This window comes from Atractosteus spatula, chromosome 12, assembly GCF_055471065.1.
Source record: "Atractosteus spatula isolate fAtrSpa1 chromosome 12, fAtrSpa1.hap1, whole genome shotgun sequence".
Classification (NCBI taxonomy): Eukaryota; Metazoa; Chordata; class Actinopteri; order Semionotiformes; family Lepisosteidae; genus Atractosteus; species Atractosteus spatula.
This window is the reverse complement of record NC_142717.1, coordinates 12,508,369-12,579,663: the sequence shown is the minus strand read 5'-3', so window position 1 is coordinate 12,579,663 and position 71,295 is coordinate 12,508,369. Positions and strand designations below refer to the sequence as shown.

Here is a 71,295-nt window from a genome sequence, read left to right as displayed (position 1 = left end):
TTTTTTTTATTAATTATAGAAAGAACTTACCTCAGTATCTTTTCAGAATATGATTTATTTTACATTATTTACATGTTGGGTGGCACATTGACATCATGGTTATAACTTTGCCTTACAGCTTTTGGTTGCCACTTTGAGTGCACTTTTATTTAAAGTACAGCGTTTGGGTCCCGTGTTCAACTCCAGACTGCAGCCTTTTCCGTGTTGAGTTGAGCTGTTCTCCTCAGTTAGACGTGGCGTTTCTCCAGACTTCTCCCATCTTCCAAAGACACGCTGGGTGGGTTAATTGGTGTCCCTACATTGTTTGCATGCACCCTGGCATTCCATCCAGACTATCGTCCCACCTTGCACCCCGTTTCCTGGGACTGACTCCACAACCGCTAACAGAAATAAGCAGCTCTCTGGAAATGCATGGATGGATATTTACATGCCGTCAAGAGCTCTTTATTAAATACCACAATGGTGCGTCACTAACTACCTGTTTGTGCTGATAATCACAGCCTTCCCCTCACATATTTCGGATTCTTGCTGAGTCCACAGACCCAGATGAGAGGCAGCATTATGGACAGGGCTCTGCTGTTGTCTGAGATATTCACAACAAAACCCATCCCTTCATCACAAAGAACCACAGGATTGGCACCTAGTCGTTTCTGCAGGGATAGCCCATTTTAACCCATCATTGTGTATTTGTTTTGCCACCTGGCTAATGGCCATTGGTGCAATAAGGGATAGAACTTAAGAGAACTGAGCTCAAACACAACCTGACTGCTGGAATCCTGTCCTGTATCTAGAGCTGCAGTGTCTCCTTCTGCGAAAATGGCTGATTATTCTGTCACCCTTGACAAATGAAAAGCTGAAAATCCATGCATTACTCACTGGCTGTGACAGTGGAGAATAAAGAACAAAGAGCTTCAACGCCTCAGTGTGCTCCGATGACACTGCTGGAACAAACAGGCATAGCGTCAGTCAAGAGAGATGCTTTCAGCTTCATTTCTTCTGAGGGAGAGCTGAAAGATCCCAGAAGCACAAGCCTCGAGATCCAGGCTTTCATTTTCTTTTTTAGAGCTGTTTCAGCTCTTAGTCCGATCCAGAACCATTGCTCAACCGTGCGGACTTGTGCTTTCTTTTTCTCTTCTTCTTTTTCTTCTCCTTCTTCTTCTTCCTGTCCCCTTTCTTCTTCTTCTTCTTGCCCCCGTCGGAGTGTGAGGAGGTGGAACTGCTGCTCTCCGAGTCGGAGGTCGTGTCTTCCAGCAGCTGCTGGAGCTGCTGTATCCTGGAAACAGAGGTCACAGGGGTCAACAGTGAGGGGGGCGGGGGGTGGGGGGCACGGCAGCAGTGGTGGTCCAGGCTATGCAATGAGAAACAGCGGCGTTTTCAAAACCAAATAGTGACATGGAACTACACACACTTTACAGAAAAATGGACGACACTTAATTCGTTGTCTACCTCAGTGTTGAAGAATATCAAGAACGCTTCAACTAGTTAAACTACATAACAGTTAGGGTTTTCTCTGTAATAAGGCTGTTAGTATTGCAAGAAAAAAGTTAGTAAAACAAAAAAAGTATGCTTTTTTATTTTTCCAACTAAAAGGAACAGTGGCAAAAAGAACACAATAACAACACTTTCAGTTTTCAACGGCATCTCCACTGGGAATATAACATATGGGAGCTCTTAGGAGCCAACCAAAGTTAAGTGTTTTCAAGTGGCCAAGATGAACGCTGGTTTTCTGCCAATTCTAAAAAGTAGGGCAAAATTGCTCCAAATCCCAACTGTCTCACTTCAACTGACTTGAAGATGAGTACATTCTTAAAAGCATAATCTATACTTCAAAAGAAATGAGAGTGCTCTTCTAAATGCCTGAACTCTGACTGTAAATCCGTCTGAAGATAAATTATGACGCAGCGAGCCATGAATAATGCATAAAAAATAAAATAGCAATGAACACTATGCGCTCGGTAATGAAATCTGTTTCATTTATTTGAAAGTCTTACTTTCATCATCAGTTTTGTGAGATCATGGTATTCATTAATGTACCGAGAAAACCATTGTTAACACTTTTAATATTGTTCCAAAAGAATAACAAAACTTCACTTATCAATAAATAAAATGTTCCATGAAATACAAAATACTTGCTTTCTCAACACCCTCTGCTGGGACCATGTTGTTTCTTGTCATCCCATTAAACCTCATTAGGTTTTCCTTTCCCACATACTGTATGCTTTGCACAGTGCCCCATAGTAATCACGAGATAATCTCTATTTTTTCACTTTCTTCTTCCTTCTTGGTTATATACTTGAGGTATCATGTAACAGTCATTCACTGAGCACGGAAAGTGCTGAGGCTCGAGGAACCATAACCGTTTCTGCTGTCTCTCTGAGGAAACAGACTGAAACCGATTCTGTTACAGTGCTGTTGGTGGCTTCAGATTCTGCATGAAGTCAGGCAATTAAGCCATTATATGGACTCCAAACAAAGCCAAATAAGCCACTCACATCCCAAAGCCCATTATATTTTTTAATTATTAAACATACACAGTTATGAAGGGGAACAAATTGCGGACAACCTATATCCTTGCAAGGTTAAAATTCATAGCATGTACAGACTAGCAAAATGGCACTGTAAGTGTTTTATTACCAGCTTTCTAACATTTACCTTGCAAACCAATGTAAACATGTTTGCGGGGAACTCTCCTCTCTTCATCCTAAATAAAAAGGACAAAGTGGTGCATATGTGCTATAAACACAAAATACTGCCAGAATAAAACCTGATACCTCATTTCCTTTTCGTGACGTCTGTTTTCTCTAATTAGGTCATACATTGGGTCTTCATGTGCCTGAAAGATTTAAAAAAAAAGTATTTATTTTTAGTCAGATTAATTAGAAAATCTAGTGATCTTTGCTCCCTGGGGCAGACCTATTTTAGGATTAAACTCTGTCTCAAGGAAATTCCATTAAAGGTCACCTATGCAAGCACTCCTCAAATCGTTCAATTGCCTAACCTTCTTTGCATTAACAGTTCCAAATAAGAAAATACCCCCCAAAATACATTTGTTAAGGCTAAACAGATACATTAGATTAAATATATAAATATGGAAATATGAAATTAAGAAAAAAAAAGAGTAGAGAAGAGCAATTCTTGAGTCGCATGAAGGAATAAACAGCAAAAGTAGCAGTAGCAATCTTAGAAGTACAACAAAATAGCTGCAGGTAAGAATCAAATCTCTAAAAACTGGGAAAAGCACAGAAGTGAATCTGAAGTGCAATGGCAGTTCAGAAAGTTCATGCATAGAATGTAAATGATGAAGGAGTATTCAGATATTTAGGATGCACTGGATTGGAATAAAAGAAAATAGATAAACAAAGACAAGAGATTCTTGTTGGTCCAGAAGATGCATGCTGGTCATCAAAGTTAATGCTTCAGTTCTTGAAAAAAAAAAACACGGCCAGCAATCACCAATATCACAAGCAGCAAGCAAAGACTCATTTCACAGAACAAAGTAGAGCCGAGAGAGGGTTTAATAAAGCAAGACGGTTAAACTGGATAATACAGATTTGAAAGGCACAACCAGAAAAAAAAAAGTTAAATGAGACTTACGACTCTGAACTGCTCCAGCTTTTGATTGCCTTTGATAAAAAATGGACATTCCTTATCTCCTGTCCTGTGACCGTAACGTTTGCATCTCCAACCTGTGGAAGCAAGAACACAGAATTCATCACCACAACCGTTAAGTAAAAGAGAACAGAAAACATTCAAAAGCACATCAAAGGATCAATTTCATCTATTATTTACTGAAAGGCCTATGGAGCTGGTTGGTATAAATTTCTAGTTTTGCATCGTCTTCTTCACCAAAATGTTTTTCATGCATCTTTGACTAAAGGATCTGGGTCTACATTTGGTAAGTACATTTATTGTGCAAACACGTGGAACACCTACAAATGTCAAACATTCAAAAAACACAGCATGTTAACTAATCATTGACACTGTATTTCCAGAATTCCAGGACACAGCACCAGAAAGAAAAACCATAACCTGCACAGACCCAATTACAAAAAACTGTCCTGACAGTCTTTATACAACAGTTTTTTGGAATGTACGAATGATATTCCTATAGTGATGAGCGACTGTACCTCATGAACAAACACCTCCACAATGCCAAAAGGACATACAGTATCTATTTAAGTCAGACTAGAAATGAAGTCAGCACAATGTCATCATATAAATTTCACTTTCAAATCATGTTGCATAACTTTTAACTTTTAATTAAATGGTCGTGGGAGGTGTTTTATAGCCCTGTTCACTACAACAGTGCCAGCTAGGATGTCCACAATTGCAGAGATGTGCTGAACTGTGTTGAAAGATAAAGAAAAAAAAAGCATTTCTGTGATGACAGAAGCCACAGTAACGCTCACCTAAAGCCGTCCAATAAAAAAGTCCAAGTTTTCAAATGCAGAATCAAACCCATTTCTTTTTGATAGTGTAGTCTTTTCTGGCACAACTATGTCCTATTGATAAAGGATGAAGGATCATCACTCCATTCTAATACCCTGGGAATTCACAATCAGTATAATAGCTTTAGTGTTCTGCTTATCATTCATTTTATCAGGGCGTATGCTATGATGTTTTACAAGACAGGAAAGCACATTTTTAGCTTGTTTAGCTAAGTGCGTCCCCCTGCCACAAACTATTGCCACTTTGCCCAACATCTCCTGGAAGAATGTTACAAATGCACATTAAAGGCAAAAACCATATAAGCAGCTACTTCAGAAAGCCAAAAGATCAAACTAAAACATTTAAAAATTCTGCATTAAATAAAAGAGCTTTCTAGTTCCCCAAAAAACAAGAAGCAAGCGCTTGAGATGAACTTCATGCATACCACCATACTGTGCGGAAAAAAGTAATTAGAAAAATAATGAATGCCATTGTTTGTTTGAAATAAGAGAATGTACTGCTTAAAGCTTATTAGAATAAAATTAATACAGGAGTAAACAGATGTGTTATGTGATTGGGAGGCATCTTGTTTAAACCTTCCCGTCTATTCTTGGATGCTAGGGGCATGTTTCCAAATATACAATTTCTTGCATTAGGAATCTGACTTTTCACATACCCCAGCTTGCTCTCCACGAGACACAGAGACAGGGAGAGAGAAGCTTGGGGTCAAAGCGCAGGGTAGCCATTTATATGGCACCCCTGGAGCAGCTGGGGTTAAGGGCCTTGCTCAGGGGCCCAATGGAGTAGAATTCCTCTGCTGGCCATGGGATACAAACCGGCAACCTTCCAGCTAGAGGCGCAGATCCTTAGCCACAGAGCCACTGCACCATGACCGAGAGAAACCTACTGTGCCTATAACAGGTTTGTAAAGTGACTGAATAGCCAGGTAAAAGCTACTCTAAACCAAAACATCTCTGTACATAATCAAAACACCCAGACAACCAGAATGAGACATCTCTCTGGGTGTGTTAAAGCAGGTATTTAAGGTTAGCCTACACCAAGACCAAAAAAACAAAACTGTCTAGGGATAAATGGGTACTCACTGCTTAAGTACCAGTGATACACACTTGTAAAAATACACCTCTGTTTGGATGAGTGTATAGTCAAGAAATAAAATACAATTGCCATTTGTAAATTGTCCACCAGATGATCTTCACAGGAGGGAAAATGCAAAGCTACAGATGTCCTGACAAAAACGTAAAACTCACCTTTTAATTAAGGCCTATTCTTGTCTGTCTTACAGCTTATATTATATTGTTTGGTGTTATTGTACTTTATGTACAGCATCCTTGAGTTTGGAAAGGTATCACATATCTTATTGTTACATATTTTATAGTAGCAGTAGCAGTAGCAGTAGCAGTAGCAGTAGCAGTAGCAGTAGCAGTAGCAGTAGCAGTAGCAGTAGCAGTAGCAGTAGCAGTAGCAGTAGCAGTAGCAGTAGCAGTAGCAGTAGCAGTAGCAGCCATATCACTCTGCAACTCACAACTGGCACCCCACTGAAGCTAAGCAGGTGTGAGCCTGGTCAGTACCTGGGTGAGAGACCTCCTGAGAAAAACTAAGGTTGCTGCTGGAAGAGGTGTTAGTGGGGCCAGCGGGGGTCACTCACCCTGTGGTCCATGTGGGTCCTAATGCCCCAGTATAGTGATGGGGACACTATGCTGTAAACAGGCGCCATCCTTTGGATGAGATGTAAAACTGAGGTCCTGACTCTCTGTGGTCATTAAAAATCCCAGGGTGTTTCTTGAAAAGAGTACGGGTGTAACCCCAGTGTCCTGGCCAAATTTCCCATTGGCCCTCACCAATCATGGCCTCCTAATAATCCTCATCTATGAATTGGCTTCTTTACTCTGTTTTCCTCCCCATTAATAGCTGATGTGTGGTGAGCGTTCTGGCTGCCGTCGCATCATCTAGGTGGGGCTGCACATTGGTGGTGGTGGAGGGGGGTCCCCATTACCTGTGAAGTGCTTTGAGTGGAGTGCCCAGAAAAGCGCTATATAAGTGTAAGGAATTATTACTACTATTATTATTATTATTAAAACGTTCTTCTCTTCTTCTTTCCCAAAACTTGGACATTAGTTGAATATTTGTTATTGAAGTGGCTGTATTGCCTTCTTCTTTGTATCTCTGGAGAAGATAATGCTATATTCACTAACATGTCTGATTATAGCAGTTCCGCATAAACCTAGATTTCTATGGACTGGTGCTCGTCTTGCACTGGGGCTGCAATTTCTAAAGTAGGACTACTAGTGCCAAACATAGGGAATTAATTAATTAATTAATTAATTAAGCCACTTCTGGCTGGTACAAAATGGCTGCATTGTGTCACTTGATGCAGCGTTGGGTCCAGTACTTCAATGGTGGATTAGTTTAGGGATGAAACACACTTCAACATACAATGAATTATTAACAGAAATGGTTCACAAGTGGCTGGCCTTTGCTGCTTCTACATTACACAAATGGTTTTACGCATATGGACCGTGGGTGAGAGCAGAATTAATCCTGCTTTCTCCTTCACCCCTGCATCCAGATATACCCACAGAACCTCTATACTTAGAGACCTGAGTTTGCTCACTAGGTCTTCCAGTGGCTCGTTTTGCTTCTACTCACACTGCATGACTTTCACCTCTCTTCCAAGAGGCATCCAGAGTCCCCTGGTAGGTGCGTGAGCCAGGAAGTCCCGAGCATCTTCATTCCCAGGAGCATCAGGAATACAGTCCTCGGGCTTGTCTTCCGCCTCCTATAAAACCACTCTTCAATACGTTTCGGAATGAATAGAATAAAAAAAACTGACGAGCCAAGAAAAGCCATACTGACTGTGCGCCTTCACCTTAAATTCAATAGAGACGTGCATATGGAAGTGCCTTTGTTTTCTATTAAAAAAAAAACTTTAATCAGTGCTCCATCGTCATGCAACTCATACAGAATATGTTTAAATCCATTAACATAGGCCGGAGCAGGAGGAAAGGGTGACATTACAATGGGGTATCCTCACGAATGGTGCCACCATCAATAAGGATACATTGCAAACAGTATGCAGAGCTACTTTTTATAACTGGACTACCAACCTTGATCAGCCCAGGAGGGGGTTTCTCATAACTGTAAAAAAGTACAACAAAAACAGTTGATAATTGCAGAGAGAAGTTATTACCGTCATCTACTCTGATGACACACATCTAAACACTATATATAAAAGCTCTTAAACATATTAGTAAAAGTATTACAGTTTTCAATATTTATGTCATACAAATAAAAGCTTAGCTTCAGTGCACAGACAATGTATCACGTACTGTAATATATGTTTATGATCGAATACAAAATTGACATTGCACATTGTGTGTTTCTAAAATCTTGCATCATTAACACGACTGTATGCAGATCTTGGCTGTCTTGGTTGTATTTTTTGCAAGCGATTGAAAAGCGCAACGTTTGAGCTTACAAAGTCTCAACATGTTTCAGTTTTTTGACTTCTTGGTTGTGTTCTTTCGTTTTCTTTTTCGTGTATTTCTCCAGATGTTTTGTTTCCTCTTTCCGTCTCTGATGCATTTCACTGTCTTCATCTCTGGATCGCTTTCTTTTGGACATTATAATAAACTTCACCGAAGCCAATCTTACATTTACTAGAAATTGCTCATAATAAGCTCCACGAAACCACGCTGCACTCTACGGTAACTAGAGGGGATTCGCAAGGCGACACTATACTTCCTGTTCTGTTGACTTTCCGGATGAAATCAAGCGCCCTCTGTAGGACAAGAAGAACTGCACACAGGGAACTCGAATCAGTACAAGTGAAATCTCAAATTCAGCACTTGAGCTTTCTTTATAAATGATCACGTATGTCATCGTGTAATATCCACTGATCACCGTTTATTACTCAGCAGCTTAATCAAAAGAGGGGCGCATTGTTTGAGGCATACCAAAACATGAGTAGAGTAGTTTATTGCCACATGTACACATACATTGGAATTCTTAATATAATTACTTTAAAAGAGTCGGGAAATGGTTGATGAAGAACCACAATCGGATGTGTTTTACTGCTGTCAAAACTCTTAGACTTCTATTATAATTGCTTTGCCACAGTGGCGTCTGATGATGCCTTAACCTCTGTCAAATTAGTAAATATTTCTTGCTCAGAGTAGTTTCTTGAGAGCATTTTGTTGCTGTCAAATTGACAACCTCTTAGTAACTTCTATTTATTCATCTTGACTACCTGTTAGGAACTTTTATTCAGCTGTAGTACTATTCCAGGGCTTGAAATGGCCTTTTCTGCTTTCAGCCACAAAATTGCTTCATTTTGTGCAGCCAGGCAACCACAGACCTTAATAATTATTTTAAAATAAGAGAAAAACATGTCAGGCGGTATCCAAGCAGGTTTCAGTTGGAAAATTAAATGTAAGCATGATAGAGCAGATATATTTTAAAGATGAACATTTGTAGAAACAGAAAAGGAGAGCAGAACATTTGAAGCCTTAAATGTATTGTTCATGCATATACTGTACTGTATAGTGATCAGTATTAAGCAATCTTAAAATACCCAGTTAGTTTACGAATGTGAAGGAAAGACGCTCTGGACCCTGAAAATCATTTTATGTCTGTGCTACATAGTGAAGTATTATCCACCACACACAGATATATAAAATATCTTGAGAGGATTGACAGGTCAGGTTTCATAGCGTTAGTTTCTGGAAAACAAATACTGTCCCACATTAACATGGCCCTTATGCACGCTTGTTCTCTTAAACATCAATTTCTTGAAGACGATGATGAACAATTTATTTTCCAGCAAGACTGAATTTAGCCTTAAATCTGTTAACCTAAATTAACATAAATCCTGAAGAAAAAACATTTAAAACAATAAATGGTGCCCTGGGTTCAATTCCAAACCTGGGGTGGAGTTTGTATGTTCTGCCCAGTTTTGTATGGGTTTCAATATGAGCTCCTATTTCCTCCCACAGCTCAAAGGCATACTGGTAGGTAAGAATTAATTTCTGGGGAAAACTGACCCAGTGTGAGTGTTTGGGTTTGTGAGCCTGCCCTGCAATGAACTGGTGTCAAGTCCAGAGTGTACCCTGCTTTGCCCCCTTCTGCTAGATATACTACAGCTTCCCCCCCAACCCTGAATTGGGTGAAGCATTCAGATGAATGGATGCCTATGGAACATAACCTCTTTAAAACAAGTCTGAAATGCTCAAGGAGACTGAAATGAAAAGACTACTGTATTTGCCATATAAATTCATCCTGATTGCTAATCAATACTTGATGGAAAAAGCCAGCAGTGGTACTCGACCCAAGATGCGTAAAATGATGCCAAATAACGCATACTGTGCGTGCGAGCAAGGACATTTCTTTTGTCTGCAGTAAAATGTCATGAAAGCATGTCCTCATGTGCATTATGATTTGAAAGGGCAGGCAGGTTTTCAGATCAATTACATGAGTTGTTTTTTGTTGCATTCTAACTGCCTGTGGGGACAATACTCAAAAAATGTTCCTACAAAGACAGGCATGCCCTGATGAGCAGAGGTAGGGGGAGGCATCCCCACAGTGCAAATGTTTGGGTTTTTTTTTGGTGTAAGTTGCATCTTCTTTTATATATACAAGTGCCAAAAGGTTTTCAGCCTGCTTTATAATTTAATTTGGGTAGACAGAATATGAAACAATAAATAGACATAAAAAGGTATTCTCACAAATATGATAAGACAAATGTGTATCGATTTATATTGGTCCTTAAAGCCTAGTATGTCATTAAAGGAATGTGAAAAGAAGAATATGAAACTAAATATAAGGGAAAATAGCAGCCGACAGGATAAATTAAAGTCACATAACTTGTCGATGACACACCTAAATATTTAATGTTTTTTAATTGGGTCTGAACAAAATATACCAAAAATAGAAAAAAAATCAGGAACTGACTGACAGGATTAGTCAATAGGTAAAATAAATATTCATAACCCCCAACTTGTTAATAACTTCTGCCAAAATATACCTGAGTGGTTGGTATAGTTAGAGGCACGTGAATTCTTTCTCACAGAGGCAGAGGCACAGCTTTGGTGAAAAAAGTAGTAAACCAGACACACATAGTTCAACAAATATTTATTAACAATGACAGTAACAAACACTACACACGACATAAATACAATACACAAGTTTCTGTATTTATAAATTCACATACAAGGTGATCCTAAATACCCAGAAAACCCCAGACTGCTACCCCTTTTTCGACTCTTAAAAAAGGCCTACAGAGGCCAGAGATATGCTGCCATCTAAATGAAATACAATACATTCTGCCTTGAATTACCTCTCTCTGCAAACCCAGACGCCACAAAATAAATGGGAGCCTATCTCTGTATTCTAAAAATGCAGCCCCAAACAGGAAAGGCTGTGTTTAACAGAGGTATTCATGACTCAGGAAGCCCAAGTTCCCTCCAATACAGAATAGCAAGCTTCAAATACTTAGTTCCAATCCGGTTTTGTCTGGATGATCATGAAGTAGGGGCTCTCGTCTGACACAAGCTTCATGTTTCAACTCCCCTCTTGTGGTCTGACCTTCTTTCTCTTCTTTACCCTCTTTTTTTTTCCGGATCGGATCTTTTATGGTGTGTTTCTGAACTGCTGATTGACACTTCATCATTTACCCACAACTTCCTAGTCACCTGTGGCTGTAACAATATAACTACAATCTATATAACACTGAAAATCTGTTGTTTTTTTTTAAAAACTGATTTGAGAATAAAAGCTGTACAATTTCAGAGAAGTTAAAGATTAAATAACTTACATTTTTACAACCCAGAAAATCATAATATAGTCTTGATCTGTTGTAAAGTACTGTTAAAAAAGCTGATTAAGGCTGATCTATATACTGTAAGTCCACTTCAAATTGAGTGGACTAAAATACAACATTATTTCAATTATTATATATAAAGTCTTTACTATACAAGAATAAAAATACTGAAATCGGAAAAGGCGAAAAGTCTTTGGTCATTTTATTTCACATGCAAGCAAGAATTTATGTTAAAACGCCAGTACATTCAAAGTCCACAAAGGAGCATCTTCATAGGACCAACTATTGGTTTTTTTAAAAAAAGAAAAGATGCGTCAAAAATACAGTTCTGTAAAAGCCCGTTGTGATCTCTACAATTGAAAGACAATTAAGTGTTAAAATATTATTGTGGAAAAAGCTTCCTGCACTTGCCAAAATTCTTGTCATGGTTCTGCTTCGCATGGCTCAAAGCGAAGAAAGGAAGTCCTGTAGACCGCCTTTTTTATTCTTCTCATTCTCTTCAAGGACTAGCAGTCTCTTGAGATTCGAAAATGCAAACTTCTTCGCACTGGCTGATTTGGAGGAAGAGGAGCTGGCGGGGGCTGAGGACGCTGACCTGCGGAGAGACATTTCACTCCGTGAGCTTTATGTGAAGACTTGCAACTGGCACGTTACAGTCACAAAAAGGAAATTCACAACAAATTCAAGGAAAGAAGTGGTTTTGATCATTTTATCCCACTTCTGTCTGTATAAGCAATGTACTGACAAGCACACAATCCTAAATAAGCACCTTTATATCAATACACTAAATAAGGTCCAGGTCAAATTCCTGATTTACTGTAGGACGCATCCTATGAACATACTGTGCACAACAAAATATTTCTAAGCCACTCTTTCTCTTCTGTGCAAGTGCATTACGGAAAGCAGAACTCTTCCAAATCCTTATTCCAAACACAAGCAATATTACCTTGGGGTACCAGCTGGGCTTTTGCCTTTTGAAGCAGACTTGGGGAGTGGTGTAGAGGCTTTGCTAGCCAACTGTGGAGTTAGACCAGGTGTCTTCTGTCTATTCGCACTACGCGGAGTGTTGAGGTTCTTGGAAAAGCCCATCAAGAAGTCCCTGCTCACACCACTCTGTCTTGAGGTCTTGTTGCAGTTGTAACAGGTGACCAACTAAAAATAATACCGGATTATTGTACACTGAATTATGCAACAACTTTTTCTCAACCACAGCTGACAACTCAATTAACACTAAAATATAGACACAATAGCGGCCATCAGTCTGAACTTGTGAAGATGATGTCAACGCAAAATCTAATTAAGATTTTTTTTTTTAATATATGTATGGAACAGGAATAATTGGTTTAACACAGCAATACAGTGCTTTTTAAGTCATTTGTCTATACATAAACTTCCTTATCCAAGAAAGAAGAAACTATTACATTTCAGGAATTCTTATGAAAGTTATATCATCCCATTAAAACACAAGTTATGATTTAGTTGCAACCTAATATTGTAAGTGCATACATGAACGTTAAACTAAGTTATACTGTCAACAGTTCACTATTTACTGTACAGTGGACAATCAGCACATTGTTTTATGTGTAGTGATGAGATTATATATAATATTCTGTGATTCACAACAACCTAGCAAATGTTTTTGAAAGAGGAATGAAACAAACAAATCAAACAGGATTCTAAAACCCAAAAGTTAACTTCCACGTACTGTAGGAAGAAGGTGCTACAACAAGTCCAGTCAGTTAACAACTGATATAAAAATAACTGCTTTAAAAATGGATTCATAGGAAGAAACTCACCGAAACAAAAGTTGCCATGATGAGTTATAACTGGAGGGATGATCTGAGCAGATAAAATTGAACTCTCCTGTTTTCGCTACTGCTCTATATAATGTGCAGCCGCACAGCTGTGAGCCAATCAATCACCACTGGGAGGGACTGTGGAAAATTCATTCATCCCATTTCCCCGTCTTTGCCAAATGATGTCGGAAATATTCCTGCCCTGCTCAGGGCACTGATCTAGACAGTAATCTGGCTTTACTGGAAATAAATGATTTTCTTTTTCTCTACTGCACAACAACATTATTGTAACATAGGTTTGACAAACCTATGTGTGTGGTTTTAAGTCATTGATTTGATTTTTACATACTATAGATAAATTTAGTTGGCCAGATGCTCTTAAGAAATATATAAAAATATTACCTAAATATTGTTATTAAGCATTACATGCTTGATTTAGCTACTCTTAAATGACTGTAGCACAGTTTTAAGAGCTGCCTCCACAAAAACTAGTGGGGTAAATCAATTTTCAGGATTTTCAGGATTTGCTTTCCCCACATAGTAAAGTACTCCAAACTAATACTCCATAGTAATACTATGTATATACTTAACAGTAGATGCACTGCGAATCTAAAAATAATAAACTCCAATAGTAATACTCCAAACTATTTTTAAATTAGAAAACCAAAAAATAAGGAATACATATGCTGTTGTTCTAGATTATTTAGATATATTGGAATTATAGTAAAACTAATCTGTACACTGTTTTCTAATATGAAATCAATTAAAATCACAACTCAAACTTACTTGCTCCATCAATAGTGGTATTGTAACTATATTTGTCATCCAAAATCATGTCACTGAAAGTTAAAAAATTAAAAAAAGTTTTAAAAAATAAAAAATGCTATTTTTAAATGGATGAAAAATGATTACATTTTAGAACTGAAACTGAAAGAGCGAACCGAGTTAGAACTCTACAGTAACCCATGTTGACTTAGAAAACACGATACGGGCATTCATCAAATGTTGCAGCAGTCATTAGCAACTAATTGACTCCTTAGTCTAACAGGGTCATGTGAGGCAGTTGGATGAAACAGACAGTGCTTTTGGACAGCCTCACCAGAAGAATGACTAGCACAGAATTATGAAACTCACACTGAAAAAGAATGTTGCCCTTTCTGTGAAGAACAGTAGGGAATTTGTGCTTCTTAAGGGTTGTTTGAGTCTGGAAACAGGCTTTACAATAGGATAACAATATAAAGCCTGCATCAAACTGACAAAATGCTTAAGACAGCATAAATATCAGTGTTATTGATTGTTCATTACAATTTCTGCTTAAACATTTATGATCTGAGTTGAGTGCCGGCCACACCCTGGAGGATTTGAAGACGGTCTCTATATTTCCCTGTATGAAGTTTCAGAATCAGAAAAGGCTACAGAAAGTGCTTTCTCATGACTATCAAGAGTACAAGGACGATTGACAAAATATTGATTGCAAGGTCATGAATATATTTAATCAATATAAATTTAAACATATAGTATATTTCTGATAGAAGTTGTATTTATACATGCTAATATTATATAAATCTATTTTCATGCTGAATAAATATAACTTAGGTGCCGTTCAGAAAGGGTATGAACACTTTTGGAGGTTACTATAAAAGGATGAAAAAGCAGAAATGCTCTCTCACACATAGAGCTGAAGACGTTATCTTTAGATACACTTTCGAACGTGCCACCATGTCTCCAGTTTATGCCCTGCTATGCAGAATGCCTAATCTAGCTGGCATTACACTTCCAAAATGACACCAACTAACAATGGACGCATGTAAATAAAACAAGACTCACATGACTACAACAGTTATTATATCTTCTAAACAATTCCTTAAACCAAACCTTCACAAAATGAAATAACATAAATAAGAAGTTTAGATTGTGCTAAAAATATATGCCACACAGATTTAACAGCATGAAAGCAGTGATATATAAAAGTTACCATCTTTTGCTACAGAAGTCATTTCTGTGATCAAGCAAACATTATTTGCTTAGCTGTCCAGTAATGTACTGTGACTACTTAAGAAAGCTATTCTACAATTGTACTCAGAATTGGATAAGAACTCAGGAATGGGTACAGATGACAGTGCACCTTCTATTACTTATCTGATTAATGAACCAAATGTAAAAGAATCTTGTTCATGAAGAAGCAGAACAGCAATCAGCAAATAGACCACAGACTCACAGTAAAAGATATGGGTCTACCCTGGTGCAATTGTCACAGACTGCTTTGTGGGCAATCAAGCCGACCAACGAGTTCTTTGTTTCTAATAATACACTGCAAATCAAAAATAACACAAGTGACGCTGCCAAGTGCTGGTGGGGATGAGAAAGAGTGACCTTAATGGAGCCCACCCCCAGGCACGCGATTGCCCTTGAATATACTGTACAAAAGTGAAAGAGGAAAACATATCATAGAGCCAATGGCTCTATAATGAAAACCAATTCCAGATTTATATCACTTAGGCCATAACTGAGCTGTGCAGGGGTGGAAATAATTCCTGAGACTAGCAATATCTGATTAATAACAGGAAGCATTAATGACTGTTTAAAAGAATAAATTTGCTTGATAATAAAGAAACAAAACAGCCTAATGACAAACATCATGCTCCTGCTTCTCCAAACAAAAAAATCAGAAAAATTAAAAAGCCATTAACACTAAACCTCAGTAATCAAAATTGGTTTCTATAGATCTTGTGATGTTGAGATGAATTTACAAGCAAAAGAATGTTTTATATTAATATATGGCGCAGTAGTTAGCATTGCTGCATCACAATATTGGGGCCCTGGGTTCAATTTCAGATCTGGGGTGCTATCTCTGTGGAGTGAATGCTCTCCCTGTGTTAGCATGGGTTTCTTATGGTTTCTTTGGTGTCCTCCTGCAGTCTAAAGACATAATTGTAGGTTAATTGGCCATAGTTGTGAGTGAGTGTGTGTGCATTTGTGTCCGTCTGCCCTGTGATGGGCTGGCATCCTGTCCAGGGTGTACCCTGCCTTGTCCCCACTGCTCCACCATCACCCTGAACTGGAAGAAGTGGTTAGGAAATGGATGGATATTTGTCATGATGAAGTCCTTTAAAGGCATAAACAGACACCGTGAAACTGTAAAAACAGCTGGATATATTGTTTGACTGCTAAAAGGCCAACTGGAAAAAATACTGAACTGCATTCTGTCATGACATCTAGATCCATGGTATCGGTATCTGTAGAAATAAGGAATAGTTTAAAGCCAAGCTGACATTCTGAAAACTGACCATTACTTTTTACAAACATCTATTAAAGTATAATTAACAAATTGGGTGACAAAAGACAATGCAGTTGTTACTATGGTCCCACCCTGTAACACGATTTTTCTGAAGAGAGCCTACAGCTATTTTTCATATTTATTTTTCACATTTAATTTCAAACTGTAAAACCTACTTTGTAGCTACAGTAGGAAGCACAAAGAGAACTTTACTTTTATCTACAACACATGTTGTATGTTGCAAGTGTTTTAACTACTATTTATGGCAAGAAGAAAAATTCTAATGTTCAAAACAGTCAGTTCAACCAGTTTTTGTTTGCTCTTTTTTTAAGTTTAGCATTTGTATCTTGTGCATATATATTTTTTTTTCTATTCTATGCAAAATTAAATCAATCAGACATGAGAAGTCCATCAAGGCTCTAGTCTATGTATTCTGTGATTTGAATAGCAAATATTGTGAGCAGGAAACAGAACAGTCCTGAGATACAGTTTTCAGACAAACTGAAGTCCTGGCAAATCCTTTAATTCAGGTATAACAGGAATAATATCTTTCAAGTGAACCTCTCTCAGTTTGTTGTTTCATCAGTCCTTAGTATCCAGTGTGCTGAATGTGAAGCAGCATCCAAAACAACCTTTTTTATTAACAATTCCATGGACATTGTGGTTTAAGAGTGCACAAACAATGAAGAAAATAGGGTTACAAAGTGAACACCAAATGATCTGACCTTCTTAAGTATTTAAGTGTTAGTACACTTGCTTTGCATAGTTTCATGTGGATATTGTTGGACTTTGATGGAAACCAACATTTGTAAAGACATTTTTTTTTAAAAAAGTTGCCATCCTTCAGGTTAGACATAAAACCTAAGTCCTGACATAAGTCCTGATTCTCTGCAGTCATTAAAAATCTAAGGGCATTTCTCAAAAAGAGCTGGGGTGTTACCCTGGTGTCCTGGCCACATTTACAACTGGCCATTCCCAATCATGGCCTCCTAATAATCCCCATCTCTGAACTGGCTTCATCACTCTGTTCTCCTCCCCACTGAGAGCTGGTGTGTGGTGAGTATACTGGTGCACAATGGTTGCCGTAGCATCAGCGAGGTGGTGCTGCACACTGGTGGTGGTGGAGGGGAGTCCCCCTCATCTGTAAAGCACTTTGAGTGGAGTGTCCAGAAAAGCGCTATATAAGTGTAGGGATGATTATGACCACGACACTTTATTATAACTATCGTCATCATCATCATCACGGAATGGCTTCTGAACATCCCATTTAAATACTGTACATGCAAAGTTATCAAATTGAAATACACTTCAACTGCCTCAGCTTTACACGATCACTTAAAATGTTTTACGTTGTGAACTAAGATTTGTATGATGTCTGCACATTTAGCAATTTAGGGAAGCTACAAAGACTGGAGGAAGGGTTCAATTATACAAATGTTTTTTTTTTTGCAAGAACACCGAAATTTTATGGAAGGTTAATTTGCAGGTAAAATCAAAATAAACTGTTCTCTTTATAATTCGAACAAGTAAATAGAACTGGAGAGGAAAAAAAAAATCTCTGGTCAGCCTTTCTGAGCAATTCCTCCCTTCTGCCTATAATCTGTAAAACACACTGAAAGTACCTTCTAAGAAGAGTTATTCCCAGAGCACTGCTTTCATCTGAGCTTTCCTCACATCACTGCTGAATCCTTTGACCCTGAGAAAGTACTGTCACCCTGAAACTGCTGTATATAGAAATGTGACCTCTAATTTAAAGTCAAGTTCCCTGCCTTGTCCACTATTTGTGTTTATCAGCTACTTCAGAAGACTTTTGACTCTTCAGCTCTTGAAGGGCACTCTGTGAACTCAACAGCAGGAATGTAAGCATACTCTCCTCTGCTTCTTTCCCTTCCTTGATTAAGCCTGACTCTTATCATAGCACACTCATCCACAGCTGAACACAAACCTTAAAGCTCTCAACTATCTTCAGTTATACACAGTTGCCTATCAGCCCAGCATTTCCTTTGCTAAACCTGAAAATACTTCGGGGCCTCAGAGATAGTGCAAAGGATATTTTTAGATTCACAGTGCATCTATTGTGAAGTATATATATTTTGGATATTGATTAAATGTTTTGGTGGCATTTTGAGCACTGGATGAATGACTGTTGCATAAGCAACACACTTTAGTGAGTGATCTGATTTGGCACAAATTGGGTGATTTAACACGCTGCAAGTCAAGCTTGGTGAAAAACTAAGAAAGAAAGATTGGAATCAATTTGCCTCATATTTTTTAGAGAACAATGACTTTGTTCTTTTTCTTGGGTGTTCACAGCCTGCAACATCCAATATCAAGGTGATAGTCCACAGTCCAGCAACATAAGGCCATAATTTGGAAAACTATAAATTAGTGACACCTCACTGAGATTGTTGGGCAGGTAAAGTGTGATGCCTGGGCAGGAGGACTTCTTTTGTAGTGCAACCTGAACACCAAGCACAGCAGTTCTTAAGTCCTGGGATCTCTAAGGTAAGTAGCAGCTTAACTGTAGATAAGAATTTGATAGCTGAGCCATGAACAATCTATTCGCCAAATTTGAGCCGCACCGATCATCTGTGGCAGTGGTTCTCAAACTGTGGTACGAGGTGCCGCCAGGCGGTATGCCATATGACCCTGGAACTTTGTTGTGTGTGCTGCAAAATTGGGATGGGTTTTCATATTTTCTATTTTAATTAAATTAGCTTGTGTCAAATACGCAGCCAAGGTACTACGATACTTGAGTGGACACAAGAGCTACTATGTAATTCTATACCATTGTATAGGAATGTGTGCTATGAACGAAAGTGGCCAATTGTATTTAAAAAAAAGTTATCTCCAGCAAATAGGGAGGTAGGAGAATGCGTGTGATTTTGGAGCACAGGAAAGCACGATAGATAACAGAAAAATATTTAAGAACTGTTCTAGGTTAATTTGAGAAAAATACACTGAGCGTCTCTGCGTTTCGCTCCCATGCGCATGAAATAAAAACCTCTTAACTTCTGAGACAAACTCCTGAAATGGGAAAGGGGGAAAATGCAAACTTGCGGATTGCTAAAGCTGGTAAGCCCCACACTACTTGTGAAGAACTTTGTTTACCGTTGGCAAAAGAGCTGACACATATTATGTGTGGAGAAAAAGCTGCTAAACAGCTCGACCTGCTGCCCCCTCTCCGAAAGACACAGTCACTCATAGAATTATTGATATGGCGGATGATGTCAAAAGTACGCTGATAGAGCGCGTTAAGATGAGCAGATGCTTTCACTGCAATTAGATGAGTCTATAAATGTCGTTGATTTGGCCAATTTGCACGTTTACGTTCGTTACGAGTTTAAGGGCATGTCCCATGAGGACTTTCTGTTCTGTAAGCCGCTACCAACAGGAACTACAGGAGAGCACATAGTTCAGTTTTTGAATGAATTTATCAAAGAGAACGGCATAGACTGGATAAAATGCATCAGATTTTGTACAGATGGTGCTAGAGCGATGACAAGCCGAGACAGCGGTGTAGTTGCAGGAGAGGTTGCTCCAGATATGAACTGCAGCATCCAAATATCAAATTGATAACCCACCAGATATGAACTGCAGCATCCACCGCAAGGCCTTGACCGTCAAGAAAATGCCTGACAATTTAAAATCGGTTAAGACTCTGTTGTGAATTGTATCAAGGCTCAACCAATTCACAACTGCTTTGCTCGACTAAACAGGCTCACCCCTCTCACTGAAATAGTGCTTTTTATTGTTTATTTTTAATTGTTGTTGTCGTTCCTTTTGTCATTCTGTAAAGCGCTTTGAGAAGCCACCTTTAAAGGTGCTATATCAAATAAAGTTTATTTTTATCATATTTATTATACGTGTATGTGAGTGTGTGCAGGCACGCGTGCCCATGTTGGTCATTGAGATTTTCTGGGGTTCCTATGAGAAGATGACTCGTAGGCAGTACTTGGATGCTTTGGTTTGATCAGGGGTGGTACTTGGTCCAAAAAGTTTGAGAACTACTGATCTATGGGATGAGACTGGAACTACATGACATCTAGAGCTGAAACAGACCAGTCAAAAGGCACATGCTTGCCCAGGCTCTACAAGAGGACCAAGACAGAAACCCACAACACATCATCCTCAACCTCATGCAAAACATGCATTTGCTGATATACAACTTGTATTCTGTTCCAGGGTGGCTACTTATGCAACTGCCTGGTGATCAGATCTGTTTACAACAAATTAAGCACCTAATGAATTTACCTATGGTATGTCTGTGCAATAAAATGTCAGTGCACCTGCAACAAAAAAAGACTGTCCTTCTCCCCATAACTTTGTGAATGTTTTACTGGTGTAAGCGGTTTCTTTTTCTTGCTCAAGGCAATTATAATGCAAACAAAACACGACACACTTAAACCAAATATAAACAAAACAAGGCAAAAAAAAAAAGAGAGGCACTCTTTAAGCTTCTAGAACATTCTCAGAGGCCCGAAGCTTATCAGACCACCTCTGAAGCTCAGTTCAAAATTTTCCTCTTCATTACTCATCTAATCTCTCAAGCTCTATCACATCTTCCTGAAGACAACTTCACTCAGTAACTGAAAGGGTATAGGTTTTACACTCATTTCCTTAATATTCCATTTCAGAACAGAAAACTGTAGCACAATACTTTGTCATATTCTATGCATATTTATAGTGATTTGCACAAGGTATGAGGTACTGTATGGACAAGATATAAATAAGTATGAGAGGTTTTTTTTCCCAGTATAAACATTTTTCCTTCTTCACAGATGGTTCAGGAATGTGTCCCTTGTGAATAAGGAGAATTGTGTGTGCAAAACTGTTTGAGATGATGACACTGGAACTGGTCTCATTGTCTTTTATTATCTGTTGAGGGTTTGTCATATACATGTGAACTCTTGGATCAGAAAACCTAACTGATCGACTAGACCTAGTGTCGGGCCTAAAGGCTGTCTGAGCCTAAAGGCATGGAAAACTGTTAGATATTGACCATTCTCTGTAGGGAGAAAGCTGTCATGCCTGGAGGATGGAAACAGTGGCTTTAATCTCAGTTCAGTTCAATGGCTGGGGAGCAACAGGGTTCACAGAAAATCAATGACAGCAGCTCATAAAATTCAAGTCCTCAACTAACCTCCCTCTAATGTTTTCTGGGAGGTAAGTGAGAAAGCTTTGTAAATTTACGAAAGAAGCCACACTTGCTTAACCACTTCACACGCACAGTTCTTCTAAATCATGAGAACATCCTGCGCATAACAAAATGTCCTTCAAGCTAGAGACAGAATATTGTTTTTCTTAGGTACGCTTTAGTGTTTTCAGCAGATGAGTAAAAAAAACAAACAAGAAAATGAAGAGGATTTTAAAATCTGTTTTATGTGAGGATGAAATGCATTAGAATGACTAAGGCTCAGAGTGCATCAAATTGATAACCCATCTGCAAAATTTCAATCCCATTAAAATTATAGTGGGTTTACGTTGTAACACAAAGGTGTACGAGGGAAAAATAAATATCCATCTCCCACAACCGCAAGGAATTATCTTGGGAAATTCTTGGGAATTAACACACTGATGTGGTGGAATTAGAACTGGAGATCAAAACATAATGAATACACATTTTTCACTAAAGCTTGCTTACCCCCATCCTTTCGGATTAAGACCGTGAATTTTTCACTACCCCGCGGACTGGTATAGACCATAAGGAAAATAAAATTGATAAAAAATGATTTGGATATTGGAGAAATGTTTACTTTCTGACATTTCTGGGACTAGAAATCAATTGGAAAATCGAAACAAAACAGTAAAAAAAAAAAAACGAGGTCAATGACATTGCCAACCTGGACTGAGAAACTGCAGCTCTTCTTTAAGGGGCAGAGTAACATTACACTGGTACCTTCCTAACATAATATTAGAGGAAGCAGATCTAAGGAGAGCCAGTTTTGAAGACTGAAAGTAGTGAGAAAGGAATCGGCACTGCCTCAGGTATTTAAGGGAAGGAAACACACCACTTTGGCATTCGATTGACAGTGAAGAAGTATTATTACAGGGAATTCTTTCTTTCTGTGAGTCCTTAATACAAAATCCTTTCTTGACATGGTTAACTACAGTTCTATTATTTTTTGCCAACAATAAGGATGTCACAAAATTATTTTTTTAAATACCCCCTTTATTACCACTGATACCATGTGTACTACATTGTTTTCTACAATTGTAAGAAATACACCTTAAGTGCGAGAAGGGAAATAAACTTCATTTTTACCTTTGAACTGTAAATCCTCTACACTAGATGTAAAACCTAGGTGAAATTTTATAATAGTGGCTCCCTTTAAAAACACGTTTTACTGGAAAATGAAAAATTGCATTTTCTACATGCTGCTAAATGAATTGCAACACAGCAATCAAGCGCACGATTAAGGCATTATGGAAATGGAGGCTCTGTATGTCAAGAATTACATAACTTTAAAGAAACCAACGCTACATTGAGTGATGGCCGTTTAAAAGTTTTCTTTTGCAAAACTTTACGAATTGTAAAAAAAAAATACACTAAAATTTCAATTTGATATCTGAAACACTGGCCACCTGTATTGCATACAAAAATGAAATTAACAACAATTATTTTTGTGCTTTCTGACCATGGTCTCTCATGAGCCTTACCATTGTGCTGGTAGAATTCCTAAACCTTCTCAAAATCTTCATTTGCTTCAGGCTCAGAGTCTTCCGCGCTGCCTCCATTTTTATAATCTTTTGTATCTGGAGGTTTGACTTCTGTTTTGGTTTGAATCGTACTCTGTGGTTACCAGGAAGGCGCCACTGGAAACAAAATGGGCAAATCAAACGATTCCGAAGACCGCCATCTACAACAAAGAGAGGTGAGATGGGATCACATTTAATACTTTTTTACATCACGTTCTCCTTTAAAGTGCGTGCAAATGTTTTTTTGTGGATGTGTAGAAGAAATGAACTACTAAACTACCCTTAAGTCAAACTGAGTTATAATATTCTTTATTTAAAAAAAGTGGAAAATATATTCCTTGAAAACATTTACTCAAGTTATAGATGAACCCATTGACGCCAAAATTAAGAATAAACAACGGACTGTCACCATCATTATCAAACAATATAAATAATTCTAAACGGAATTTGTTTATACTGCCCATTACCTCACTAAAGGCAGCAAAATATTTAGAGACAGATATACAAGCAATATAAGCCAACTCTGATTTAAAACAAAACAATGAAGATTGGATTGCTTCTGCCAAGTGTGCAACATGCATACCGGAAAAACAATGAATCACAAACAGCTTTAGGATATAAGCAGTTGACACAAAAACTGAATTCTGGAAAGAAATGTATGTGAACTAGATAATTGGCCATGCTACAATAAACGATATAGTGCACAAATACAGCATTTGCTAATTTCTTTCTTATACTGCAATTAATGATATCCTAAAAGTGTTTGCAAAATCCCGATATAATCTTTTCTACAATTATCATTTTTTATTAACAGGCCCCTACATTACACTCACATAACCATATGCCAGCAATACGTACTGTAGCTATTTAGCAAACCTGACAATGAAACCAGGTCAGTGGAAAATGTACTATGACAAGCAAGTAAACTGTCGATTTGAAATGCTGAGGACAGCAGTAGGCTCTAGCACACGAATTCCAAAAGTTTGCTGAACACTCTAGTTGTTGATTAGCTCTCCAATAAGCAATTTTTATTTACCAGAAGGCTGCTCATACAATCAATTTTGTGAAGCCAAAAAGAAACCGTTTAGAAAACTGCTTGAGCATGTCAAGCTTTATACACTGTATGTCTGTTTTCCTTTCTAAAAGGAAGTCCAAGAATGTGGAATTACAGGTACTGGGATATTTTTACAGGTGTTGTTTACGGACAGCCAGTACTTTATGGAACTGTGAAGCCTCTCTTTACATGTCAGCTCACTACTGACGTGCACTGGACCCCTCACGAGAGAAAGATGAACTGCACATCCATCAAAGTGTTCAGCCTTGGGCACTGCAAACATCGCCGTGAGGTACAGAAGGACCAGTACCAATTCAAAAATAACAATCTCTGAAAGACAGTATTGCTTTCGACTTGATTTCTTACTTTTTGTTTTTGTCCTTTTAAGGAAATTTGACCGGGCTACAATTTGATTCAACTTCTTTCTTTGAAACCTATTTCAGAGTACAGTCAAACATACTGTACTAGAACTGACTAAATCACCAAAACACAACATTAAATCAAGGTCAGTCGACTATTTTGTAAGGATTTTAGTTTAGATCACTGTTTCATAGCAGGTATTAGAAGTGGCATAAAAGAGAATCTTCCTCCTTTGATTTGATCAAAATGATGTCCTATGAATTTTAATGAACAGGCTTTTTTTATCTCTTCTGGTGTTAATAAATGAAAAAAGAATTTCTCTCATCCTATCCATCAAAGACACATGGACCTTATTTAAAGATTGTTACCAGATATGAGGTTTAAAGTTAGAATTTGCCACTGCTCTTGATTTGGCCCCAAGGTGTCAACTTTAATTAATCAAAAGACTCATTTAGAGAAATGTTAGGGCCTCTAAAAATCCCACTCACTGGCTTTCTTCACACAATTTAGAAATACGTGCAAGCAAAAAGCTATCAGAAACTCCAAATAAAATCATTACCCACTGATGTACCTACTTGTTTACATTTTTCAGTTAATAAAATGTGTTCTACTTATGGAAATCCTGCGCAACAAATAAATGTTAACTGAATAAATTAAACATTTCCTTAAAGCCACTTGTGTGTCTGATATTGGATATTTGAATAAAAATACCAATTCACTCCAGTAAATTTCAGTCAAGTTCAAATGTACTTCAGGATTTATGATGCAGCCTGTTATTGAAACAGAAGTGCCAACCGAGCTTTGTCAAATTGTACTATGTCTGCTGGTCATGATGAACCATTTTATATATAACTTGCTGCTCGATTAATATCCGCCCTGCTGACCCACTTTTTCAATCTGTTAGAAAACAGCTGAAATCGCAGCAGACTGAAAGTGTGCCCTGGTTCTGCATCTTTTCAAAGGCAGCAATGAGTCAAACCCTAACTGGTACAGACCTATATCCACTTTGCCTTGCCTTTCTATATTCATGCAAAAACTGAGAAACGAGACGTTGTGCTCCTTTCTTAGACAATAATTCTATTTTATTCTACATGCAGTCTAGTTCCGGTTCTGGACAAGGATGTATTACAGCAGCTTTAAAAGTTCTCAATGACACTGTCTCTCGTCTTTTGTCTCTTCAAAAACAATTGCACTTGTCCAGCTGTTTTTTTTCTAAATAAGACGTTTGTGGATCAATCATCTCGACAGACTCTTGACATATTCCTTTGTATGGTTTCAGAATTACTTGCAGTAATACAAATCCTGACAGATCCCTCACAACCTCTTCCAGTTACTCAGAGGAATATTACATAACAATCTCTAAAATGTTTTTTTGGGAAAACTGAGGTCTGGTGCCAAATTGCCAAAACATCTATCATGGCATCCATTCCATTTATCACTGTGATCTTTGCTCTTTCATTGATTTACCTTCTCTACATACCAACTGAATGCTTTAAATGGGTTTAAAATAATTTACATGTTTGTGATTGAGAAAATACCTTCCTGTCTACATTATCTATTGCAGTTCTTTTATACTATTTTTCAAGTAGGTGTAAAACCTTTACCAGACCTATTTTTATCTGAGGGTGTTTGCTGTTGTAAACTGAAATTGTTTCTGCCTGACACTTGCACTTGTTAACAGTGGCATGTCCTGTTACATTACTGACATGTTGATGACTGTTCTTTTCTTGCAGTGCAGTTTTCTGTACAACAGTGGCATAAACCCTCCTGGCTAGGATATCGCTAGTTGAAAACAATTTCTCAATTATAATTAATCTTGTTAAATAAAGGCTTATTGCTAACAGCTAGAACACCAGTTTAAAAGGGCATTTAGAAATATTTTCTTGAGCTTACCTTTCCCCTGTTGTTGGCTCCTGAAAACAAACAAAAAAAGCAGGTGTTGTAAGTTCCTCAAATGTATTAGTGTCAACATATCCATGCTATATGAAAATATTGCAGCATAACAGAGAGTTCATATATATATACACATCAAAGTTTGCATACAATTAGCCCTTGCTTGAAGAAGAATACATTTTGCTGATTGACCTGAAAACATCAATTTCCACTTTAATTTTCTCATATGTAATTCACACATACCATAAATGTATGCTTCTATAACGATTATTACAAGAGGACAAGCATAAAAACTGCCATTTAAAAAAGATTTTAATCGAAAACACATTATATATAATAATACAGGACAACATATTGTGCTATAGTAATACTTTGGAAATTACATCCAAACAATGCAGAATTAAAATGTATTACTGCAAAGTTGAGCTGTTCACTGGCCATGCTTAAGAACAATGTATACTGATGAATCACATAGACCTTTGTTACCTAGACTATTAATAGCGAAAACTAAAAATGGTCAATGACATTCAAAATCTGAGGCACACATATGAGGCACACGTGCTAAAGGAAAGACTATGATTAACTAAATCCCCCACTGCTGACTGTTCATGTTGTCAAATTACAGCTTTTTAAAATCAACGTCCGGAGTGCTGTGCAAACAGTACTACCCTGAAGCCTAACACGAATGAGTTCTGTTGCAAAATGCAGATTTTGAGAGAAGAAATATACTTGACATAATCTATTACTGTATGAGCCCTGTTTCACAGCAGAGCATGCACCTCAAATCAGTGACAACTTCAAGCCTGAGAGACACCTAGATTTTTCTTTGAACTTCTAGTGTTACCATGGCTGATAGCTAATCTTAGAAACCTCTTAGCTAGCTAAATTTAGCTAGAGCATTCTACATTAGCCAAGTCAATTTACAACCAACACCGTGGTCAAGACAAAAAGACGCCGCAGACAAACTGCAAGGTGTCTTGGCACTGTCAAATTAACGACTTACAAAGACTTTCAATGTACGTGTTTTAAATGGCTAAAAAAATGTTTATTCACATAAAAGCAACAATAATTATGTTACTTTTATTTGGCTACTTTTTAAGTATGTTACTATTATTTTGACCCCAAGACCAGAAACAACCCTCTTTCTGCAGTATATACTGTAGCTCAATACAGAGAGGACAGTTTTTGAAAGTGTGTCAGGTGGTTTAAGTGCTGAGCATGCAGCTTCCTAAAAACAACAACCTCTCTAAAATTCATTTTCTTCAACTTTGCTCCAGAATGCAAAAAAGCCAAGGAACAGTACAGGATATTGTAGTAAGAAAATGGAGCAGTGTTTTAGGACATAATACTCAATAACCCTTGAATTTAGGACAATATTCTTTATTTTTTGTTTAATTCTATAAACAACATTATAGTACTTAGAACTAAGTAGGCATTTATACAGTACTTCAGCAGTACACTCCTTGACATCCTGAAGAATTGCCATTTTTGCTGTTTCAGACTTGTTTCTGAGCCAACACTTCAGTGACTTTCTCCTCATTAAACTTCACAGCTAACAGATAACACAGCTAAGTAACAAGACAAAACCAGAACAGGACAATGCTGAGCAAATAGAAGAATACAAAAACAAATTATACTGCAGCACAGAAAACATTTACCCAATAAAACATACCCCTCTAAACCACAAATGTTCACTGAAAAGGCAATGGAACGCTGTAGCTGGTCGCTCAGCGCGACGCGTCTCCTTGTGGCCTACCCTCACTGTTGACAATCAGCTCACCACAGACGGCAGCCGGCATTCTCTCCTGTGACGGCTGGTTTCAAGACTGCTGCTCAAGTTGGTTGACTCTATACAGCTGACGCATGCATACCACATCACTGAATAACATATTACGGTAACTGGGCGTCTGTGAGACCAGTCCCCTGGTTTCTCATAACATGGGCAGTATGTGAAGGCCGCTTTGTCAAGTACTGAGTATAATACATAGTAACCCTCTAAATGAGAAACACGAGGCACAGTTCGACTCACAAGAGTGTTCAAATAATCCCTCTGGAAGAGCCGCAGTCAGAAGGAACTATAGCAACACGCAATGGGTCAACTGCAACATATGCAAAGGAGCATATTAACTTGGGATGATCCTTTAGTTAGTATGCAGCTTCATACATTAGGATAATACCATTTGCAATTAATTCGGTTGCTGAAATTAGTCCAGTGGGACTGAAAACAAAAAGAATCCAAATCTCCAGTAAGATTTATAATTCAGCACTTCTGTCTCACAAGAGGTAGAATGGGCCTTCAACACAAGTTATCAACTAAGGATAACATCATACTACAAACATAAATATCACAGACATGAAAACTATAGCCACTTGTAACAAACGTAAAGCATTATAACAACACAAGATGTTATCTTACAGAAGCACATTTCATGTTCTTGAAAAACTAGCCCTTGGATATCACTTATTTTATTATAAGCGTTCCCAAATAAGTAACACAGAGAATACAGAGGCTGTAGGCATTTTTCAGTCTGGAAACTTTGAGCAATATAAATATTTCCAGTATAGGCCCCGTATACAAGTACATCAGGAATGGCAGTTTTATGGCCTGAGGAAAAAAAAAAAACGTGTAACATGCAGTTCTGTGATCTGTGTTGAAGCGAGTGCTTTATGTGGGTTACTACCTCATTTTGATTTTATTATTGTTGTTCCCTTGAAATTATTTCAAACCGATAGGGGATATTTGAACCAGGGATCTTCTGTGCTTCAATCTTTGAAAATGTCCCTGTCGTTACCATGGATTTAACTTCACCATTACCCATAAAAGGAGTAGGAATGTAAAGTTCATTTAGCACAATAATTAAAGCACAATAAATTAGCAATAAATATACTGTACAATATATATCACAATATATTAGCAAAATAATAATATAGAAGATCACATGACATTTTAGACGATTAAATGGGCATGTTCTTTTCCTTGTCATTGATGCCAGTCTTGAAACAATGTAATAATAAGAAGCGTGTTTTTCCACTGTCTGACAAATCCCTGTTTATGTAGACAAGTGCTTTACAAACGGTAAGCACCTTGTTTCTAAAATTAGCTTCATTTGCAATGCAATGAATGATGCACTCTTTGGGGCATATACCTAAGGAACTCCTGCAGAGTTCCTACAGTATATCATCAAATTATTTTCAAATGTCCGTTACATTTTAAGATTCTATCACTATCCCTTCACCTCACAGCACACAAAAAGGCCAGACGTTAGACCTCCACCATATCTTTTTATCATATCAAAATATTTGTGCCCTTGGCCTTCTTTGTCCATTTGCAAGGTGGGTGAAATGTTGAATATAATTGAGCATTTACCCTGACATCTTTTTCATTCAAATACTCCTTACTGCTGTGAAATAGTCCTTCTCTATGCCATTTAACAAGATCAGCTTCAGTCCAGAAATGAAACCGAACAGATTTTACACATATTGCAATGCTATGAAAGAGCAGGAGAGAAGCCAGGCTTAAATTAAAATCAGTTGGATTAAAGCCTAGAAGTGGATGAAAACCATGAAAACTAGGTTTGGGGAAACTCGGTCCAATGTACAAATTAGTCAGGAACAGTTACAACTAGAGTCTTTTCCATCGCGATACCATTTAGTTCAGCTAAATACCCGTTTCAGAGGGAGGGGGAAAATCCAAAATATCTCCACGTATTGCTTTTTAAATCTTCTAAACTTCAAACCTGGATTTCACACCGAGAGAAGCCCTCCATATAAATAGATTTAAGGCTCTCTGTAACCAAACCAGGTTTTTAAATCAACAGGCACTTGTCCACTTCATTTTAAAAATCCACTGCACCTTAAAAAACTGCCCAGGACCTAGGAACAATATCAGGAATATCTGGTCCACGTGTTAAAACCACATAAACTACTGTTCTTTGTTTAAATGAAAACAAAGCAGCACGTATTTTGAAGCCTAGTACACCCCCCAGAATAAAGAAAATGCTCTTTAAACATGTGAAGGAAGCGGCACATTCCGATATGTTGTCGCCCCACCGACAATCATAAAACAGGAGTCATTTAGACGTTCAGTAACTGTAGAGACGTACTGTAAGAAAGCGAAGTGTGTGGCCGACAGTGCTGCACCGACGCCAGCTTAACGTGTTCTCCGAAATCGAGCACAACCTGACCCCTTTCTCTTACACAAAATACACTCATTTAAGATTTAAACAAAGCGATATGGTCACGACATCTAATACCACCGACAGGGGGGTGGGTTTGGGAACCTGATTTCCAATAATAAGTCTAACACACCCTTCATTTCCCGAGCAGGTTTTTGTTCAGATTTTCCTTTCACGCTTTGGCGTGAGACATAAAGTACGCATACTCAGAGTATGTGAAATATTTGCCATACAGAGAAATACTTTCAAAAATAGTATTGGAACAGTTTAATTGACAGGTCTGCGGCAGCAGATATTCAGCATCTTCTTAGGGCAGCGAATATTTGGACTACCTTATTTAAATGAAAGCTCTTTGATCGTACTCAACTGCAATTAAAAATGACTTTCTTTTATCAAAATCGGGTTCTGCACCATCTTTAACTACACAAACAAGTTCAATCGCAAGCATACATTAGGCACCAAACGTCCGTTTTGAAATCATAGCTACGGCCGCAAGTATACTTTTCGCTTGGAATAATACTGGGATTTGCTGCAAAGCACTGCCATCCAGCGTGAAGACACTGCATAGGCTCACTATCCACAACGTGATCAACAAATACAGCCATGAATTACTGTTCGACAAGAAAACAAAGGAACTCTGCTGCTGTTGACTTCACACTTACATGAGAAAGCGGGATTGTTCCGGGCAGATGTCTTTGAAACAAATGGAAGCCTTCTTTAAAAAGTTCATTGTCTGTACTCGATCTTCTTCGGACATGCCTGGCACGCTGGTTGTGGCACTGCACACTACAGATCAGAAGAAAAACCTTTATTTTTAACTAGCCCTGACAAATTTCGTACCAGAAATAAAAAGAAAATAAATCTGACACTACAGATATCCGAATATATGCTAGAAAGCACAATGAAAAAACATTATTTTTGCCAGCTCACTCTAATGTGAGTTGAAAGATTCCCACAATGCATCACTCTCGCGCAAAGCATCATGGGAACGAGACCAAGTCTTCGGGATTAGTACTGAGAGTAGTAAAGTTTAATTTTGCACTTCTTACAAAGATACAATGTTCAGTGGAAGATGCAAAAATAACTGATTTGCAATGAGTAAAGTTTAATATAAATAAAATCATCACCTTCTGAGTACACAACTGCATTCTCTAATCACATACAGGTGGATGTTGCACATTGGCGGTGTTGGAGGGGAGTCCACATTACCTGTAAGCGCTTTGAGTGGAGTGTCCAGAAGTGTAAGCAATTCTTAATTGTTATTATTATTATATGGATATGCTGTTCTGTCTATTGTTCAGTCTAGCATTATTATTATCCTAAACCCCAAATCCAAAAATATTTCAAGCTAAAACCAAAATGTTACTCTACCCATATGATTCATATGGTTAGAGGGTTTGATACGATTATCTGTAGTTTAACACAGATATCCTGTCCTGGTTTTGGAGGCAAACACATCTGTTGGTTTTCATTCCAGCTCAGGTCAACTTCTTAATTCACGCTTTAATTGAACAAAAAAGTTATTTTTTTTCTACCCAAAAGTGTGGAATTGTTAAGTAACATACAATTTCACATGTTTGAGTAGGTCCAGAGGTGCAGTGATGAACATGGCTGCATCACAGCGCTGGAGCCCTGGGTGCAATTTCTGGGATGCTATCTGTAAGGAGTTTGCATGTTCTCTCCACATTCTTGTGGGTTTCCTCTAATAATCTAGTTTCCTCTCACAGTCCAAAGATACTGATAGTTCATCAGTATCTGGAATAATTACCCCTGGTATGAGTGGATGCTTGTCTGTGTGTCTGATGGACCATCTGGGTTGTATCCTGCCTTGCTCTGGTTGCTTGCCAAGCTAGGCTCAGGCTCCCTCACGATCCTGTACTGGATTAAGCAGTTCGAAAATGGATAGATGGATGGAAAAGGAAACCTCTCACATATTTATGAGCTGTCAAACAGTTATAATGAATCCTATTACCAAGTCAATTGAGAGTTCAATGTAGTATCTGAGGGCTTGGCTGTAACCAAAACCAGCAGGACTGTGCCATTTTCTGATGACATACCAGCACCTTCTCAAGACACGCTTGCTTGCACTTGTGCTAGATGGAATGATACGTTATTGTAATAATTTCTGCTCCTTGTACCACTTTGCTTTTGTTTCGGCGACTGCAGACTAAACTTCTCCCCTGGAGCCTGCATTTTAATTATTTGTGTGCCGTGTAAATCCTGTTGTAATTTAAAGTATAATTTTACAGTTTATTGATTTTCACTGCCATTTGCCTTGGATAAAGGCAGCTGCTAAATCTACAACTTTGTCTTAATGCGTCAATCAATGTTTCCAGTTTCATTGTCTCGGTGTAAATGAGCCAGTGTTCCAGTGTATCGTTTTTCAGATCACTTTTTTTTTGGAGTCCTGGTATCAACTTTGTGTGAGTGCAGCGTGTCATCGATTCAGTGTGTTAGTTTGATCATTTTTAGTAATGGATCATACTGTATGTCATTGTGTCAGTGACACTTTTTCAGCTTAAAGGTGTCTGAGTGCAGTATTAAATGTCAACGCGAGACTGTCAATGATTGTGTTAGTACGGTCAGTGTGTCAATGTAGTAATTTCTCTCCGTCAATGTTGCAATGATTGTTATCCTGTACACTTGTCAGGTGTTTGCTAGATAGTAAAGCCAGTATGTGTGGATGCTGTTATCAATGTGTCTGTATTTCAGAGCCTGCATGTCAGTTTGCCAGTGAGTGATTGTCAAAGTGTTTAATGTATCAGTGTCATTATATCGTCGCTGTGGTGTGCGTGATAGCTTTTGTAATAAGTATAGTTGGTGATGCCCATAATCGCATTTCAGAACAAGAGACAGACGAGCAGCAGCGAGGGAAGGTGACGTGGAACGTGAAATAAAACACGTATCCCATTAAGGACTAATGTAACGTCGAGATAAGACCTACCATACTTTCATTTCACTGGGAGATGAAAAGAAACGGGGGAAGAGAAACTTCTTTGAGTACCTATAGCCACGAATTAAACTTGTACTCTAGATCAGCAGAATAAAAAAAGCAACGTGATGGACGTGTGCGTTGAACAGAAAAGACGAAATAGCAGTTAAAAAAAAGTGCTCAAGGACAAACTGAAGATGGTAGCCTTGAAGAAAATGCTGATAGAAGCGCTATGAACTTTCGTATAAGTTGAATATTATTTCAGAAAGCAGTAGCGCGACGCAATAAGACCTGCCCGGTGCAGTGGATCAGATCCCAGGTGCCCTGCTGGTTGGTGTTCAGAGGTGAAGTGTATAAAAGACGGCAATTTCGCAGAATTACAATCCCGGAGGAGGGGAGTAGAGGTCGGGTGACGTTACTCAAACCCTGGAGGATGGACGGATTCCCCGGCTTCGCAAATCTAACTTCGGATTTTCACAACATTATTATATTGAAGGCAGGCAAGGACATCTTCGTTTTTAACTCCTTTGTCAGCACTGGGTGGAACCCGCCTGCAGCGAAGCCTTCGTCAGTTCAAAAGTCTGAAAACGAAGCTCCAAACAAATATTCACGCACACAAGTATATCAGTTGGGAAAATAACATGACTGGACACAAGATGAGCCTCTGATACATATATAATTAACGTTTCGGTTAATATGTTTTACTGTATATAGGAATCATCCAGATCTGTGTCATAAATATACGACGAAACATCGCCCTTCATCAGCGCTTTGAACTAGCATCTAACAATTCAAAGCATCGCTATGTCAAAGGACTTTTCTTCTATCGTTGAAGGCACGCCCACAGAAAAAGTTACTATATCACAGGTACTAAAAGCACAGGTAAAAAGTGACGTTTGTAATGATCTATTTTAGTTTTTCTTGGCCGGTTAAGATGTATAATTTGTAGTAAAAAAATATTAACAAAATAATGACACTAGCATGTTGTGTTTGTTGGTCGCTGCTATTAGCGTGTTTAAAAACTTAAATCGAATTGTAATGTTGCGATTGTTTTATGAAGTGCTTTTCGTTTAGTTTTTGAAAGAACGCACGAAATATTCGAATTCCAATACGATCACCATAGGAATGAGTGTGCACCGCCTGCTCCGCAAGATTGATTACCCCTGTACATGTTTATAGCAAGTGCCAAGGTTTAATTATTGCTGTAATTTAAAAATATCCAGGTCGCGTAACTTTACAAGAAACACAGAAATTGATCTTGCGTCCTCCTGTTAATTTATACAGGCATGATCGCTTTCTGATCTCATCGTCTTTCGGGATGATCGAGCTAAATTTAGTGGAAATGGTACTTAAAGGTAGAAATAGGGCTGCTATCTTGCTGCGCTGGAGCCCCGGGTTCAATTTACGGAGCCAGGGTGCTATATGCATGGAGTTTGTATGTCCCTGGGTTTGTACGGGTTTCCTGCAGGTGCTCTGGTTTCCTCCCATAGTTCAGAAACATACTGGTAGGTTAATTGCTTCTGGGAAAACTGTCCGTGGTGTGAATGTGGCCGTGGTTGTGTCTGTATGTGCCCTGTAGTGGTCTAGCATCCTGTCCGAAGTGTATCTCCTGCAACCCTGCATTGGAAAGAGGTGAGAAACTGGATGGATTGGATAGATTTTCTTGTATTTAATGGGGATCAGGCTCATTCAAGATAAAAAAAACTAAATATATACAAAACTGTTATTGTCAGGTGCAGAGTAGTATTTGAATAATGTTTTCACAGGGATTGCAATGTTTCATATTTTCACCATTTATAAGCAGTCCATAAAAACGTTCTGTTTGAGAGTATTTAAGACTTAACATTTTGCAGCAGGAAGTTCTCACTATACTATTGAACGACATTTTACCGTATACAGTATGTAATTGTTTCAATCTCTTCTAAGTCAGACTTCTAGGGAAACCAAAACAAATTTTTATCATAATGATTAAATCTTACTGACGTTCTCAGCTGCTACTAAAACTACATACCTTCTTCATATCAGCCTTGTGTCACTGGTGCCTGGGTTCAATTCCAGACCTGGGGTGCTAACTGTGTGGTGTTTGTCCCTGTGTTCAGGTGGGCTTCCTCTGGGTGTAATTCCTGCTGTAATACAAAATTGTGCTGGTAGGTTAATTGGCTTCTGGGAAAATTGGCCCTGTTGTGACTGCCCTGTGATGGACTGGGTCCCGTCCAGGGTGTACCCTGACTTGTCCCCATAGACCCCAGTGCCCCGTGACCCTGTAATGGAAGAAGGGTTAGAAAATGGATGAGTGGATGGATGTCTACTTCACTGACTGGCAGTCTTCAGGTGCAGTACCTTAGCCTCAGGTGATATTACACATTGTTAGTATTGTACGTAGAGCTACAGAGACCAGCTGATTTCACTGTCTTTTACCGTAGGGTTTTAGAAACCAATCAGTGTGATGCATTTTTAATTTTTGCTATCAGTGCATCTCAAATTAGTGAGTGTGTTTACTAACGTGAAAAATTATCCTTCAAAACATAAGCGTCTGTCATTTCGAGTCATGGAATTCCACTGTCAAGACTGCCACAGCTAGAGACAAAGACGGACCTGACAGGAGCTACAGAATGTCTCGTGAGTGCTGTCGTGGAATTTTATTGAAGAATCAGCTTTCACTTCTCTGCACAGACGGGTGATGGCTTTTTCCATATTGCAATATGAATAAAGACCTTACTGAGTGAATGAGAATACCTCTTCTGGCTCTTGTTCGATAAAATTCCACGACAATCCATATTGTCCGTATATCCGTATATTTCCATGACAGTGCGTCTGAGGACCATAACCAAACAGCAGTCATTTGACAGTTCTGTAAATGTTGCCCAAAATCTGATTTTGGTGAGTCAAGGAAAGATTAATTTAACTTTTTATGGCCTTGGAGCACACTTGAGCTTAAAAGCATGCAGATAAAGAAGACTCGGTTTCTTCTGGATGATGGAGAGCCTTGGCACATCGCAGTAGGCCTACTGTATGTAATTTCAAAGATGCTGTTATTTTACTATACCTAACACACTGGAATGTAGAGTCATGTTTTTTTCATCTATGTGTTTATGTCAATACCCATACTGTAATTCTTAAGAATTTTTGACTGCATTGGCTTTTCAGTAGGTATCTGTGGTGTGCAAGGATATGTTATGATAGTGTCTTTAGAGTCCGTTGCAAGGTCAGTTCTGGGGTGGCCAGTGTGAGCAACATGTGGTCATGTCTGTGGGAGCATCAGCCCGGCTTTTCTAGAAAATGAGTGCAGTTATAAATCCCCTACATGGAGACTTGGAAATGAAAGCAGAGCTGATCATTTTAGCATAAATTCTCAATACAATGTTCCATGTCTGCTCTATTGATAGCACTACATGCATGTTGTCTTTTAATTGTTTTCTGTTTTTTAAGTGCAGTATGAATACCTCTTGAGGACTTGAGGTATTTCTGTGGCAGTATACACTGTTCTGTATTTGGATCTGTCTCTGTTTTATAATACAATTTTAATTTCCCCTGCAAAAAAAAAGTATTTTTGTATAATTACATTAATTAATTAAACTGTTGTGAATTGATTTGGATAGGATGAGGTATGATTTTTCCTTTTTGTGTCGCTACTTTTAAAATGATGCGCTGATACAAACCTAACATTTATAGAAACATGCATGCTGGCATCACATTTTTAACGGTAGCAAACTTTTTGTCAGGTGACGAAAACTAATTAATTAAAATACTAACGTTTTTGACTGGGTTTCAAATCCCAGTCCTGGAAGACCACAAACCTGCTGGTGTTTGTATGAACCAAGTGCTCAGTTCCACAATTGAACCCTAAGGTGAATTAATAACAGGATTAAGTTGAACTGTTTGTTCTTTTCAGCTCTTCTACAGAATGAAAGTTGCCTTTTAGCTCTTGCATTTCATACAGTAAGTAACATACATTTCCAAACTTTTGAGAAAAACGATACCTGGCAGTGTTCCAGTCAGGCAACTTACAGTATTAGTTGCTAACCTATAAGCAATTAAACGTGCCTGGACAGCACCAAGGTTTGTTTATCTCCAGGACTAACTGATGATTAGTAGAATTAATACAGCAATTAAGAAGCCAGTTGTATCAGTTTATTACATTGACCAGGGTGGAAGGCCTGCAAATTGAACTATATAACGAGAGAGTATTTCATGTCATCAACCTATGGAAAATAGTGCTAAATGTAACAGTTTCTTTCTTCTATTTTTTTTTGGTAGTTGCATATTTATTTAGTTAGAAATGGATATCTGTTTAATATATTTGTTATCTTTAATACTGTTGTACATTTCAGAGTAACTGTAGTGAGGCATATTTACTGCTAGAACTGATTTATATTCTTCTATAACCCCTATAAATATGAAGTGTAAAACATTTGGTCAAATGCAAGCAGTGACGATTTTAGTTTCCTGTCTGGTTTGCAGTGTGCTGTGTCAGTTTATTCAGTTCCTTTCCAGAATTCAGTTTTTAAAGCCTCAAACAGAGTATTTATGACGTGTCAAGACAAAAGTGTTCTTTCATCTGCTCAGTAAGTCTGCAAATATTTTCCCTTGTGTCTTCTTTCAAAAGGTGCGCAAGACACCAGACAAAGTGATTTTATAAATACTAGTTTTTCTGTCTTGGAGGGGTTTATGACCAGGAAAGGCCTCTTGCGGATTCACTATTGTAGACGTTTTTAAGGCCTGGCCAACAAAAGTGTGCAGTGACTTGATATCTTCACCCACAGAAAAAAAAACCCATACTGAGTAGCTAAAAATATACATTTTGCCGACACAGTAACTTTAGTTTCAGCATCTGCTTCCTTATGAGGCTAATAGATCTCCAGGGAGTATTAAATGATGATAGCAGGTCCTCAGTAAAGACTGAAAAGCACCTCGCTGTGGAATGTATTGAAAGTAACAATCATCGATGTTGCTTATACCCAAAGAAGGCTCCACAGCCGAAATGTTTTCTTTCTTCTCTTTTCAGCATGGAATAAACCTATTACTTGTTCCTTTGCAGCCTACGCATGCTGACGCAGCTATCCACCTGAATAATAGGAATCTAGAAACATGTTAGTTTTTGACCTGGTACTCAGTAAGTGGAACTGCGTTGTCAGCAGTGAGAGGAGGCTTATTGTGCTACGTCTGCGGAGCTACGAGCAAATGTTCATTTGGACATCTGGACAATTCCGCATCACTCAGATGACATCTTGTACCTCCAGCAACCTTATTTACTGCATCTCTTGCAGAAAATGCCCAGCTATCTACATTGGTGAAACAAGAAGGAGGCTGGGAGACCGCTTCAGGGAACATGTCAGGGCTGTGAGGATCAAAGATCTCTCCAAGCCATTAGTTTCTCATTTCACCTCTAACGGCCATGATCATACTGATCTCTCCATCTGCATTCACAAAGAGGGGTTTCGGAAATCCTATTGCAGAAGGACATCCGAAACCAAAACTGTCCTGAAACTAGGATCACGCCTTCCCCCTTCTCTCATCAACAGACTCGTTTTCTTCGACACCTCTCTACACATTTGCAGGTTTTGACTTCACACCTCTCTTCACCTCTCTCAACTTCACACCACCTGAGTGTCCTCTCTGCTTCTCTCCTGCTCCCACCTCCTCTCCACTCCCGGCTTTATTTCTCTCATGCTTTATCAGCTGTTGACTTCCCTCTCTTTCTCACACCCGAAGAAGGCTCTACAGCTGAAACATTGCATTTCTTTTCTTCTCTTTCAGCATAGAATAAACCTTTACTTGTTCCTTTGCAGCCTACACATGCTGACACAGCTACTGAACTACTGATGTCCATTTATATTAGCTTGGGGTAATAACACAAGTTACTCATTACTATCCAATGTGTTCTTCTGATATCTTTGTGTTTGCCCCTTACATAAATAAGTCGGCGCATGGGGTCCTTCACGATCCTGTATTGGATAAAGTAGAAAATGGAATAGATGGATGAATCAAGCAAGTAATGTTTCAATGAAGAAAATACCGGTCCTTGAGGGCTGAAAGATATTGTGTTTTTTGTTTCAGATGATCTGTAAATGAATTAATTGAGCCTTTGTATCTGATTATAATCAAATTGTTCCATGCCTTTAGAAATGCAAGTATAAAAGACTACCTACAAAATCTGCTGGACAGGTGCTCACCAGGAGGTAGATATAATATTATATAAGAGTAATTTTATTTATAAACCAATCCACTACTTATTTCACTGCATACCTTGACACCTGAGCTCTGTTTAGGTTCTGTTTGGGTTAATTGTCTTCCTATTGCACAAGGTAAACAGGCAATAAAGCGTATTGTCATGTCAACAATTCATGGATCACGTCTGTCTTTTTCCTGTAGGCTGTGCAAGTGCAAGTGGTTCAGTCAATGCCGTCTGCAGATTTACTTACTCGTGGTGTGCTACTAGGAAGATTAGACTTTGGAACACTTGATAGATAGTGTGAGCATTAGTTATATTGTCTTCAAAGGCTTTAAGACAATATAACTGTAATGTGCAAAGCACATTTTGAAGGAACAACCAGCGGTTGAAAGACCTGAAATTTTGAACGAATTTTAAAATAAAAGAAGAAAAATATTTTGACTGTGGAGAAATCTTTAATGCAGAGCAATTACAGCAACTAGAAAATCAGGAAGCAGGAAAAAGTTCAAGGTCACCTACAGTACATAAACTGACCGTCTACCATTTCCTGAGGACACCATCATACCTCTTTAGAGTTAGGGAATTTGTAAGATGATTTATTGTTCAAAGTAAAAAACAATCATTCAAGACTCGTGGGCATTGATATGAAATACATTTAAATGAAAACCTTAATGAAAGCTGTCACTTTTATAGTTCAAACTACTAGTATCCAGCAAAGCTAAGCACCAGGAGAATCATAAACATGGAAAATGAATGTATAATGCAGCTACTTTTTTTTGCAATGTTAAGTGTTTTTATTTCAGTGACTGTAGAAATGTCATGCAAATATTCTAAAATGTTTAGTTAATAAAGACTCTAGACATACAGTACACTTTCAGTAATATCATGTAGCAATACTTGAAGAATAAAAATAAATATGTCTGAATAAATGTGACAGTAGATCTAATCAAGCCAGAAATACATTGTGTTTTGATATTTATTCACTTTTGCAATTTTGCTTGAACATTACAGAACAATTTTCAGATGACTGGTGCAATTTGCTGTAATGTTTGATGTGGTTATTTTATTAAATAATGGCGTATGATTTTTTTTTAATGGACTTCCCTTCAATGGCTTTAATCTAGAAATCATAAGATTGCTGAAAAAGACTGGCAATATTTCAGTTGCTCCATAAAAACCTTTCTCATCACAACTAGCAGAAAAGTGACATAGTATGGAGGAGATAATTATGGTGATATGAGTTAATATTTACTGTATGAAGGCTTGTCTGTGCATGTTTGTTTCCAGTTCGTATATTTAAATATGTTCAATTTCTTTGGCACAATACTGTATATTATGAGCAATGTGTTAGGAAACCTTCAATATGACAAATTTTTAATTGGCTCAACTGCATGATTTTTTTTCTTGGAAGCTATTACTGTAGGTTCTCTTTATACATCTTTTGCTTGATCATCAAAGTATAAGGACCATTTAGGTGTTCTTTTGAAAGGTACTGTACACTGCCAGGCCTTCTGCCATCTTTTGATCTTCTAGCCCAGGAGTGGCTTCAACAAAATTAGCATCAAATAGAGGAAAGATGTGTCTATCATTTAATGCACTGAGGCTCATAGGCACTCAACAAGCTATAGCGTTTGCTGTTGTGTGGCAATGAACTCCACCCTGCCCTAATAGCATGTGTCCTGTTGTGTTCCACTGCTTGGAGAATCCTGTTCTATTGTGGTTAATGACATAATCCAGAAGGCTCAAACCAGCTATATTTGGCATAACAAGGCCAATTATTACACTCACATCCATGATATTTTGTTTTACTCAGAGCTTTTTTTCCGGCACAAATCTCAAACTAAAATGTCTCTGAAACTGCAGAAAGTACACAGAGATAAACATTGGATACAACAAACAAAAAGCTGATGGTCCAATAAATTACAAAGCAGTTTTAATTACTTAATTGGATGTTCTGCTTAAAAAAAACTATTGAGTTTCAGGCTTAGAGGCCTCTAACTGTCATAGTAAATCTGCACCTTTCTGATATATCTGTATGTGTGGATGAGAGACATTAATGTTTGCAGAGGACGTCCTTAATAAAGGAAGATTCACAATCATGAAGCTCGAAGGTGACATGCAGGGGGCCGCAGGCTGCAACACGGGATATGGGAGCTGCTCGTTTTACCCTCGTGTCTTGTGTTGCAGCCAGTGGAACTGCTACTCATTAACGTCAGGAAGCTCTCAGAACGTGTCTGCAATACAGAAGCTGATTCAGTCATTAATTCAGGGGATTTTGTTTTAAATTGAGGCATCTGATACATGTCTTGAAGATTTAGATTTTTGTTGATTTGCTTTCCTTCCTGCTGTAGACTCTTTATCCAGTGTGATGCCACGGGGGTCGTAGTCGACACCTGAGCACAAATATCTGCTCTCTCCTGCAGCTCAGTCGGGACAGCATTGTGCTTGATCTCCCCATCACTACCCTTAAACCACTTCCACAGCTGAGGCTTGTTACTCCTCACTCTTCTGAGCTGTAGATACTGAGGCAACGCATCTCTCTCATTTGAGAGCTCTGCCTCCTAGCCAAATGAACCCTGCCTAACTCCACACCTTCCATCCATTATTTTACTTCTTCTAATTCAGGGTCAGAAGGGAGCCAGAGCCTATCTTGGGAAGCAACAGGCAGAAGACACAGACACAGACACACATTCTGTGTGGAAGGAAACCAGAGGATCATGCAGGTATCACCCAGATCTGGAATTGAACCCAGGGCCCCAGCGCTATGAAGCAGCAATGCTTACCACTGCTCCACTGCCCTAGACTCTATGTTAACCTAAATTGTTATTTAGTCCTTTGATTACAGTTTCATTTCACAGTATTGTGTCCATAATGAAGCAGGACCTGAGCTTTAGATACAGTGTGCTTTAAACCCAGCCATGAATCAGAAACGTCCTGATCCAAGTTCAGTTTGTATAACTAAGGAAACATCTATTCTGGAAATAATTTTACTTTTTTCATCACAAATTGTAATTTAATCCAGATATATAAACAATAATTTATTCTGTCCTACCTTAGTAGCTGAATTTAAGCGGGGGGTTCAAAACTACATTAGTTCCAGAATTGCATGTTGCTAGTTTCATTGTTTCGTTTTTCATTGAAATTTAAACAACATTCTGTAAATTGGTGCTTTATTTTCTACAACAACTCTTTTAAAGCATAAAAAAAATGTTTACAATGACTGGAAATGAAAATTCTTCTATGCCCAAGTATTAAGATCAAATTTTTAATAATGAAGGTCACTCATCTATAAATTTAATTAGTATTCTCAGCGAACATTTAAAAGGTATTTAGCAAGCCGTGCTCAACCTTCATACTTTTATGCAAGGTTGTCAGAATTATGTGGCCTACTAGTGTTTTATTCTTTTGGGGTTTTTTTTCCCTACAAAGTCATGAATCTGGAAGAAGCTCTTTTTAAATCTGAAGTCAAATGGACAAGTACAGGCTTGGCGTTTCACTTGGAAATTGTCTAAAATGAATAAAGCTGAAATATTCTTTAGCTGTTTCACAGTCTGATGGATTGAGTAGTACCATTTTAAACGTGTTTCAGGATGTGTTTGAATGGTTTGACATGTGATATGTGAAGGAGATGGAGACAGGAATGTGACGTGCAGTGCTGCTCCATGTTTTCTTGTCAGTGAGAGTATAATGTAAGTAGCAGGTGTTTTAGTGACACAAATTCCTGACAAAAATTCAACATTCTTGTAAAATTGCTTAGATATAGTATGGTAATGGGAGGACTGTTCTCAGGAAAAAATACATCTTAACACTCAAGTTAAACTGTTAGATAAAAGCAATATAATCAGAGAATGAGTTGAAGAAATCACTTCCAGACTGATTTACCTTTGGCAAAAGGGGAAAATCGTTACATTTGTTTCTGGAGCACAACATAAAGTAGGCTCTTGAGAAGCTTAAGGAAAATTAATTAGATGCTTCGATAGAGAGTCTGCAGATGCAATGTATAAAACAGTTTGTCAGAGACATTTAATTTGTGCCTGAGTCATCTCTGATTTATCTCTGAATCTCATTAATTACTTACAGTCTTATGGTCAGAATACCTTTCATGAATTTTAAATCAAGGTGATTTGTGAAGGAGAGCATTTCCATATGGCTAATGGAGGTCAGTACAGCACAATTATCTACCTTATGCTGCAGCTCTCACTGAAATACTACAGATTCTATAGCTTAAGAACCAAAAGTAATGTAGAAGGACTAAACAAGAACAACCTGGTACTGTGTGGAAGGTGCTAATGAGACATTGAAAAAAGTGAGATTTTCATAGACATTCAAAGATCATACTAAGGTGCTGACAGACCTAGTGAGAAGAGCGCAGGAATATTGGAATGTGCACAATCAGAATGAATGCTGCTGTTAAAAATAAAAATGTAACAAGATGTAATTTCTTGAAGGTAAATAAAGCCATTTAATGTGAGATCCACGTTTTAGATAAAAACGATGTTTCAGTTTTTATATGAATACTAAACTATACTGTATGATTTAGATACCACAGAAGGTACTGATGTCAAGTTTTAAGAGTCAACAGGGGCTCATGCAGACAGAGCATGAAATGTTTACAACAGTCATTCTTTGGCATTCGCTTAGAATCTTTGCAATCCATGTTGTGGTCACGTGTGGTATTAGATCCTTACACCTTCATGAAGGGAACACCTTGCTCGTTTAACGAGATGTCCATGCTCTGCCTATTAGTCCCTTTACTGTGTATTTCAACTATGTGATGAAAGAAAGGCCTCAGAAACTGCCATACCTTATCTTTAACTGTAGTATATAACCAAGGACATGGAATGGATAATCAATCTATACCAGTGATTCCCAATCTTGTCCGTGAAGGAATAATCTGTCTTCTAGTTTTTGCTGCAGTTAAATTCTTAATCACAGTCTTATAGATTAAAGTTTTCTGTTTGGGTGTATTTGTTAGTTTGCATTAATCTCTTAAACAATCAAAGGGGATTTGTAATTGGTATCAATCCTGTGCAAATTGCTGAGTTTCAAAACTACCCTCATTCAGGTGTGATGCCCGAAACATAACCAACTCAATCTCAAGAAAAAACGCTCATGGTGGGAGTATCCAATGCAGTGTCATTCCCACCTGTGTCTGATCATCACCAAATGATCAACTAGGAAGAGTTGTTTGTAATGGCAAACAAGTTCACGAGAGGTTGCATAAGCTTGTGAAGACTTAGGTTGTTGGAGACAGTATCCTTGAAGTTGGGTATTTTCTTTCTCAGGACTGATCGCATGTACGTCTTAAATATTATCATCTTAAATACATCTTAAATTGCAGAGGCAGTTTCTGCCTGGAATGATGTCCCCTCAAACATTTTGTAATATCTCTGGAAGTTTATACAGTAGACGCCTGGTTTATGGCTTAAATTCAAGCTAAATAAAAGTCACACCTAGCAATCAGATCACTTTAGTCATCGATTACCAATTAAAGCAAGAATGAAAACAAGCAGAAATAGTGATCCTCCAGGACTGGGGCTGGGAACCACGAATCTAAACTTTGAGGACACATTTAATCCATCCATTTTCTAACCCCTTCTTCTAATTTGGTGGTATGGTGGAGCCAGTGCAATGTCAAGCAATGGTGCAAGGCAGGATACAAACTGGATGGGATGCCAATCCATTACAGGACAGACAGACACAAACACATTAACACCCAAGAATGTTCCAAAACCTCAACCAGGATTTGAACCAGTAAAGTTCTAGGTACAGTACAAGTCCAAAGTCCTTGTCACTGCGCTACCTGTTCTCAAATGAAAAGTTAAGCGTACAGGTAGTGTAGTTGTTCATTTTATTCTTAGCTCTCTATGAAGACTATTAATCTCAGCTCCTTTAGTCTTAACAGCACTAAAAACTGCCTTTTCTTCTTATATGGGTTGAGACACTAATATAGTACTTCCTAAGTAGCATATTTATCACTGAAAAATATTTTCATGATTAATCAACAATTATATAATTTACCCACCCTCTGACTAAAGCCTTTATTCAATTCAGGGTTGTAGGCACAAACAGATACGCCCACACCCACACCAGGGCCAATTTTTCCAGAAGCCAATTAACTTACCAGTATGTCTTTGGACTGTGGGAGGAAACCAGAGCATCTGGAATAAACCCATGCAAACTCCACAGAGATAGTGTCACGATTATAGTCCCCCCTCCTTAAGGGTGCTCCAGCCCTTTCACTAAGACTTTATTCTCTGCACCTGTTCCCTATTCCCAGCCCACCTTAAAAGCCAGGCGCTGACGCTCATCCGGGCTCTGCATCTGATTTCCATATCGTGCGAGTCCGGGACCTGGAAGCGCCTGGTCCCGTTAAGGTTTTAACCTCTGTTCCCGTTCCTGTTCCCCGTCCGCCGGTTCCGACCCGGCCTTCGTGGTTTTTATCTTGTTCTGATGGATCTCCTGGTTTTGGACTTACCCTTGCGTTTTGGATTATCCCTAAGGACTACTCTCTCGGATTGTTCGCCTCGGCCACACCTTCCCCCGTGCACCAGCGCACCTTGGACACGCCCCCCTGTCTTCAGCCCCGTATTCCTGCATGACGTTTCCCTAGTGTTCCCCCACTCCGTCGGACTGTGTCGTCCGCATAGGGTCCGGAAAGAACTGTTCGTTACAGAATGCAGAGCCAACACCTGGACCCCGCGGACGGCACCCTGGCAGCCTGGATTCCATCAGTTTTTTTTTTTTCTCCCCTTTTTTTTTTTCTTAGGGCTTCGGAGCCGCCCTGAAAAGGAGGGGCGTACTGTCACGATTATAGTCCCCCCTCCTTAAGGGTGCTCCAGCCCTTTCACTAAGACTTTATTCTCTGCACCTGTTCCCTATTCCCAGCCCACCTTAAAAGCCAGGCGCTGACGCTCATCCGGGCTCTGCATCTGATTTCCATATCGTGCGAGTCCGGGACCTGGAAGCGCCTGGTCCCGTTAAGGTTTTAACCTCTGTTCCCGTTCCTGTTCCCCGTCCGCCGGTTCCGACCCGGCCTTCGTGGTTTTTATCTTGTTCTGATGGATCTCCTGGTTTTGGACTTACCCTTGCGTTTTGGATTATCCCTAAGGACTACTCTCTCGGATTGTTCGCCTCGGCCACACCTTCCCCCGTGCACCAGCGCACCTTGGACACGCCCCCCTGTCTTCAGCCCCGTATTCCTGCATGACGTTTCCCTAGTGTTCCCCCACTCCGTCGGACTGTGTCGTCCGCATAGGGTCCGGAAAGAACTGTTCGTTACAGATAGCACCCCAGGAATCAAACTCAGGGCCCCGGCACTGCGAGGCAGTAATGCTAACCACTGCACCAATGTGCCACTCTGAATATTGATATTGAGGTAATCATTTTTTCATTAAAAAAAACAGCTATGTTGACAGATGTTAAAGTCTCCTGTTTATGACAGAGCTCCGATGAAAGTGTTACTCTGTGGATCTCTTTGTCCTGTGTTGGTAGATGTGTTAAAATGTATTAAAGCCTCAAAGAACAATTCCATCAGTGTTATCAGAACCAAACAGACAAATTTAGCAGACCCATCTGTAATGCTGAGATAAGCGAGCTTTTCATTTTGACAAGCTAGATTCCTTTTAGCTGGCACCTTGTCACTGCCTTCATTTACTTCGCCCTCGACAAAAGAGATAGAGTTTACATAATTTGCCAAGAGTTTAAAACTTCTTTTTCTCCAACGGGCAGGTCTTATCTTTGATACATGTGTCCTACAGGAATTTTCTTTTTCAATTCATTTGTTTAATTTTCGTCTCCTAAGCCTCTCTTGTTTGGGTTTTGATTCCTTTGTTTCTCATCTTTTTTATATACCCTCAGTAATGACATATTATGTGTCACAAAGGTTTTAAACTATAAAAGTATATTTCAATGCAAGAAACGTTTCTCTTAGCCTGGCCAAACAGCATTGCGATCTTATAAGATGATATAGTTATATGTCGGGGGTCTCAGGATGTTTAAATTTCACATTGTAATGCCCCATTCTTGTAAGGTAAGAAAAAGGGCATTCCTTGAGCATTTTTCAACTGTCCCTTATGTTGTTTCCTGAAGCATTCACAATGGCCGTAAAATATAGCTTAGGTGGCCAAGCAAGTTCACTAATGTTTAACTGTCACAATATTTGAGGAGGTCATGAAGCCAGTCTTCATGGGAATGGCTCTCAGGAAAACTGGGTCTCAAGGCATTGTTTATATACCAATACAGACATGATTAAAACATGGAGACAGGACCATGAGAGGGCTCCTTCTTTACAACTTGCACTGTATGACCTCCAGGTAATTTGAGCATTGATGAGACTGACTGACGTCAGGATTAATGCAAAGGTCTGTTGATTTATATTTGTGAAATACATAGACAAAGATTTCCTGTTTGTGGCACCCACCACGCTAAAAGAAATATTTCATTTATTTAGTGATGCATTACCTGTATGTTGAATAGGTTAAAAGGTTTCCATTAGTTTATCGTCCATTTAGAGATTAAAATGGGGAAAGCATAAAAGCATAAAAAAACAGGTCCCCTCTTTTCCCTATAAGATATTTGTGCATCAGTAGCAAGGTAGAGTCTTGTTTTCTTATGTCTGTAAAACAAAGCACACTGATACACTTTTGTTAATATCAGAACAAAATAGACCTTGTTTTTTGGACTTCGTAAATGTTTATAATTAAAATATTTGTGTTTATAAGTGTTTCCACAGGGTTATTTGTTAATACGCTGTGCTGGAGAACAAAGGAAATATGTGGTTTATTCCCGCTCATGGTTTCCCAGACAACCTGAGGCCCTTATAATATCATTTCTTTTTAAAATGCTAAAAATCAGGGTGGCGCTGTGATGCAGTGGTTATCGTTATTGCCTCACTGTGCTGGGAGCCTGAGTTCCATTCCTGGAGTGCTTTCTGCAGGGAGTTCGTATGTTCTCTGGTTTCCTCCAAAGGCATGCTGGTAGGTTTATTGGCCCTGGTGTGAGTGTGTGTGTGTCTGTGTGTGTGCCCAGCAATGGACTGGTGTCCAACCCAGAGTGTATCCTGCTTTGTGCCTGTGGCTTGCTGGGATAGGCTCTGGTTCCCAAGCAACCCCGTATTGGATACAGCGGTTAGAAAATGGATGGTTAAAAATCAAACATCAAGACCAAAGCATTGTACTGAAATACATTTGTGGGTCACATCAAAGACTCAGTGTACTGACGAACGCTTCCGTTACAGTTTTTTATTTTACATAAGACCAGGGGTTGTCAGGACCTTCACTAAGTGGAAAACAGTGATGTTTCTCTATCTTCACATCTCTTCTGTGTAAAACTTTGAGTACTACTTTTCTTTATAATACTCTGGCAGCCAAAACATTTTGTTGTCATTTTTAAAAAAGATGATAAAACACGCAGGCTTACCACCCATTATTTGTGTATGTTTCATCTGCTTTGCATTTTGTTTGTGGTTATTTCACTTCTAGAGAATTTAACCCTTTCGCGTAAAATGTATCAGTGTAGAAATCCCAGAGATTGCAGTTAAAGACAAACATGAACAGGAGAGTTTTATTTCTTTCTAGTTGCTTCTTTTATACTTTTTCACATTGAAATATGCTTTAATGTTTGTTTGTTTTATTTGCTGGCACTAACACAGCTATCTGGGATCTTCACCATCCCCTGCACTTGGGTGTTAAATAGTTGTCTGGGTCCCTGTGAAATGACAAGTTGAGAACAAACAAAGAAAATGTTGTGTTTGCTGCTGTGGAGTGCCAACTACTGTGCGAAGCATCTAGCAGACTGGGGAGAGCACGCAGGGCACCTCACAGAACTCTACTAATAATGCGTGCAGTAGCTAATGAAAGAGAACATTCAGATCTACAACTGGGGTTGCATGCACATACTGTATGCACTTCTGCATAAAACACAAGCTTGTGAGGATCGTCTATACATCTAGACTCGGTCTCCTACTAATAACATTACGCTATAACTTTATATGTTTTTGTGCTACTAGTTTTGTGAAACATGTTGTAACACTTAGCAAATACAGTATAGCAGCAGCTATGCCAGCAGCTACTGTAACTGCAGCTCACAACTGGCAACCCACTGAAGCTAACCAGGTGTGAGCCTGACCAGTATCTGAATGGAAGGCCTCCTGGCACAGCTAGGGTGGCTGCTGGAAGAGGTGTTAGTAGGAACAGTAGGGAGCCCTCACCCTGTGGTCTGTGTGGGTCCTAATGCCCCAGTATAGTGATGAGAACACTATACTGTAAAAAAAAGGTGCCATCCTTCAGATGAAATGTTAAACCGAAGTCCTGACTCTGTGGTCATAAAAAATCCCTGGGCATTTCTTGAAAAGAGTAGGGATATTACCTCAATGTCCTAGTTAAATTTCCCCCTGGAAATTCTGTTCTGTTCTCACTCTGTTTGGTTGTCCCAGTAGAAAGCTGATGTGTGGTGAGCGTTCTGGCGCACTTTGGCTGCTGTCGCATCATCCAGATGGGACTACACATTGGTGGATGTGGAGGGGAGTCCCCATTACTTGTAAAGTGCTTTGAGTGGAGCTTTCATTAAAGCACTATGTAAGTGTAAGGAATTATTATTATTAAATACATCAACATTAATAATTAAAAACATCTTTATGCTGTACACCAGTCATTTAAAAAAAAACAGTACTCTGATCAGTTATCAGTACTCTTGCACACCCTAGTGTTTGTACTGCAACAGTCACCACTGATGAATTCATGAAGCTTCATCATCCATTCTCTATGAAAATGTCACTGATTCTTAGTAGGGATTACTGCAACCTGAAAGGGAATCAATCGCAGAGCTCAAGTACATAGAAACACAAGTTACAGACTACAGTTTACAAACATATCTTCAGGAAGTGGGTGGACACCAGAGCACCAGAAGAAAACCCATGTGAACATAAGAGGATCACAGAAATTCCACACATTCTCAGTATGGAATTAAACAAAGAAACCAAGAGACTAGAAACAGAGGCATTGCCATGCTATGCACTCACAGTGATGTTAGTCCTTTCATAATTGCAACGGAGAAATACTTCTGCTAGGAAGATTTGTTTTGCAGGCAGTATCTGATTGCATTTAAATAATATGCTGTGTTTTAGGGCTGAAAGGATACTTAGGAATATAGTTCTTTCAATGTTTTTTAAACGAAATTTCCAATGAAAGAAGACCTTTCAAAAATGAATTTGACCATTCCTGACACACTTTTTTGGATTTGGCAGTGTTGTATTGTCTTTTCAGACTAATATTTTGATTCAGAGAAGCAAATTTTCTAGTCAAATGAGTGGAATATTGAGAACATTGTCTTTGAGAAATATTTGAACCCTAACCCTAACTAGAAAAACCCTAAGCTAGGGTTAGGGTTTTATTCCCATACAATGTAGACAGTTTTTGATGGCATAGCTGTGTTTTAGGGCTGAAAGGATACTTAGGAATATAGTTCTTTCAATGTTTTTTAAACATTTTTTTCTGACCTATATGGCTGTATACAGTGCTTTGCCCCATAAAGGAATGGTGTCTGAATTGCCCGACAACAACAGTTCGAAAGAACCTGATTTAACTTCAAACTCCTGCCATGGGCTTTAAAATCACAGGCATATTAACAAATAAATCCAAAATGTATTAGTTGTGTTGGACTTTTTGGCCACTTAAGCCTAAAGGTACATTCATTCAGCACTCCGTTCAAAACGAAATTTCCAATGAAAGAAGACCTTTCAAAAATGAATTTGACCATTCCTGACACACTCTTTTGGTTTTGGCAGTGTTGTATTGTCTTTTCAGACTAATATTTTGATTCAGAGAAGCAAATTTTCCAGTCAAATGAGTGGAATATTGAGAACATTGTCTTTGAGAAATAGTTGAACCCTAACCCTAACTAGCAAAACCCCAAGCTGGGGTTAGTGTTCTATTCCCATACAATGTAGACAGTTTTTGATGGCATGGCTGTGTTTTAGGGCTGAGAGGATACTTAGGAATATAGTTCTTTCAATGTTTTCTAAACATTTTTTTCTGACCTATATGGCTGTATACAGTGCTTTGCCTCATAAAGGAATGGTGTCTGAATTGCCCGACAACAACAGTTCGAAAGAATCTGATTTAACTTCAATCTCTTGCCATGGGCTTTAAAATCACAGGCATATTAACAAATAAATCCAAAATGTATTAGTTGTTTTGGACTTTTTGGCCACTTAAGCCTAAAGGTACCTTCATTCAGCACTCCGTTCAAAACGAAATTTCCAATGAAAGAAGACCTTTCAAAAATGAATTTGACCATTCCTGACACACTCTTTTGGTTTTGGCAGTGTTGTATTGTCTTTTCAGACTAATATTTTGATTGAGAGAAGCAAATTTTCCAGTCAAATGAGTGGAATATTGAGAACATTGTCTTTGAGAAATATTTGAACCCTAACCCTAACTAGCAAAACCCCAAGCTAGGGTTAGGGTTTTATTCCCATACAATGTAGACAGTTTTTGATGGCATGGCTGTGTTTTAGGGCTGAAATGATACTTAGGAATATAGTTCCTTCAATGTTTTCTAAACATTTTTTTCTGACCTATATGGCTGTATACAGTGCTTTGCCCCATAAAGGAATGGTGTCTGAATTGCCCGACAAGCAACAGTTCGAAAGAACCTGATTTAACTTCAATCTCTTGCCATGGGCTTTAAAATCACAGGCATATTAACAAATAAATCCAAAATGTATTAGTTGTTTTGGACTTTTTGGCCACTTAAGCCTAAAGGTACATTCATTCAGCACTCCGTTCAAAACGAAATTTCCAATGAAAGAAGAGCTTTCAAAAATGAATTTGACCATTCCTGACACACTCTTTTGGTTTTGGCAGTGTTGTATTGTCTTTTCAGACTAATATTTTGATTCAGAGAAGCAAATTTTCCAGTCAAATGAGTGGAATATTGAGAACATTGTCTTTGAGAAATATTTGAACCCTAACCCTAACTAGAAAAACCCCAAGCTAGGGTTAGGGTTTTATTCCCATACAATGTAGACAGTTTTTGATGGCATGGCTGTGTTTTAGGGCTGAAATGATACTTAAGATTATAGTTCTTTCAATGTTTTCTAAACATTTTTTTCTGACCTATATGGCTGTATACAGTGCTTTGCCCCATAAAGGAATGGTGTCTGAATTGCCCGACAACAACAGTTCGAAAGAACCTGATTTAACTTCAAACTCCTGCCATGGGCTTTAAAATCACAGGCATATTAACAAATAAATCCAAAATGTATTAGTTGTTTTGGACTTTTTGGCCACATAAGCCTAAAGGTACCTTCATTCAGCACTCCGTTCAAAACGAAATTTCCAATGAAAGAAGAGCTTTCAAAAATGAATTTGACCATTCCTGACACACTCTTTTGGTTTTGGCAGTGTTGTATTGTCTTTTCAGACTAATATTTTGATTCAGAGAAGCAAAATTTCCAGTCAAATGAGTGGAATATTGAGAACATTGTCTTTGAGAAATATTTGAACCCTAACCCTAACTAGAAAAACCCCAAGCTAGGGTTAGGGTTTTATTCCCATACAATGTAGGCAGTTTTTGATGGCATGGCTGTGTTTTAGGGCTGAAAGGATACTTAGGAATATAGTTCTTTCAATGTTTTCTAAACATTTTTTTCTGACCTATATGGCTGTATACAGTGCTTTGCCTCATAAAGGAATGGTGTCTGAATTGTCCTACAACAACAGTTCGAAAGAACCTGATTTAACTTCAATCTCTTGCCATGGGCTTTAAAATCACAGGCATATTAACAATTAAATTCAAAACGTATTAGTTGTTTTGGACTTTTTGGCCACTTAAGCCTAAAGGTACATTCATTCAGCACTCCGTTCAAAACGAAATTTCCAATGAAATAAGACCTTTCAAAAATGAATTTGACCATTCCTGACACACTCTTTTGGTTTTGGCAGTGTTGTTTTGTCTTTTCAGACTAATATTTTGATTCAGAGAAGCAAATTTTCCAGTCAAATGAGTGGAATATTGAGAACATTGTCTTTGAGAAATATTTGAACCCTAACCCTAACTAGCAAAACCCCAAGCTAGGGTTAGGGTTTTATTCCCATACAATGTAGACAGTTTTTGATGGCATGGCTGTGTTTTAGGGCTGAAAGGATACTTAGGAATATAGTTCTTTCAATGTTTTATAAACATTTTTTTCTGACCTATATGGCTGTATACAGTGCTTTGCCTCATAAAGGAATGGTGTCTGAATTGCCCGACAACAACAGTTCGAAAGAATCTGATTTAACTTCAATCTCTTGCCATGGGCTTTAAAATCACAGGCATATTAACAAATAAATCCAAAATGTATTAGTTGTTTTGGACTTTTTGGCCACTTAAGCCTAAAGGTACCTTCATTCAGCACTCCGTTCAAAACGAAATTTCCAATGAAAGAAGACCTTTCAAAAATGAATTTGACCATTCCTGACACACTCTTTTGGTTTTGGCAGTGTTGTATTGTCTTTTCAGACTAATATTTTGATTGAGAGAAGCAAATTTTCCAGTCAAATGAGTGGAATATTGAGAACATTGTCTTTGAGAAATATTTGAACCCTAACCCTAACTAGCAAAACCCCAAGCTAGGGTTAGGGTTTTATTCCCATACAATGTAGACAGTTTTTGATGGCATGGCTGTGTTTTAGGGCTGAAATGATACTTAGGAATATAGTTCCTTCAATGTTTTCTAAACATTTTTTTCTGACCTATATGGCTGTATACAGTGCTTTGCCCCATAAAGGAATGGTGTCTGAATTGCCCGACAAGCAACAGTTCGAAAGAACCTGATTTAACTTCAATCTCTTGCCATGGGCTTTAAAATCACAGGCATATTAACAAATAAATCCAAAATGTATTAGTTGTTTTGGACTTTTTGGCCACTTAAGCCTAAAGGTACCTTCATTCAGCACTCCGTTCAAAACGAAATTTCCAATGAAAGAAGAGCTTTCAAAAATGAATTTGACCATTCCTGACACACTCTTTTGGTTTTGGCAGTGTTGTATTGTCTTTTCAGACTAATATTTTGATTCAGAGAAGCAAATTTTCCAGTCAAATGAGTGGAATATTGAGAACATTGTCTTTGAGAAATATTTGAACCCTAACCCTAACTAGAAAAACCCTAAGCTAGGGTTAGGGTTTTATTCCCATACAATGTAGGCAGTTTTTGATGGCATGGCTGTGTTTTAGGGCTGAAATGATACTTAGGAATATAGTTCTTTCAATGTTTTCTAAACATTTTTTTCTGACCTATATGGCTGTATACAGTGCTTTGCCCCATAAAGGAATGGTGTCTGAATTGCCCGACAACAACAGTTCGAAAGAACCTGATTTAACTTCAAACTCCTGCCATGGGCTTTAAAATCACAGGCATATTAACAAATAAATCCAAAATGTATTAGTTGTATTGGACTTTTTGGCCACTTAAGCCTAAAGGTACCTTCATTCAGCACTCCGTTCAAAACGAAATTTCCAATAAAAGAAGACCTTTCAAAAATGAATTTGACCATTCCTGACACACTCTTTTGGTTTTGGCAGTGTTGTATTGTCTTTTCAGACTAATATTTTGATTCAGAGAAGCAAATTTTCTAGTCAAATGAGTGGAATATTGAGAACATTGTCTTTGAGAAATATTTGAACCCTAACCCTAACTAGCAAAACCCCAAGCTAGGGTTAGGGTTTTATTCCCATACAATGTAGACAGTTTTTGATGGCATGGCTGTGTTTTAGGGCTGAAAGGATACTTAGGAATATAGTTCTTTCAATGTTTTCTAAACATTTTTTTCTGACGTATATGGCTGTATACAGTGCTTTGCCTCATAAAGGAATGGTGTCTGAATTGCCCGACAACAACAGTTCGAAAGAACCTGATTTAACTTCAATCTCTTGCCATGGGCTTTAAAATCACAGGCATATTAAGAAATAAATCCAAAACGTATTAGTTGTTTTGGACTTTTTGGCCACTTAAGCCTAAAGGTACATTCATTCAGCACTCCGTTCAAAACGAAATTTCCAATGAAAGAAGACCTTTCAAAAATGAATTTGACCATTCCTGACACACTCTTTTGGTTTTGGCAGTGTTGTATTGTCTTTTCAGACTAATATTTTGATTCAGAGAAGCAAATTTTCTAGTCAAATGAGTGGAATATTGAGAACATTGTCTTTGAGAAATATTTGAACCCTAACCCTAACTAGAAAAACCCTAAGCTAGGGTTAGGGTTTTATTCACATACAATGTAGACAGTTTTTGATGGCATGGCTGTGTTTTAGGTCTGAAAGGATACTTAGGAATATAGTTCTTTCAATGTTTTCTAAACATTTTTTTCTGACCTATATGGCTGTATACAGTGCTTTGCCTCATAAAGGAATGGTGTCTGAATTGTCCTACAACAACAGTTCGAAAGAACCTGATTTAACTTCAATCTCTTGCCATGGGCTTTAAAATCACAGGCATATTAACAATTAAATTCAAAACGTATTAGTTGTTTTGGACTTTTTGGCCACTTAAGCCTAAAGGTACATTCATTCAGCACTCCGTTCAAAACGAAATTTCCAATGAAATAAGACCTTTCAAAAATGAATTTGACCATTCCTGACACACTCTTTTGGTTTTGGCAGTGTTGTATTGTCTTTTCAGACTAATATTTTGATTCAGAGAAGCAAATTTTCCAGTCAAATGAGTGGAATATTGAGAACATTGTCTTTGAGAAATATTTGAACCCTAACCCTAACTAGCAAAACCCCAAGCTAGGGTTAGGGTTTTATTCCCATACAATGTAGACAGTTTTTGATGGCATGGCTGTGTTTTAGGGCTGAAAGGATACTTAGGAATATAGTTCTTTCAATGTTTTCTAAACATTTTTTTCTGACCTATATGGCTGTATACAGTGCTTTGCCTCATAAAGGAATGGTGTCTGAATTGCCCGACAACAACAGTTCGAAAGAACCTGATTTAACTTCAATCTCTTACCATGGGCTTTAAAATCACAGGCATATTAAGAAATAAATCCAAAACGTATTAGTTGTTTTGGACTTTTTGGCCACTTAAGCCTAAAGGTACATTCATTCAGCACTCCGTTCAAAACGAAATTTCCAATGAAATAAGAGCTTTCAAAAATGAATTTGACCATTCCTGACACACTCTTTTGGTTTTGGCAGTGTTGTATTGTCTTTTCAGACTAATATTTTGATTCAGAGAAGCAAAATTTCCAGTCAAATGAGTGGAATATTGAGAACATTGTCTTTGAGAAATATTTGAACCCTAACCCTAACTAGAAAAACCCCAAGCTAGGGTTAGGGTTTTATTCCCATACAATGTAGGCAGTTTTTGATGGCATGGCTGTGTTTTAGGGCTGAAAGGATACTTAGGAATATAGTTCTTTCAATGTTTTCTAAACATTTTTTTCTGACCTATATGGCTGTATACAGTGCTTTGCCTCATAAAGGAATGGTGTCTGAATTGTCCTACAACAACAGTTCGAAAGAACCTGATTTAACTTCAATCTCTTGCCATGGGCTTTAAAATCACAGGCATATTAACAATTAAATTCAAAACGTATTAGTTGTTTTGGACTTTTTGGCCACTTAAGCCTAAAGGTACATTCATTCAGCACTCCGTTCAAAACGAAATTTCCAATGAAATAAGACCTTTCAAAAATGAATTTGACCATTCCTGACACACTCTTTTGGTTTTGGCAGTGTTGTTTTGTCTTTTCAGACTAATATTTTGATTCAGAGAAGCAAATTTTCCAGTCAAATGAGTGGAATATTGAGAACATTGTCTTTGAGAAATATTTGAACCCTAACCCTAACTAGCAAAACCCCAAGCTAGGGTTAGGGTTTTATTCCCATACAATGTAGACAGTTTTTGATGGCATGGCTGTGTTTTAGGGCTGAAAGGATACTTAGGAATATAGTTCTTTCAATGTTTTATAAACATTTTTTTCTGACCTATATGGCTGTATACAGTGCTTTGCCTCATAAAGGAATGGTGTCTGAATTGCCCGACAACAACAGTTCGAAAGAATCTGATTTAACTTCAATCTCTTGCCATGGGCTTTAAAATCACAGGCATATTAACAAATAAATCCAAAATGTATTAGTTGTTTTGGACTTTTTGGCCACTTAAGCCTAAAGGTACCTTCATTCAGCACTCCGTTCAAAACGAAATTTCCAATGAAAGAAGACCTTTCAAAAATGAATTTGACCATTCCTGACACACTCTTTTGGTTTTGGCAGTGTTGTATTGTCTTTTCAGACTAATATTTTGATTGAGAGAAGCAAATTTTCCAGTCAAATGAGTGGAATATTGAGAACATTGTCTTTGAGAAATATTTGAACCCTAACCCTAACTAGCAAAACCCCAAGCTAGGGTTAGGGTTTTATTCCCATACAATGTAGACAGTTTTTGATGGCATGGCTGTGTTTTAGGGCTGAAATGATACTTAGGAATATAGTTCCTTCAATGTTTTCTAAACATTTTTTTCTGACCTATATGGCTGTATACAGTGCTTTGCCCCATAAAGGAATGGTGTCTGAATTGCCCGACAAGCAACAGTTCGAAAGAACCTGATTTAACTTCAATCTCTTGCCATGGGCTTTAAAATCACAGGCATATTAACAAATAAATCCAAAATGTATTAGTTGTTTTGGACTTTTTGGCCACTTAAGCCTAAAGGTACCTTCATTCAGCACTCCGTTCAAAACGAAATTTCCAATGAAAGAAGAGCTTTCAAAAATGAATTTGACCATTCCTGACACACTCTTTTGGTTTTGGCAGTGTTGTATTGTCTTTTCAGACTAATATTTTGATTCAGAGAAGCAAATTTTCCAGTCAAATGAGTGGAATATTGAGAACATTGTCTTTGAGAAATATTTGAACCCTAACCCTAACTAGAAAAACCCTAAGCTAGGGTTAGGGTTTTATTCCCATACAATGTAGGCAGTTTTTGATGGCATGGCTGTGTTTTAGGGCTGAAATGATACTTAGGAATATAGTTCTTTCAATGTTTTCTAAACATTTTTTTCTGACCTATATGGCTGTATACAGTGCTTTGCCCCATAAAGGAATGGTGTCTGAATTGCCCGACAACAACAGTTCGAAAGAACCTGATTTAACTTCAAACTCCTGCCATGGGCTTTAAAATCACAGGCATATTAACAAATAAATCCAAAATGTATTAGTTGTATTGGACTTTTTGGCCACTTAAGCCTAAAGGTACCTTCATTCAGCACTCCGTTCAAAACGAAATTTCCAATAAAAGAAGACCTTTCAAAAATGAATTTGACCATTCCTGACACACTCTTTTGGTTTTGGCAGTGTTGTATTGTCTTTTCAGACTAATATTTTGATTCAGAGAAGCAAATTTTCTAGTCAAATGAGTGGAATATTGAGAACATTGTCTTTGAGAAATATTTGAACCCTAACCCTAACTAGCAAAACCCCAAGCTAGGGTTAGGGTTTTATTCCCATACAATGTAGACAGTTTTTGATGGCATGGCTGTGTTTTAGGGCTGAAAGGATACTTAGGAATATAGTTCTTTCAATGTTTTCTAAACATTTTTTTCTGACGTATATGGCTGTATACAGTGCTTTGCCTCATAAAGGAATGGTGTCTGAATTGCCCGACAACAACAGTTCGAAAGAACCTGATTTAACTTCAATCTCTTGCCATGGGCTTTAAAATCACAGGCATATTAAGAAATAAATCCAAAACGTATTAGTTGTTTTGGACTTTTTGGCCACTTAAGCCTAAAGGTACATTCATTCAGCACTCCGTTCAAAACGAAATTTCCAATGAAAGAAGACCTTTCAAAAATGAATTTGACCATTCCTGACACACTCTTTTGGTTTTGGCAGTGTTGTATTGTCTTTTCAGACTAATATTTTGATTCAGAGAAGCAAATTTTCTAGTCAAATGAGTGGAATATTGAGAACATTGTCTTTGAGAAATATTTGAACCCTAACCCTAACTAGAAAAACCCTAAGCTAGGGTTAGGGTTTTATTCACATACAATGTAGACAGTTTTTGATGGCATGGCTGTGTTTTAGGTCTGAAAGGATACTTAGGAATATAGTTCTTTCAATGTTTTCTAAACATTTTTTTCTGACCTATATGGCTGTATACAGTGCTTTGCCTCATAAAGGAATGGTGTCTGAATTGTCCTACAACAACAGTTCGAAAGAACCTGATTTAACTTCAATCTCTTGCCATGGGCTTTAAAATCACAGGCATATTAACAATTAAATTCAAAACGTATTAGTTGTTTTGGACTTTTTGGCCACTTAAGCCTAAAGGTACATTCATTCAGCACTCCGTTCAAAACGAAATTTCCAATGAAATAAGACCTTTCAAAAATGAATTTGACCATTCCTGACACACTCTTTTGGTTTTGGCAGTGTTGTATTGTCTTTTCAGACTAATATTTTGATTCAGAGAAGCAAATTTTCCAGTCAAATGAGTGGAATATTGAGAACATTGTCTTTGAGAAATATTTGAACCCTAACCCTAACTAGCAAAACCCCAAGCTAGGGTTAGGGTTTTATTCCCATACAATGTAGACAGTTTTTGATGGCATGGCTGTGTTTTAGGGCTGAAAGGATACTTAGGAATATAGTTCTTTCAATGTTTTCTAAACATTTTTTTCTGACCTATATGGCTGTATACAGTGCTTTGCCTCATAAAGGAATGGTGTCTGAATTGCCCGACAACAACAGTTCGAAAGAACCTGATTTAACTTCAATCTCTTACCATGGGCTTTAAAATCACAGGCATATTAAGAAATAAATCCAAAACGTATTAGTTGTTTTGGACTTTTTGGCCACTTAAGCCTAAAGGTACATTCATTCAGCACTCCGTTCAAAACGAAATTTCCAATGAAATAAGACCTTTCAAAAATGAATTTGACCATTCCTGACACACTCTTTTGGTTTTGGCAGTGTTGTTTTGTCTTTTCAGACTAATATTTTGATTCAGAGAAGCAAATTTTCCAGTCAAATGAGTGGAATATTGAGAACATTGTCTTTGAGAAATATTTGAACCCTAACCCTAACTAGCAAAACCACAAGCTAGGGTTAGGGTTTTATTCCCATACAATGTAGACAGTTTTTGATGGCATGGATGTGTTTTAGGGCTTAAAGGATACTTAGGAATATAGTTCTTTCAATGTTTTCTAAACATTTTTTTCTGACCTATATGGCTGTATACAGTGCTTTGCCCCATAAAGGAATGGTGTCTGAATTGCCCGACAATAACAGTTCGAAAGAACCTGATTTAACTTCAAACTCCTGCCATGGGCTTTAAAATCACAGGCATATTATCAAATAAAGCCAAAATGTATTAGTTGTTTTGGACTTTTTGGCCACTTAAGCCTAAAGGTACATTCATTCAGCACTCCGTTCAAAACGAAATTTCCAATGAAAGAAGACCTTTCAAAAATGAATTTGACCATTCCTGACACACTCTTTTGGTTTTGGCAGTGTTGTATTGTCTTTTCAGACTAATATTTTGATTCAGAGAAGCAAATTTTCCAGTCAAATGAGTGGAATATTGAGAACATTGTCTTTGAGAAATATTTGAACCCTAACCCTAACTAGCAAAACCCCAAGCTAGGGTTAGGGTTTTATTCCCATACAATGTAGACAGTTTTTGATGGCATGGCTGTGTTTTAGGGCTGAAAGGATACTTAGGAATATAGTTCTTTCAATGTTTTCTAAACATTTTTTTCTGACCTATATGGCTGTATACAGTGCTTTGCCCCATAAAGGAATGGTGTCTGAATTGCCCGACAACAACAGTTCAAAGAACCTGATTTAACTTCAATCTCTTGCCATGGGCTTTAAAATCACAGGGATATTAACAAATAAATCGAAAATGTATTAGTTGTTTTGGACTTTTTGGCCACTTAAGCCTAAAGGTACATTCATTCAGCACTCCGTTCAAAACGAAATTTCCAATGAAAGAAGACCTTTCAAAAATGAATTTGACCATTCCTGACACACTCTTTTGGTTTTGGCAGTGTTGTATTGTCTTTTCAGACTAATATTTTGATTCAGAGAAGCAAATTTTCCAGTCAAATGAGTGGAATATTGAGAACATTATCTTTGAGAAATATTTGAAACCTAACCCTAACTAGCAAAACCCCAAGCTAGGGTTAGGGTTTTATTCCCATACAATGTAGACAGTTTTTGATGGCATGGCTGTGTTTTAGGGCTGAAAGGATACTTAGGAATATAGTTCTTTCAATGTTTTCTAAACATTTTTTTCTGACCTATATGGCTGTATACAGTGCTTTGCCTCATAAAGGAATGGTGTCTGAATTGCCCGACAAGCAGCAGTTTGAAAGAACCTGATTTAACTTCAATCTCTTGCCATGGGCTTTACAATCACAGGCATATTAACAAATGAAGCCAAAATGTATTAGTTGTTTTGGACTTTTTGGCCACTTAAGCCTAAAGGTACATTCATTCAGCACTCCGTTCAAAACGAAATTTCCAATGAAATAAGACCTTTCAAAAATGAATTTGACCATTCCTGACACACTCTTTTGGTTTTGGCAGTGTTGTATTGTCTTTTCAGACTAATATTTTGATTCAGAGAAGCAAATTTTCCAGTCAAATGAGTGGAATATTGAGAACATTGTCTTTGAGAAATATTTGAACCCTAACCCTAACTAGCAAAACCCCAAGCTAGGGTTAGGGTTTTATTCCCATACAATGTAGACAGTTTTTGATGGCATGGCTGTGTTTTAGGGCTGAAATGATACTTAGGAATATAGTTCTTTCAATGTTTTCTAAACATTTTTTTCTGACCTATATGGCTGTATACAGTGCTTTGCCCCATAAAGGAATGGTGTCTGAATTGCCCGACAAGCAGCAGTTTGAAAGAACCTGATTTAACTTCAATCTCTTGCCATGGGCTTTACAATCACAGGCATATTAACAAATGAAACCAAAATGTATTAGTTGTTTTGGACTTTTTGGCCACTTAAGCCTAAAGGTACATTCATTCAGCACTCCGTTCAAAACGAAATTTCCAATGAAAGAAGACCTTTCAAAAATGAATTTGACCGTTCCTGACACACTCTTTTGGTTTTGGCAGTGTTGTATTGTCTTTTCAGACTAATATTTTGATTCAGAGAAGCAAATTTTCCAGTCAAATGAGTGGAATATTGAGAACATTGTCTTTGAGAAATATTTGAACCCTAACCCTAACTAGCAAAACCCCAAGCTAGGGTTAGGGTTTTATTCCCATACAATGTAGACAGTTTTTGATGGCATGGCTGTGTTTTAGGGCTGAAATGATACTTAGGAATATAGTTCTTTCAATGTTTTCTAAACATTTTTTTCTGACCTATATGGCTGTATACAGTGCTTTGCCCCATAAAGGAATGGTGTCTGAATTGCCCGACAACAACAGTTCGAAAGAACCTGATTTAACGTCAAACTCCTGCCATGGGCTTTAAAATCACAGGCGTATTAACAAATAAATCCAAAATGTATTATTTGTTTTGGACTTTTTGGCCACTTAAGCCTAAAGGTACATTCATTCAGCACTCCGTTCAAAACGAAATTTCCAATGTAAGAAGACCTTTCAAAAATGAATTTGACCATTCCTGACACACTCTTTTGGTTTTGGCAGTGTTGTATTGTCTTTTCAGACTAATATTTTGATTCAGAGAAGCAAATTTTCCATTCAAATGAGTGGAATATTGAGAACATTATCTTTGAGAAATATTTGAACCCTAACCCTAACTAGCAAAACCCCAAGCTAGGGTTAGGGTTTTATTCCCATACAATGTAGACAGTTTTTGATGGCATGGCTGTGTTTTAGGGCTGAAAGGATACTTAGGAATATAGTTCTTTCAATGTTTTCTAAACATTTTTTTCTGACCTATATGGCTGTATACAGTGCTTTGCCCCATAAAGGAATGGTGTCTGAATTGCCCGACAAGCAACAGTTTGAAAGAACCTGATTTAACTTCAATCTTTTGCCATGGGCTTTACAATCACAGGCATATTAACAAATAAAGCCAAAATGTATTAGTTGTTTTGGACTTTTTGGCCACTTAAGCCTAAAGCTACATTCATTCAGCACTCCGTTCAAAACGAAATTTCCAATGAAAGAAGACCTTTCAAAAATGAATTTGACCATTCCTGACACACTCTTTTGGTTTTGGCAGTGTTGTATTGTCTTTTCAGACTAATATTTTGATTCAGAGAAGCAAATTTTCCAGTCAAATGAGTGGAATATTGAGAACATTGTCTTTGAGAAATATTTGAACCCTAACCCTAACTAGCAAAACCCCAAGCTAGGGTTAGGGTTTTATTCCCATACAATGTAGACAGTTTTTGATGGCATGGCTGTGTTTTAGGGCTGAAAGGATACTTAGGAATATAGTTCTTTCAATGTTTTCTAAACATTTTTTTCTGACCTATATGGCTGTATACAGTGCTTTGCCCCATAAAGGAATGGTGTCTGAATTGCCCGACAAGCAACAGTTCGAAAGAACCTGATTTAACTTCAAACTCCTGCCATGGGCTTTACAATCACAGGCATATTAACAAATGAAGCCAAAATGTATTAGTTGTTTTGGACTTTTTGGCCACTTAAGCCTAAAGGTACATTCATTCAGCACTCCGTTCAAAACGAAATTTCCAATGAAATAAGACCTTTCAAAAATGAATTTGACCATTCCTGACACACTCTTTTGGTTTTGGCAGTGTTGTATTGTCTTTTCAGACTAATATTTTGATTCAGAGAAGCAAATTTTCCAGTCAAATGAGTGGAATATTGAGAACATTATCTTTGAGAAATATTTGAAACCTAACCCTAACTAGCAAAACCCCAAGCTAGGGTTAGGGTTTTATTCCCATACAATGTAGACAGTTTTTGATGGCATGGCTGTGTTTTAGGGCTGAAAGGATACTTAGGAATATAGTTCTTTCAATGTTTTCTAAACATTTTTTTCTGACCTATATGGCTGTATACAGTGCTTTGCCTCATAAAGGAATGGTGTCTGAATTGCCCGACAATAACAATTCGAAAGAACCTGATTTAACTTCAAACTCCTGCCATGGGCTTTAAAATCACAGGCATATTATCAAATAAAGCCAAAATGTATTAGTTGTTTTGGACTTTTTGGCCACTTAAGCCTAAAGGTACATTCATTCAGCACTCCGTTCAAAACGAAATTTCCAATGAAAGAAGACCTTTCAAAAATGAATTTGACCATTCCTGACACACTCTTTTGGTTTTGGCAGTGTTGTATTGTCTTTTCAGACTAATATTTTGATTCAGAGAAGCAAATTTTCCAGTCAAATGAGTGGAATATTGAGAACATTGTCTTTGAGAAATATTTGAACCCGAACCCTAACTAGCAAAACCCCAAGCTAGGGTTAGGGTTTTATTCCCATACAATGTAGACAGTTTTTGATGGCATGGCTGTGTTTTAGGGCTGAAAGGATACTTAGGAATATAGTTCTTTCAATGTTTTCTAAACATTTTTTTCTGACCTATATGGCTGTATACAGTGCTTTGCCCCATAAAGGAATGGTGTCTGAATTGCCCGACAATAACAGTTCGAAAGAACCTGATTTAACTTCAAACTCCTGCCATGGGCTTTAAAATCACAGGCATATTATCAAATAAAGCCAAAATGTATTAGTTGTTTTGGACTTTTTGGCCACTTAAGCCTAAAGGTACATTCATTCAGCACTCCGTTCAAAACGAAATTTCCAATGAAAGAAGACCTTTCAAAAATGAATTTGACCATTCCTGACACACTCTTTTGGTTTTGGCAGTGTTGTATTGTCTTTTCAGACTAATATTTTGATTCAGAGAAGCAAATTTTCCAGTCAAATGAGTGGAATATTGAGAACATTGTCTTTGAGAAATATTTGAACCCTAACCCTAACTAGCAAAACCCCAAGCTAGGGTTAGGGTTTTATTCCCATACAATGTAGACAGTTTTTGATGGCATGGCTGTGTTTTAGGGCTGAAAGGATACTTAGGAATATAGTTCTTTCAATGTTTTCTAAACATTTTTTTCTGACCTATATGGCTGTATACAGTGCTTTGCCCCATAAAGGAATGGTGTCTGAATTGCCCGACAACAACAGTTCAAAGAACCTGATTTAACTTCAATCTCTTGCCATGGGCTTTAAAATCACAGGGATATTAACAAATAAATCGAAAATGTATTAGTTGTTTTGGACTTTTTGGCCACTTAAGCCTAAAGGTACATTCATTCAGCACTCCGTTCAAAACGAAATTTCCAATGAAAGAAGACCTTTCAAAAATGAATTTGACCATTCCTGACACACTCTTTTGGTTTTGGCAGTGTTGTATTGTCTTTTCAGACTAATATTTTGATTCAGAGAAGCAAATTTTCCAGTCAAATGAGTGGAATATTGAGAACATTATCTTTGAGAAATATTTGAAACCTAACCCTAACTAGCAAAACCCCAAGCTAGGGTTAGGGTTTTATTCCCATACAATGTAGACAGTTTTTGATGGCATGGCTGTGTTTTAGGGCTGAAAGGATACTTAGGAATATAGTTCTTTCAATGTTTTCTAAACATTTTTTTCTGACCTATATGGCTGTATACAGTGCTTTGCCTCATAAAGGAATGGTGTCTGAATTGCCCGACAAGCAGCAGTTTGAAAGAACCTGATTTAACTTCAATCTCTTGCCATGGGCTTTACAATCACAGGCATATTAACAAATGAAGCCAAAATGTATTAGTTGTTTTGGACTTTTTGGCCACTTAAGCCTAAAGGTACATTCATTCAGCACTCCGTTCAAAACGAAATTTCCAATGAAATAAGACCTTTCAAAAATGAATTTGACCATTCCTGACACACTCTTTTGGTTTTGGCAGTGTTGTATTGTCTTTTCAGACTAATATTTTGATTCAGAGAAGCAAATTTTCCAGTCAAATGAGTGGAATATTGAGAACATTGTCTTTGAGAAATATTTGAACCCTAACCCTAACTAGCAAAACCCCAAGCTAGGGTTAGGGTTTTATTCCCATACAATGTAGACAGTTTTTGATGGCATGGCTGTGTTTTAGGGCTGAAATGATACTTAGGAATATAGTTCTTTCAATGTTTTCTAAACATTTTTTTCTGACCTATATGGCTGTATACAGTGCTTTGCCCCATAAAGGAATGGTGTCTGAATTGCCCGACAAGCAGCAGTTTGAAAGAACCTGATTTAACTTCAATCTCTTGCCATGGGCTTTACAATCACAGGCATATTAACAAATGAAACCAAAATGTATTAGTTGTTTTGGACTTTTTGGCCACTTAAGCCTAAAGGTACATTCATTCAGCACTCCGTTCAAAACGAAATTTCCAATGAAAGAAGACCTTTCAAAAATGAATTTGACCGTTCCTGACACACTCTTTTGGTTTTGGCAGTGTTGTATTGTCTTTTCAGACTAATATTTTGATTCAGAGAAGCAAATTTTCCAGTCAAATGAGTGGAATATTGAGAACATTGTCTTTGAGAAATATTTGAACCCTAACCCTAACTAGCAAAACCCCAAGCTAGGGTTAGGGTTTTATTCCCATACAATGTAGACAGTTTTTGATGGCATGGCTGTGTTTTAGGGCTGAAATGATACTTAGGAATATAGTTCTTTCAATGTTTTCTAAACATTTTTTTCTGACCTATATGGCTGTATACAGTGCTTTGCCCCATAAAGGAATGGTGTCTGAATTGCCCGACAACAACAGTTCGAAAGAACCTGATTTAACGTCAAACTCCTGCCATGGGCTTTAAAATCACAGGCGTATTAACAAATAAATCCAAAATGTATTATTTGTTTTGGACTTTTTGGCCACTTAAGCCTAAAGGTACATTCATTCAGCACTCCGTTCAAAACGAAATTTCCAATGTAAGAAGACCTTTCAAAAATGAATTTGACCATTCCTGACACACTCTTTTGGTTTTGGCAGTGTTGTATTGTCTTTTCAGACTAATATTTTGATTCAGAGAAGCAAATTTTCCATTCAAATGAGTGGAATATTGAGAACATTATCTTTGAGAAATATTTGAACCCTAACCCTAACTAGCAAAACCCCAAGCTAGGGTTAGGGTTTTATTCCCATACAATGTAGACAGTTTTTGATGGCATGGCTGTGTTTTAGGGCTGAAAGGATACTTAGGAATATAGTTCTTTCAATGTTTTCTAAACATTTTTTTCTGACCTATATGGCTGTATACAGTGCTTTGCCCCATAAAGGAATGGTGTCTGAATTGCCCGACAAGCAACAGTTTGAAAGAACCTGATTTAACTTCAATCTTTTGCCATGGGCTTTACAATCACAGGCATATTAACAAATAAAGCCAAAATGTATTAGTTGTTTTGGACTTTTTGGCCACTTAAGCCTAAAGCTACATTCATTCAGCACTCCGTTCAAAACGAAATTTCCAATGAAAGAAGACCTTTCAAAAATGAATTTGACCATTCCTGACACACTCTTTTGGTTTTGGCAGTGTTGTATTGTCTTTTCAGACTAATATTTTGATTCAGAGAAGCAAATTTTCCAGTCAAATGAGTGGAATATTGAGAACATTGTCTTTGAGAAATATTTGAACCCTAACCCTAACTAGCAAAACCCCAAGCTAGGGTTAGGGTTTTATTCCCATACAATGTAGACAGTTTTTGATGGCATGGCTGTGTTTTAGGGCTGAAAGGATACTTAGGAATATAGTTCTTTCAATGTTTTCTAAACATTTTTTTCTGACCTATATGGCTGTATACAGTGCTTTGCCCCATAAAGGAATGGTGTCTGAATTGCCCGACAAGCAACAGTTCGAAAGAACCTGATTTAACTTCAAACTCCTGCCATGGGCTTTACAATCACAGGCATATTAACAAATGAAGCCAAAATGTATTAGTTGTTTTGGACTTTTTGGCCACTTAAGCCTAAAGGTACATTCATTCAGCACTCCGTTCAAAACGAAATTTCCAATGAAATAAGACCTTTCAAAAATGAATTTGACCATTCCTGACACACTCTTTTGGTTTTGGCAGTGTTGTATTGTCTTTTCAGACTAATATTTTGATTCAGAGAAGCAAATTTTCCAGTCAAATGAGTGGAATATTGAGAACATTATCTTTGAGAAATATTTGAAACCTAACCCTAACTAGCAAAACCCCAAGCTAGGGTTAGGGTTTTATTCCCATACAATGTAGACAGTTTTTGATGGCATGGCTGTGTTTTAGGGCTGAAAGGATACTTAGGAATATAGTTCTTTCAATGTTTTCTAAACATTTTTTTCTGACCTATATGGCTGTATACAGTGCTTTGCCTCATAAAGGAATGGTGTCTGAATTGCCCGACAATAACAATTCGAAAGAACCTGATTTAACTTCAAACTCCTGCCATGGGCTTTAAAATCACAGGCATATTATCAAATAAAGCCAAAATGTATTAGTTGTTTTGGACTTTTTGGCCACTTAAGCCTAAAGGTACATTCATTCAGCACTCCGTTCAAAACGAAATTTCCAATGAAAGAAGACCTTTCAAAAATGAATTTGACCATTCCTGACACACTCTTTTGGTTTTGGCAGTGTTGTATTGTCTTTTCAGACTAATATTTTGATTCAGAGAAGCAAATTTTCCAGTCAAATGAGTGGAATATTGAGAACATTGTCTTTGAGAAATATTTGAACCCGAACCCTAACTAGCAAAACCCCAAGCTAGGGTTAGGGTTTTATTCCCATACAATGTAGACAGTTTTTGATGGCATGGCTGTGTTTTAGGGCTGAAAGGATACTTAGGAATATAGTACTTTCAATGTTTTCTAAACATTTTTTTCTGACCTATATGGTTGTATACAGTGCTTTGCCCCATAAAGGAATGGTGTCTGAATTGCCCGACAAGCAACAGTTCGAAAGAACCTGATTTAACTTCAATCTCTTGCCATGGGCTTTAAAATCACAGGCATATTAACAAATAAATCCAAAATGTATTAGTTGTTTTGGACTTTTTGGACACTTAAGCCTAAAGGTACATTCATTCAGCACTCCGTTCAAAACGAATTTCCAATGAAAGAAGACCTTTCAAAAATGAATTTGACCATTCCTGACACACTCTTTTGGTTTTGGCAGTGTTGTATTGTCTTTTCAGACTAATATTTTGATTCAGAGAAGCAAATTTTCCAGTCAAATGAGTGGAATATTGAGAACATTGTCTTTGAGAAATATTTGAACCCTAACCCTAACTAGCAAAACCCCAAGCTAGGGTTAGGGTTTTATTCCCATACAATGTAGACAGTTTTTGATGGCATGGCTGTGTTTTAGGGCTGAAATGATACTTAGGAATATAGTTCTTTCAATGTTTTCTAAACATTTTTTTCTGACCTATATGGCTGTATACAGTGCTTTGCCCCATAAAGGAATGGTGTCTGAATTGCCCGACAAGCAACAGTTCGAAAGAACCTGATTTAACTTCAAACTCTTGCCATGGGCTTTACAATCACAGGCATATTAACAAATAAGCCAAAATGTATTAGTTGTTTTGGACTTTTTGGCCACTTAAGCCTAAAGGTACATTCATTCAGCACTCCGTTCAAAACGAAATTTCCAATGAAAGAAGACCTTCAAAAATGAATTTGACTGTTCCTGACACACTCTTTTGGTTTTGGCAGTGTTGTATTGTCTTTTCAGACTAATATTTTGATTCAGAGAAGCAAATTTTCTAGTCAAATGAGTGGAATATTGAGAACATTGTCTTTGAGAAATATTTGAACCCTAACCCTAACTAGCAAGACCCCAAGCTAGGGTTAGGTTTTTATTCCCATACAATATAGACAGTTTTTGATGGCATGGCTGTGTTTTAGGGCTGAAAGGATACTTAGGAATATAGTTCTTTCAATGTTTTCTAAACATTTTTTTTCTGACCTATATGGCTGTATACAGTGCTTTGCCCCATAAAGGAATGGTGTCTGAATTGCCCGACAAGCAGCAGTTTGAAAGAACCTGATTTAACTTCAATCTCTTGCCATGGGCTTTACAATCACAGGCATATTAACAAATGAAACCAAAATGTATTAGTTGTTTTGGACTTTTTGGCCACTTAAGCCTAAAGGTACATTCATTCAGCACTCCGTTCAAAACGAAATTTCCAATGAAAGAAGACCTTTCAAAAATGAATTTGACCGTTCCTGACACACTCTTTTGGTTTTGGCAGTGTTGTATTGTCTTTTCAGACTAATATTTTGATTCAGAGAAGCAAATTTTCCAGTCAAATGAGTGGAATATTGAGAACATTGTCTTTGAGAAATATTTGAACCCTAACCCTAACTAGCAAAACCCCAAGCTAGGGTTAGGGTTTTATTCCCATACAATGTAGACAGTTTTTGATGGCATGGCTGTGTTTTAGGGCTGAAATGATACTTAGGAATATAGTTCTTTCAATGTTTTCTAAACATTTTTTTCTGACCTATATGGCTGTATACAGTGCTTTGCCCCATAAAGGAATGGTGTCTGAATTGCCCGACAACAACAGTTCGAAAGAACCTGATTTAACGTCAAACTCCTGCCATGGGCTTTAAAATCACAGGCGTATTAACAAATAAATCCAAAATGTATTATTTGTTTTGGACTTTTTGGCCACTTAAGCCTAAAGG

General features: G+C 37.8%; 2 protein-coding genes across 2 annotated transcripts; both read right to left on the bottom strand.

The window, feature by feature from the left end:
* Positions 1-38: 38 nt before the first annotated feature.
* On the bottom strand, positions 39-8,151 carry rp9 (RP9 pre-mRNA splicing factor). Its single transcript, XM_088929752.1, has 6 exons — positions 7,925-8,151; positions 7,554-7,584; positions 7,096-7,225; positions 3,595-3,686; positions 2,772-2,833; positions 39-1,273 (listed from the first exon to the last, which is right to left on the bottom strand). The coding sequence occupies exons 1-6, from the start codon at positions 8,068-8,070 to the stop codon at positions 1,078-1,080; spliced, it is 657 nt and encodes a 218-aa protein (XP_088785878.1). The 5' UTR covers positions 8,071-8,151; the 3' UTR covers positions 39-1,077.
* Positions 8,152-10,560: 2,409 nt separating this feature from the next.
* On the bottom strand, positions 10,561-31,489 carry rmp24 (ribonuclease MRP subunit p24). The gene is made up of 5 exons (XM_088929473.1): positions 31,180-31,489; positions 26,343-26,362; positions 22,997-23,196; positions 12,210-12,415; positions 10,561-11,858 (listed from the first exon to the last, which is right to left on the bottom strand). The coding sequence occupies exons 1-5, from the start codon at positions 31,272-31,274 to the stop codon at positions 11,708-11,710; spliced, it is 672 nt and encodes a 223-aa protein (XP_088785599.1). The 5' UTR covers positions 31,275-31,489; the 3' UTR covers positions 10,561-11,707.
* Between the last annotated feature and the right edge of the window lie 39,806 nt (positions 31,490-71,295).

Excerpts from the sequence above, each read along its gene's own strand:
- rp9 (XM_088929752.1), bottom strand. The coding sequence starts at position 8,070 with ATGTCCAAAAGAAAGCGATCCAGAGATGAAGACAGTGAAATGCATCAG. Across the intron at positions 7,226-7,553 it reads CCCCTCCTGGGCTGATCAAG|GAGGCGGAAGACAAGCCCGA; the intron begins GTTGGTAGTCCA and ends GTGGTTTTATAG. Across the intron at positions 3,687-7,095 it reads AGAGGTGAAAGTCATGCAGT|GTTGGAGATGCAAACGTTAC; the intron begins GTGAGTAGAAGC and ends TTGCTTCCACAG.
- rmp24 (XM_088929473.1), bottom strand. The coding sequence starts at position 31,274 with ATGTCCGAAGAAGATCGAGTACAGACAATGAACTTTTTAAAGAAGGCT. Across the intron at positions 26,363-31,179 it reads GAACAATCCCGCTTTCTCAT|GAGCCAACAACAGGGGAAAG; the intron begins GTAAGTGTGAAG and ends GTTTGTTTTCAG. Across the intron at positions 11,859-12,209 it reads AGCCCAGCTGGTACCCCAAG|GTCAGCGTCCTCAGCCCCCG; the intron begins GTAATATTGCTT and ends GTCTCTCCGCAG.